Raw genomic sequence first — 70,101 nt, forward strand, 5'->3', positions numbered from 1 at the left:
GGGTCCATGCCCGGCTTACTCATTCTGTGTGACACTAGCACACTAGCCACCCCTTAGTCACCTTGCAACCGTCTCCGTCATCAGATCAGCTGTGTCAGTGTCCCAGTGCTTGTGCCAAGTAACCCTAATTTTACTTAATAATGTCCCCAAGTACAAGAGTGGTAATGCAAAGAGGGCACCAGGGCATGAGAGATGTTGGAACAGGTTTTCTGTGGCACTAAGTGGCAGTCTGCAGGACGTACAGGAAATCCAGCTTCTCTAGAGCTTGTGCTGTCCACCATTCCAGTCCCCTCTGGGGACTGTGGAATGTGTCCTCTGCAGAGAAGGGGAGCCACTGGTTCCACCTGTCAGGGATGGGCTCTGGCCCCTCTGCACGCCTCCCCTGCTCCTCTGCTCTCCCCTGCAGGTCTGGATGGGGCACCCCAGCACCCTAATCTGGCTCTTGGAGGTGACATGATACAAAATGTCTGTCCCAGACACAGTGCCTTCCTGTTGTGCTGTCTGCCTGAGCTCCCAACAGACCAGTCTGGGCTCTTCTGGAACAGTGGTTTCAGCCTTTTGATACCTGCGTTTGCCATTCCATTCACCACCTGTTTATGGTGCCCCTTGAGCGCTGCAGGTAACTAAGATCCAGGGAGTCTTCACAACGGAGGGGGCCTGTCCTGGACAGAGGGGGAGAGCAAACGTGTGTATTTCATAGCAAAAGGTGGCAAATGAATGAATGAAAACTACATGTAACAACACGGGTAAAAAACAATAAAAGTCACAGAAGATACCTCCACTTTGGTCTCATTTACGTAAAGCTAAAAATGTTAAACAATTCTGTACTTTGTTTAGGGACACAGATTTATGCATGATAAATACCACATTTATGAGCACAGTTAACTCAAGGTGGTAGGGAGTGGGGTCTGGCTGAGAAGAGGGGTTTAGGGTGTTTCAATGTAATATGATACTCTATTTCTCAAGATGGGGTGTCAGCATTACTCTCTACCTGTATTTCTTTTCTTTCTTTCTTTTGGTACTGAGAATGCATGTTACCACTGAGCTACATCCCCAGTCCTTTTTATTTTTTTATTTCGAGACAGGGTCTTGCTAAGTTGCACAGGCTAGCCTTGAACTTGTGTATTGGGTATTATCTGTATTGAATATTATCCTGCCTTGGGCTGGGGATGTGGCTCAAGCGGTAGTGCGCTCGCCTGGCATGTGTGCGGCCTGGGTTCCATCTTCAGCACCACATACAAATAAAAAGATATGTGCAACGAAAACTAAAAAAAAAATTAAATAAATATTAAAATTCTCTCTCTCTCTCTCTCTCTCTCTCTTAAAAAAAAAAAAATTATCCTGCCTCAGCCTCCCAAGTTGCTGGGATTTACAAGCTTGCCACCCCCACCCCAACTGTATTTGTAATTGCTAATATTTCATTTTAAGAGTAGCCTTTAAAAGCTACATCAACACATAGTAACTGCTTTAGTTTTGTATTTAAAAAATGATTTTATGTTTGTCACGGAAAAAAAAGGTGGAGGGGGGGAAATATGAGGTTAAATCACACGAAATTGCAATTTTCGTCCGTTAAAAAAGCACAAATATCAACAATTTCATATGTTTTAACCTAAGATAATAAAATAGCAACAACCATTCTCTCCCAAAGTGGGGGTATGGGAGATTTTTGTTTTCTTTTTTTAAAAAATTCTTTAATGTCGTTTTCGATTTTCTATCATGGACACTTTTGGTTGTTCATATCAGAAGAACTGTGCACTGGGAGGAAAGCGAGCAAGCTGGGCTCTGGTTGGGGCTGGGTGGGCGCGGGGGGCTGTGCGCTGCGGTCTACACCATAGCGGAGTTGAACTGTGATCATTTCCAATCCCCTTTCCTGCTCTCTGAGTTTCGGATTCCTCTAGACTCACAGGAAAGTCAGGTGGACCCTCGGATCACAAAACCCGTCTTTCTGCTGCCCCCTAGTGTCCGCTGCGGAGCGGCGCTGCAGGTCCCCCTCCCCCGCCAGGGTCGCTCCTCGGTGCCGCAGGGCGGGGCCGGCAGTGCTGATGCGGCAGTTGTAGGTAATTCATTTACGCACCGTGACTGTTACAACCGCCGCCGTGGACAATTAACATCTCTGGCACGGAGCCGCCAAACAAAGGAATTGCTATGGAGCTGTAAAGATAAGCCCTGCAGCTCAGGGTCAGCAAGTCCACGGGAAGAACGTGAGCCGTGGCAGCATCCCTCCCCCGCCCCCACCATCTTTACTCATGAAGATCCCCAGAGATGAAGTGGAGAAACCAAGCGAAGGTCCCCTGCAAATGAAAACGATGTCTTTCATTCTTCTCCAGAGCCCTGTAAAATCTGTAAAAGGTTCCATTTCTGTAGGCTTCTAGCAATTCTGTAGTTGCTAGAAAAAGTGATGATGAAGGATATTAAACTCTTCATTTTATACATATAAATAATTTAGTGTATGGAATATATTTCAACTTTATAGCCGTTTAAAGGAACCGATGAGATGGAACAAAAAGAGAAGAAGGAGGTGGGAGGGAGACGTTTGCGTTTATGGTGCCAGGCGCATCCTGGGTCCTGATAGCAACATCTCAACTCAGAGAAGTGGAGACTGTTCTCATTTTCCAGATGAGGAAATTGGAGCTTGAAATGATTAGGGGACATACAGCTGGTAAAGTGGCAGAAGTGTGAACTGGGCTCAGTGCCATCTGACCCTTGCAAAATGCTTTTCCTTTTGGTCCTAAGTAGGTCAGGCAAGAGGAGCGCTGGAAATCCAAAGAGGACCCAGTCCAAGAGGGAAAGTGGGACAGATAGGCGCAGAGGGACCAACACCACAAGAGCAGGAACCACCAACAGAGAGAGGCAAGGAGCCGTGAAGCTCAGCCGTGTGTACGGTGCAGCCCTCACCCCCCAAACACTACCACCATCACCATCATCACCACCAGCATCACCATAACCATCACCACCAGCATCACCATAACCATCATCATCGTAACCATCACCATGACCTCCAAAACAGAAACAGAGAGGGGAGGGGAGAAAGAGAGGAGGTGGAGGGACTTGCTGAATAACACTCTTCTTCCCTGTGGCCTATTGGGGACTATCACGAAGATAAGCACTCTTGCTGCATGCTCACATTAGGTAGAAACAATTAGAGACCACCTTGGTATGAAAGACTCCCAGAGATAGGGATTCAGGGGGGAGGGAGAGGGGGAGAGAGAGAGAGAGAGAGAGAGATTGACAGATACTGAGTCTTAAAGGAAATGTCCATGAGCCTTTGAGATGCAGAAAGCACAGTTGTAAATCTTGAGCAGCCGGCCCTTGGCTTATGACCTCATAAAATGAGCGAAATCCCCAAGTGCAGGGAAAACAGCACAAACCCTTGCTGCGGCATCCTGGCTTCACCTCCGGGTCCCACCCCTACTTAGAGCCCTTCTATCACATTGTGCCCCCAGCCCAAGTCAGGGCTTCCCACTCTTGAGATAGCCTGCAGTCTCCATAGAATGTGCACCTACTACCTAAATAAACCCTTTTCTGACTTGGGCTGAAATCCTTTCTGTCATGTATGCCAAGAAATCTGGGGGTCCTGAATTGAATTACTTCTCTCCTCTGGGAACTCCTTGGACCTTTCTCTGGAGCTGTCTCTTCTCCTGTGACATCCCCTCCCTGAACTTGTCCTGAGAGACTGCCAGACAACCACCTGCATGCCCAGAGCCAGGGCCACTGGTGGAGTGGGTCCAGGTGGAGGCCGAAGCACCCTTTGTCTTAACTAATGATTAATGTCTACATATGTTCTCTGTGTTCATCAGAGGGAGATATCCTTCACCTAAATTCTAGAAATACATAACCTGTGACCATTTGGACATGGCTGAGTTGATATTTAACTTGGCATGGAGAGTCCTGTCTGCACGGGAAGAACAAATTAACAATTAAATTGAGACTGATGGAAGCGTGATATGGCAAGAGAGGAGAGAACAAGGTGCCAAGACTTAAAGACGTGCCCTCTGCCAGGGAAAGCAATATGTTTATTAGGTCTGCTGATAAAATCGGTCTGTAGAAGAACCCCGTAGGGCTTCAATTGGAAGGAAAGAATAGATTTTACTGGCATAGGAGAAACACTATTATGAATTCTTATTATACACTTGACACATGAACACATTGCCCTCATGAAAAAAAAATACATATGAAAAAGATTAGGTCACTTTTACTCTTTCCTCTTTTCACCCTTGTGTCCATTTGGTATGTTATCTTTCTAGACCAGTTTCCACATCTTTAAGTAGGCATAAACACTATAGCAAACAGAACTCTTCTTCTGCGTGGTGTTTTTTGGTGGAGTTGTGTTTTACAAAATCAAAAACAACAACCACAAAAGAAACAGGAAAGATCACTCTGCCATGCTTTTTCATTCAGCCTCATGTTTGGGGGAGCTATCCCTGTGAGTTCATTGAGACGTGCCTCATTTCCCTCCTGCCCCATTCTTTTAATCTGCTGCATAAAATTAATGGCTGTTCCATAATTCTAGAAGCCTTTTTCCTATTGGCAAATATTTAGGTTGTTTCTAATTATTTGCTTTAACATACCATTATGTCTTAACCCCCCTTGGACGCTCCTCCCAGTGTATATGTACATGATTTGCTTTAGGGTAGGTCATACCATGTGGTCCAGGAGTGCCCCTTTCTCCATGGTTTTGCATTCCGTGGCTCCAGTTATAACCTGCAGTTGACTGTGATCCAAATATATTATATGGAAAATTACAGAAAGGAACAATCCACAAGTTTAAATTGCCTGCCATTCTGAGTAGCATGATGAATTTCATGCTGTCTTGCTCCCTTCTACCTTCATTCCTTCATTCAGTGTATCCGCACTGTATACACTACCCACCTGTTTGTCACTTAGGAGCCATTGGTTGTCAGCCTGATTGTCAATGTTTCATAGTGCTTGGGGTCCAGTAACCCTTATTTTGCTTCATAATGGCCCCAAAGCCCAAGAGTATTGATAAAACTACCAGTTTTATTACAGCATATTGATATAATTATTCTATTTCATTATTAGTTGTTGTTCATTTCTTACTGGGCTTAATTTTTAAATGAAACTTTATCATAGGCGTGTCTGTATAGAAAACACATAGTCTACATAGGGTTTGATAGTAGACAATGTTAGACAACCACTGGAGGTCTTGATATGTATTTCCTGTGGGGGAAGGGGACTACTGTGTTTCTATTTTTAGGGTAGATAATGAGATGTGGGTACTGGGCATATAAAACATTACCAGGTACAGCCCAGTTGCTCTCCAAAGTGGCTAGATTCATTCAGCTCCCAACAGCAGCGTGAGGAATCTCATTTCCCCACACCCTCGATGGTGTGTTCTTAAAGTCCTAAGCTAGATCGCTTCTCTAAAATTCTATTAGTCACAGTTTTTACTCAATGAGGTCTGATGATTCTTTTAATGGACTCCGACGGCAGGCAGAGCATCCATTTCATTCACAAGCCCTCCTTCCCCTTGGCCTTTAAATGCAATTTCTGAGTGGCGTGGATTTGCGCTTACAGAGAGTCACTGTCTAGCCCAGGCCTCGTCCTCTGTGTGGGTTGAAAGGCTAAGGACTTAGGCAGGAAAAGACTCTTGCAAGAAAGGCTAGTGTTTGCGTTCCTGTCAACGTGTTTGTGACCTGCATTTCCGCATGTTCAGCGGTGACAGATCCTTTCCCCCTCGTTTCTGAAGTCTGGAATATCAGTCTTTGCCCCTGAGCCTGCGAGTTCTGCACCATCAAAAGAATGATTTAAAGAACTTCACTAAGTTGGGGCTTGAGTGCTCAGGGCTTTATATTTTTTATTCAATATTTGCAAATCTCCCTCCCTCCTATTTTCATGCAGTTATTTCATAGACTAGGAACCTGAGCTTCAAAGGGTAAATAACTTGCCTAAGGAGAGACTACATCCAGGCTCATAGGATTTGAAGTCCTATGATCTATTTTAAGGCAGAGAAATTAAATGCAAAATTCAACAATAATGATATGAGACAACAGAGAGGGTAGAAAGACTGTTTCAGCAACAAATAACGTGAAGCATAAGAAAGTTAGCAATGAAATAAAATTCATGTGTTGTACAGGGTGGTTTGTCTTTTATGAGAAGTTGCATGTGGAGTATGACTGAGTAGTTCAGAGGGCACTTTGGAGCCAGATGACCTGGCTGCACATCTTGGCTCTGCTATTCTTGAGCTGTGTGCTTTGGGGCAAGTTACTTAACCTCTCTGTGCCTCGGTGCTCTCATCTACAACACGGAGATAAAAATAGTATATATTAACATACTGTAATGATTAAATAAGAGAGTATATGTCAAGCAACTAGAATGTGCCTGGCACATCCCAAACACCATAAAAGTTTGTCATTATCACATGTGGTGTTTACTGTCCTCATTCCCATTTTGAGGAAAAGGAAGCTCGTGGAATGGAGCAACTAGCCCCAGACCATGGAATCAGTCAGTGTCAGAATGGGGCCAAACCCAGGCCTCTGTCATCCTGTTTGGGGTTTTCCACACATAACGCCCCTCTCTTTGCTTTTCTAAATATAAACAGAGGGGTCCGGGCCAGCTTTGGGACATCTGTGCAGGACAGGGCGCGGCCAGGTGTGGTCCTTGCTCTCTTCCTGTGAGAAAGGGAGGAGTCATAGAGGAGGAAATTCAGGAACGTGGAACACACAGGACAGTCACAACAATGGACTCACATGTGACATGTTTTTCCCGTTGACTTCTTCCATCCTAGCCCCAGATGCCACAGTGATGTCCCCTCCCTCTGGGCAGTGACCTGGCGTGCCCCTGCAGCCCGTCTTGCCATAGCCAAAGTCATATCTCTAATTGTGAACTGGATGGGCCAGGGCCCTGATAAAGCCCCCAGTGGCTCTCCCCATGACCCAAGGACTTGGGCTAAACCCCTTCCATGGCCTGCGACACCCTGGGATCGAGCCTCTCTTGGTCTGGTTTGTGTTGCCATAACAAGATAGTTGAGGCTTTGTAAGAACAGAGGTTTATTTGGCTCGGGTTCTGGTGGCTGCAAACAGCATGGTGCCAGTGCTCTGTCCAAGGCCCCGGGCTGTGTCACCACAGGGTGGAAAGGCAGAAAAGGGATTCAGTGCATTAGCACGAAGGCCGGGGCCTCTCTAACCACTGGCTCTGGAAAGACAGCTCCAACCCTTCTCAAGGGAGCAGCCCTGGTGACCTGTCACATGGATCAGGCCTCATCTCTGCAGCGCTACACCGCCACCCCGGAGACCAGGATGCCAGCACAAGCATGTGGGGGGGGCGGGGGACGCGCCACATCCAAACCACAGCAAGACCCTTCCTTCTGTCACTGGAATAAGGTCCTGAGGAGTTCCTGGTGGTGGAAGAAGGAAGCTGGGCTCAGGACAAGTGGGGTCCTTGGCGACATGAGAGGAATTTGATTGTGTTCCAGAGTCATAGATTTATTTAAGAAAGCAGATACACATACATGGAGAACGTGGCTGTCTTCAGAGAGAGACACCTTTTGGGGCAAAGCAAGGGATACATTCAAGGGAGGACCCTAGGCCATCTTGAGAGTGGGAGACATGTTTGGGGGTCCTGGCTTCTCTTCTAAAGGAAACTTGGGGAGGGGTGGGCATGGGAGGGCATGTAGGGATGACATAAACCGGTCCTTCTCAGGATCCTTAGGGAATCGTGGATTCTCTATGATCTGACTGATGGGTGATAGCGCTCAAAAGTGCCCTACATTATAGATTTCTCTCATACCTCTTAATCTCTATTGGTGTGTTAATAACAATGCACAGGGTAATTTTCCTAAGTGGGTGAATTTATGGTAACTTTAAGATCTACAGATTTTCCAGAAATTTGGGAGCGACAGTCTCAGGAGAGAGACTGGATTAAAATGGCATTCCCTTGTTCTTCCCTAAGTGTCTCCTCTCTACTTATTTATTTATTTTATTTCTCCTATGCTACCTCACTTCCATTTCCTGCCTCTTGGCTCAAACCCTACTTGCCTTCTGTTCCTTGAAATCCAGCATGGTGGTGGAGACCCTCTTCTTTGCTCTGAACTTCCGTAGTCTGGCCAAGACCTACTCATCCTTCACGCTTCAGCTTAGAAATTAATTGTCCTGGGAAGCCGTCTCTGCATCTTTCACTTTTTTCTCCTCGACATCTTGAACCTCCCTCTTGATCGCATCTGCCATGTGGTATTGTGATTGCCACACTGGACTGTGGGCTCCCTGAAGGCCATGACCGTGTCTAATTCCATGCCACCCCTGGCACCTGGCACGGGAAATGAGAGTTAATTTACATAGATAATTGAAAACAGAGATGCTAGTCCTAACCCACGAAGTGGAGACTGTTGCCAAAGGTTATCTTGAAGGAGATGAGAAAATAAGATAAAAGGCAGAACCACAAGGAACAGTCCCAGGGGTGGCAAGAGATTGGTTACAGAGTCCAAAGGAGAAGACAGTGGCATTATTGTGGGTAGGTAGAGGACTAAGAAACAGGGGCTGGGATGAAGAAGAAGAGGGGAGGACTTTGGTGCCAGGGCAAAGCCCCGTCTCTTAGTTCTGTGATCTCGCAATTATTTAAGATTCAGACCCTTGTAATTTGTGAATAAACAAACAAGAATGAGCCATCTGGAAGTGCCTATTGCAACTGTAGGCTGTTTTTTGTTTTTCTCTCTTTCTGGGGATAGAACCCCAGGGCTTGGTGCACGTTAGGCAGGCGTCTGTCACTGAGCTACATCTCCAGCCGTCCCTTGTTTTCACTTTCCCCTCTTTTCCTAACTTTTGCCGCTGCTCTCATCTCCCCTTATTCTACAAACATTGTCTTGTCCTTGATCTTTTAGGGCTCTGCTTAGGCCTGCTCCTCACTGAGTACCACCCACCACTAGGGGGCGGAGTAGAACAAACCAAGGTGAGTGCCTCTCTAGCCCTCCAAGGGTCTCTCTATGGCGCCTGCCTGCCGAGCCCCAGAGAAGGGGGCGGGGATTCCCTCACGTGACCGGGGTGCCCGGCGCCCGCGCAGGCGTCGTGGGCTCGTCGCCGTCGCCGGGCTCGGTCGCCCGTGCCCCTTCTCTTAGGCGGCCGCCCGGCGGTCCTGCGGCTTTCCCACGCGCCGCTGCGGGCCGCGGGCCGCGGTCATGTCCCGAAAGCAGGTGGCGAGAAGCCGGCCGGGCAGCGGCAGCCGGAAAGCCGAGGCCGAGCGCAAGCGGGACGAGCGGGCGGCGCGCCGGGCCCTGGCCAAGGAGCGGCGGAACCGGCCGGAGCCCGGCGGCGGCGGCGGCTGCGAGGAGGAGTTCGTCAGCTTCGCCAACCAGCTGCAGGCCCTGGGGCTGAAGCTGCGGGAGGTGCCGGGGGACGGGTGAGGCGGGCCGGGAGCGCGGGAGGCGGCGCCGGGGACGCGCCGGGCCGGGTCTGGCCGCCGTCGCCGCTCAGGTCCTTCCCTTCCTTCGGGCGTCCCGGGCGCCTCCCGCGAGCCAGCACCGGCGCGAGGGCGCGGGTCCGGTGGCAGCGAGGCGGCTCAGGCTCCCTCCCCGGGGCGCACGTGGCGACCCCAGGCTCCCAGGCGTGGCCCACGCTGCGAGGGAACTAGAAAGAGGGCCCCGCGTGAGAGCCCTGGAGCTGCCTCACGGCGGACTGGGGGCCGGGAAGGCCTTTCCGACAGGTGACGTCTAAGCCGAGACCTGAAGGAACGAGGTGGAGCGGTCACAATGAGAGGAGACAGATAGGAAGAGGCGTCAGCCCTTGGTGTAGTGCTTTGCCTCCTGTGGCCTTTGCTGCTGGCGGTGGCCCCCGTCGGCACTTGGAACCTAATGTTCACCCAGCTGAAGGCAGATTCTGCATCTTAGTCCATGGGCCTCAGTTTCTCCCGTTAGCAGACGTGCTTACCCGAGCTTGCATGGGCTTGGACGGGAATCCAGGTTCAGGACTTTAAGGAACACAGGATAAAATTCTGGCCCCAGGGAGAGAATGGAGGAAGGGACAGAAATAGGGATCTAGGAGCCTGGGTGGAAGGAGGAAGATGATAAGATAGAGTGGGAGGAGAACAGCATCCCCATTGCAGGGGTAGAGAAAAGGAGGCCTGTTTGCTGAGGGTGTCACTGCAAGAGACAAAAACGGGGATAGCCTGGCTCCATTTTTTTCATCCCTTCAAATGAGCTGTCATTTTGGGCAGAGGGAAGAACAGGGTGAAGCTAGAGACCACGCAGAGTCTCCTTAGCTAGAAATTGTGAAAAAAAGGTGTTTTCATGATCTCATATTACATTGCAGCTTGTTGGTCAATGCTGATAATAAACTGCCCTTAATTTACCTTTCCCACCTTTCCTTCACTGCTTTGGGCAAATTGGATTTCTCTCTGTTCACAAAGAGTTGGCCACACCCTCTGGCCTTGGTGTTTTTGCTTAAGTCACAATTACAGCTTGATCACATTTATTCATCACACCTAGCACAGTGTCTGACACAGAAGGGATTCAGTACCTGTTTGCTGAGAGAATGAGAAAAGTTTAGAGGTTACACTAAAAGTTCATAGGGTACCCTAATAGACCCTGCTTAAGCACACTGCTGTATAAACCAAAAGGCCAGTTGGATATGTTGGAATTGGTGTGGGGCCATTGCTTGCAAATGATTGGATTGTTTGTTATAGTGGGTATGGTATTCTCTACCTCAGGGTGCTGGAAACAAGTGCTTAACAAAGTTGCTCATGAATAGGAATCAGTACAGGGAGCTAGAAATCTTGAGGGGGCTTTCATATGGTTTTTGGGAAACTTTGAGGATACTACCTCTTCTCTGTCTCCCCCAGAGAGAGCATACTTCCCCACTTACTCCAGTGAGCATTGAGTAAGATACTGGTGACAGATTGATGACATGTATGATGGTACATCAGGAGTTCATACCTAGTAAGGAGAAGCATACGGCACTGGGTCTTAGGACCTCTTTGTAGTCTTAAAAATTACAGGGGAACCCAAGAGCTGTTGTTTATTTGAGTTATAGCTGTCAGTATTTTCTATATTGGGAAGTAAAACAAATTCTTGAAACATAGGAATATACAAACACACATTCCACTAGCTATTCAGCATTCCATACCTAATGTGGGAGTGATCAACTCATATACTTGGTAGCCTCTGTAAAACTCCACTGTACACTTGTGAGACAGTGAAAATGAAGAAGGTAATTGATAACATGTTATGTTTTTTTTTTAACTCACAGATATCTTGAAAGGGTCTCAGAAGACCTTCTCACTTCCCAGTCTCTTGGGCCACACTTTGAGAATAGGTGATACGATATAATTACAGTATACATATTTATGGTTTTCCCAGTAGAGGGGTACGGTGGCCTGAATTCAGGAACTTGACCATTGAACCACATCCCCACCCCTATTTTGTATTTTTTTTAGAGACAGGGTCTCACTGAGTTGCTTAGTGCCTTGCTTCTACTGAGGCTGGCTTTGAACTCAAAATCCTCCTGTCTCAGCCTCCTGAGTGACAGGATTACAGGCGTGCACCACCACGCTGGCCCTTGATATATTCTTAATAACAGTGACTGACAGTAGTGGTATTTTCGAGAAGGAAATGGCTAACACTCCCTGAAGTGGTCAGGAAGGTCTTTTCGGTTCATTCAACAGATGTTCATAGGCTACACTACTAAAAGCCTCTCAAGAAGTCATCCTCTGACCTAATTGAATCATGAAGGACCCATAGGAATATTCCAGGAGAACATTCCAGGTTGAGTAGTATCTGCAAAGGCCCAGGAGTACATTGTTTTTGAGACATCTATAAGCATGTATAGCACAGCAGGAGTATAGAATAAAAAGTTAGAAGTTAGGGCAGTGTGGGCACAGAGGCTAGCTTAACCAGAATGCTCAGGTCTTCCCTGTTCTTTGGTCATTATTGGTTAAAATGAGATTTATTCTTGTGTGGGCTCCATGAAGCTAAACCCCTCCCGTTCACCAGTTCTTCACTGGGGTAGCAGAGCTGAACTGGTTCAGCCCTCTTTGGGTTGTGGTTTGTTGATATGGTGATGTCGGTCTTTGTTGCAGTGGATAGTGTAGGATTCTGTGTGTGTGATGGATGGAAAGTGTCAGATTTTTTTTTTTTTAATGTACCCTTAGGATAAAATAAAACAAAGTTTGCTGCTCTAAGAAAATAGTTGAGGGTCTTCCCTTTTTTCTCCATTCTGGTCTGATCTTAGTGTGAGTAGCCTGAGGTGCTACATCTTACTGTAGGCCGGTTCCTTGTTGGCAGCTTGGTACTTGTGGTGTTCTGTAATTGGTTGTTTTGGGAATTCAGTGCAAGACCTTACTTGTATCCCTAAAGCACAATGGTTCTCAAGCAGGGATGATTTTACCTCCCAGGGGATATTTGGCACTGTCTGGAGACATTTTTGGTTGCCATAACTGGTGGGGTGGGAGGTAGTGGTGTGCTAGAGGCCATAGATGCTCCCAGGTGTCCTATAATGCAAAGGACAGTCCTCACGACAAAGGACTCCCTAAATGTCCCTAGTGTGGAGACTGAGAAACTCAGCTTGGTGTGATTATGGGTGTGTGGACTCCGGAAGCAGCTGGATCTCCTAGAGGTCCTTTGGGCACTGCTGCTGTCTTCTCAGCATCTCAGGTGCTCTTGCTGGGTTCCCTGAGGGAGTCTAGGCCCTGTAGTGTTTGTCATGTTTCCTGTGTCACTGCTTTGTAACCCTGTCAGGAAAGCAAGTTGTTTTATTCTATCCTGACTTTTTTTTTTTTAATATATTGTATTTATGTGGTGCTGGGGATCAAACCCAGGGCCTCACATGTGCTAGGCGAGCGCTCTACCACTGAGCCCCAGCCCCAGCCCTCCTGATTTATTTTTACTGGGCTCAAAGAAAGTTTGGTAAATGAAAAGTAGATTAAATAAATTTCACAATCACTCCTATCTAGGAATGATGATGGGTAACTTTTTAGTGTTGACCTTTAGGAGAGAGTGCAGACTGAAAGCAGAGTTGCCTGGGTTTGAGTCCTCGGTCTACCACCTACTAGTTTTGTGACCTTGGGCAATTTACCCTTGAGGGATAATAGTAGTAGCTATCTTTTAGAATATGAGGACTAAGTACATTTAGTACAGGTCAAGTATTCACAACTGCCCTTGGCACATTGTAAGAGTTATTTAGGTGGTGGCTTCAGTGTTTCTTCTTTGAGTACCTTTCTGCATGTGTTTCTATGTGTAGTGTTCGGATGATGGTGTTAGTGCTCATGCAATATGAACAGTTTTATACCTGCTGTCTGGGCTTATAAGGAGGACATTTGCCCATGTTAATAAAAGTTCTTAGTAAGCATGTTACTCTGTATAGAATATTATGAATTTTGATGTATTAAACGTAAGTAATTGGGTGAGAGGGGCAGGAAAGGTGAAGAACTGAGGAATGAAGAAGTCATGCTGTGTGCATGTAGGAATATATTGCCATCTATTCCAATTTTATATATAACTATGATGCACCAATTGAAAAATAAATAGAAGGAAGATCAATAGAGCATAGAAGGGGACCAGTGGGAGGGGAGGGGAGGGAGAAAGGAAGTACTGGGAACTGGGAATTGTAATGGAGAAAATGTATGTTATATGCATTTAGGAATATGGCACAATTAACCCTACTATTATGTATAACTATAATGCACATTAAAAACATAACAACAAATATATATATAATTTCATGTTAAATAATACCTCTTAAACTAGATTCAGGGATAGACTAGTGGTGACAGATGCTAAAGGTTTAAGAAAAGCTTGAGAGAAAAGCTTGAAATGGAAAACATTTTATCCATTCGTCTCCTTTTTCCTAGTGGCTGAGAAAAGATTGCCATTGTTAGATTTTAGCAATAGGCACCTCAGTCTAGTAGCTGGAACTGTATATCCCAGTCTTTTCTAGAATCTTGTCCCAGATGGATATGTAACTTTTCGATTTCTAATTCATAGAATCACCCTTATTTAAATTCTATCTCCTCCTCTCCCCACCAAAAATATAAATATATTCCTTAAACGTTGAAGAGATTTCTGCCTTTTAACTTTCTATTGAAAACTTAACTTTTCTGAGTTGAAAAACAAAGCCTTTCTCTCCTACAGATGTAGATCTGAAATTCTCTGAAAGTGGTGAGTTTGTGTTTTGGAACTAGAGTACCAGCGCCTTGTTTTGCTGGAAGAGCTCCTAGTTAGGCTGCCACTGGGTAGCTGGCTGTAGAGTGTCTGTTTCATTCCTTTCAGGACACCAGCTGTGCTTGTCTTGTTTCAGTCTCTATGTTTCTGGGCTTCTGTGTTTGTGATACGTTTGGAATTTTAGGAGTCTTTGAGGGATTTGAACATATAGATAACTCTTAGAATTTATTATGAGCATTTTGATTTTAGGAAAAAATATGTTTTAAGTTTTCATTTGGCAGGAGTGACAGTGGCATGTTGCTCCCTGAGAGGTGAGGAGGCAAGGGGGAAGTGTCTCCATAGTATAGCTGCTTGTCATCCAAGTGCTTCCTTCTTGTAGCTTTCTCTACTTCTTAGCACTCCTATAGGGTACTGTGTTCAGTTAGTATTGGGGGTCTTAACAAATTGCTCTCTTTTGGGTACTTTTTATTAAATGAATGATGCCCTAGAGGGTAGCTGTAGTGAAACTTTGTTCAGAAAAGGCAGTAGATACGACCTTATTTGGAAGAGGGTCTGGGATTCCTAGCCCTTTGGCCTGGAATGGCCTATGAGGTCTTCACCCTGTATTCAGGTAGTCAGGGTATCCCCAGCTTCACTCATTAAAGCATCTGAGGCCCAGAGAAATTTAATGACTTCCCCAAGCCGGTCAGCTGCCAAGTGGGGACTAACATTCTTGTTTGTTGCTGCTTGAGGAGGTAGTGTGTTTGAATCTGTGTCCTGGGGCTCTGTCCCTGGCATTTGGGAAGAATCCTGGCCTGTTAGATTGGAGGCTTTGCCTTATCTGTGTGTGAAAGGTTTCCAGGGGGTGCTGGGGGAGTAGCTCAGTGGTAGAGCACTTGTCTTGCACATGTGAGGCACTGGGTTCCATCCTCAGCACCGCATTAAAAAAATAAATAAAGGTATTGTGTCCATCTACAACTTAAAAAAATATTAAAAAAATAATGTCCTTAGAGAATAAAAATTAAAAAAAAAAAAAAGATTTCCAGGAGTGGCCTGGCCTGAAGCAGCATTTGTTTTAAATGAACTAAGTTTATTTTTGTAAGGTCTTGACCATCATTTTTATTTTGACAGCAATTGCCTGTTCAGAGCCCTTGGTGATCAGTTGGAGGGACACTCACGAAATCATCTCAAGCACCGACAGGAAACTGTGGACTATATGATAAAGCAGCGGGAAGATTTTGAACCCTTTGTGGAAGATGACATTCCTTTCGAGAAGCATGGTAGGTTCAATTGTGGGACTGGATCCCCCAGGAGTCAGGGATGCTTTAGTGCATTCGCATCCCCCACCCTCCCCACCAAGAGGTTTGGCTACTATCAATTATGGCATTTGTTTATTCATCAATTACTTATTTGCATGCTGTGTAACAGACAGTGTGCTGGGTAATTGGAGATCCATAGATTTAGATGTATGTGCCCTTAATAAAAATGGTGGAATTGAGGCTAAAAGTGTAGTCAGTATTAGAGTGCTTGCCTAGCATGCATGAAGCCCTGGGTTTGATCCCCAGCACCACCAAAGAAGAAACAAACAAAAGTACTATTAAATTCTTGATTTTTTTTTTTTTTTTTTTTTGTCAGTGGAATGGGAAGAACTGGCTAGACAACAGTGTGTAGGCTGGTTCCCTTTTAAAAGGTGAACACACACAGCAGAGGAAGTCTGGGAATACATTGATATTGTATGGTTGTTATTTCTTGGCTGTGCTTATTTTTCAGAACTCATTCTCTTTACATTTCTATAAAAACAACAAAATACCTATCTCTAGGCCTTTTTGTAAAGATTAGATTAGATAACAAGATTAACATAAGTGCTTAGTAAATTAGTTGCCTGGAGATGACAGGATTATCTTCTACATTTTTTTGGTTATTAAAGATTCTCATTACTTTTGTAATCAGAAAAATTAATAAAGTCATGTTAATTTCTCACACTCAAACATAACCTATTTTCTTTGAGGCAGATCAGTTAATGACTTTAATTAATTTCTTTTTGGTTCAGATCTATTTAAGACATTAAAATGAACCTTTAGACTTTAATTTCAACAAATATTTACTGAGGCTCTGCTGTGCCAAGTGCTGATACCTTTCTGTTTTATGCGTAGCACTTTCATCCCAGGGCTCACATCTGTCTCTTATCAGGAAAGAGAATCACTCCTGTGTGTTGATCATGGGTCCCAGAGGCCACACAGAATGGGTAGGAGGGAGGCCCAGAGGGGAAGCGAGGTAGGCTCTCCACATTGACTGGATGAGGGAAGAGGAGGGTCTATGAATAAGGAGTAGAAGGACCCAGTCTAAGACCCAGCTTGTGTATAATTGACAGGACTCACTGGAAATGAAGAGGGGAGAAGGAGGAGACAAAGGTGATTCTGAAGTTTCTGCTTTAGTACAGCTTGGTGGCTGTGCTGTTAGCAAGAAATAGGGCAGTAGGAAGAGGACATTTGGGTAGAAGCTATCAGTGACCTTAACCGTTCCTCACTGGGAAAGAATCCATTTATTAGAACCAGATATATAGTATGAAACTACCAGTGGGTGGTTTATGCCAGTCTCTAAATTCTGACCGCCCCTCTGGGATGATTTTTTGTTTAGCTGATAGACACAGTTTATCAGAGAATCAGCAATTTACAAGTTAAATATATGTAAATGGGGCACATTTTGTGGTTTTGTGCTGTATAAAAAGTTGTGTCATTTTTCCTATTAAAATATCATTTTGTATGAAAAGAGTTTTTAGTTTGTGATGTGAAATTTCCCTTTGAATATCTTCAGGAAGGTCATGTGGTGGATATGGAGGTATGGTCTAGGGGCCACTGTAGATAACAGAGATGCTTCTGAAGTTTAGAGGTTGTCTTGTAGGAGCCTGGAATAAAGGACAGACCCCTCTTTGGGCAAGGGCATATTCTTCACTACACGTCCCTTTTCTGAAGCACTTAGGCATCAGTAGTGCGTGTGTTCTGGTTGTTTGCTCCCATTAGGTGTGAACTCTTTGAGAGCAAAGGTGGAGTAGCCAAGAGTGGCTTAGTGTCATGCTGCCTTTATGAAATCCAGCTTGCCCTGTACAGACTCTGTGACCTTGAACAGTTACTAAACTATGTCTCAGTTTCCTCATCTCTTGAGTGGCATGCATAATAGTAATACTTCTTCCAGAGGCTTAAGGACTGAAATTGGTAATCTGTGAGAAACAATTAGAGCAGTGCTTGACACCTACTTAATAAACATTCCTTAGTGTAAGCTGTTGTGATCACTGTGTTGATGTTGTGTTTACTGGAAGTACTCAGTTTATGTTCATTGAAGGAATAAATGAATGGATCCTTTTTACTGAATGGTTAGTGCTCCTTAGTCTGCATGTTGTTCACCCAGCTGAATTCATAGACTGTGATGAAGCTGATGGTCTATGCAGATGTGGGCTCTTGTTTCTTATTCTTTGGAACTGAATAAATATCAAAGCTTGTTTGCATTTGGATATCTTCTTTATAAAGATTGCCTTTTTCTTTCTTATTTCCATGTAGTGGCCAGTTTGGCAAAGCCTGGTACTTTTGCTGGCAATGATGCAATTGTAGCCTTTGCAAGAAATCATCAGTTGAATGTGGTGATTCATCAACTAAATGCCCCCCTGTGGCAGGTAGGTCACATGTTCAAGAATATATCTACATAATTAGCTTTGGGGATATTCTAACAGATGGGGCTTGACTTGTGACATTGAATATGCAGAAAAACTTGGACAATTAGCCTAATCAAAGACAAAGAGTTTTGTGGTAATTGGAATTGATCCCTGTGCTGTGGACAAATAGAGTCTGGAGTACAATTCGGAAATCTTTTAAAATGCTATAAACGTTATTTGGCAGTCAGTTAATTGGGTAACTTGGGGACAGAGAACTTAATGTGGAAATACTTAAAAATATCAAAGTGAGAATTTAAAGGATTAATGCTTACAGATTCTGGTTTTGAAGTTGCCCACTCCCATATTTGTATCTGTGCTTTGAAGGTAGAGGGAAACAAGATAATATTCATCATAATAGCCATTGCTAGCAATGTATTTTGTTCAGCAGAACTTACCAGAGTCTAGGATGTCAGGTCGATTTCTGTTCTGCTCAGCTGTACACAGCGGTTTCAGTGGTTCTTCTACAACAGTTTTAGAACACATGCCAAGTGTGTGCTGTGGTAGGGCAGACATGTTGTTAAGCCACTAGTGTTTCCTTTCCTCCACCCCTGTTGTGAAGTGGTGTTCACCTTTATTTACCTTTTCTATCTTAAATTAACCTCATCTCCCAAATAGTCCATCAAACCAAACATTCTTGAGTATGGAAGATCAAAGTTTGGGCTGCGGGTGTATACAGCTCCTGCCCTCTTCTTATTCTTCTCAGATTCAGAGTGCTTCTTGTCACTTTGTAGCTCAGGCCCTGAAGACTGCTCCTGTGATTTCTGTGTTTCTCTCTTTCCTACTACTTTCTTATTTCTAACTTTTTCTCGTGTTTTTGGTGCTGGGGATCGAACCCAGGGCTTTGTGCATGCAAGGCAAGCACTCCACCAACTGAGGTATATCCCCAACCCCTAACTTTTTCTTAATTAGAAAATTAAAACATGTTAATTGTAGGAAACTTTGAGAGTTCAAAAAAGTCCATAAAGATAAATAAAACTCACCCAGAGTCACACTGCCTAGAGATGATCGCTGTTAACATTTTAATATAAACGACTTTGATGACTTCTGCTAAACAGCATTAAGTGTAATAACAAAATTTGGAAAAGCAGTAACCAGTGTCACACACCTACGAAGCTGTAAACAAACATTCCTATGTAATTGGAAGGTATATAGCAGGGCGTTTTTACAACCCATTTAAAATACATCTGCATGCAATACAAATTTGTGTGTGTATGTATATACATATATATGTACATATACACACACAGGCCTACGTTTCCCTGTTGGTTATTATCATAATAAAGGTTACAGCACCCTTTTCTTCATATGGCATCTGTGTATATTCCCTTGTAAATTGCTTAATCATAGCCTGTACTGCTTAAGGGGAAAAAAGGTCAGGTTTATAGAGAGATGATTTACATGTAGCAAAATCCGCCCTTTTTAGGTAACAATTCTGTGTTCTGACAAGTCGTTCAGCCTTCTCCATTGACTTGTGAAATAGTTCCACTGCCACAAGGTGCCACTTGCTCTTTCCAGTCACTGACACCTGCACCCAGTGCCCAGCCTCTTGTAACCGCCGTGTGATTTGTCTGAATTTCACAGTTTTGTTTTTCCAGAATGCCATATAAATGAAAGTATTCAGCTTTTTGTGTACAGCACAGCATCCTCTAACAAAATTCTGCTACAGCTCCCAGGGTTAGCATGGAATTTCACCTTATAAGGATCTAATGAGCAGGAGTGGGACAGTAGCTGTATGTTCTTTGGGGCCGTGTTGCTGGAGGTATTGACTCCAGGTGGAGTGATCACCTTTTCAGTGGGGTGCTTTCTTTCTAAGGATGATGTGTGAGTCAAGGACATTGGTTACTGCTTTTCCAGATTTTATCATTACACTTAATACTGTTTAGCAGAAGTCATCAAAGTCATTTGGAGCCTAAGTTTGAAGGAAAATACTTGGTGCCAACTGAGTAACCATAACCTATTTTTTCCTGCTTTGATAACTTTTTTTAAAGTTTCTTGATTACCTAGATAGTATAGAAGATAATTCAATATCGTTAGATTTTTAAAAAATATTTATATTTAGGTTATAGGTGGACACAATGCCTTTATTTTATTTTTATGTGGTGCTGAGGATCTAATCCAATGCCTTGTACATGCTGGACAGGCGCTGTCCCTCTGAGCCACAACTCCAGTCTACTGTATAATTAGATTTTTTTTCACACTTATTTCTGTAGTGTTCTCTTTCATGAATTGCTGAACAATGAAAGTATACATTTAAAAAAATAGATTAGTGTTATTTCCATTGGATTTTCTCCATGTCCCTTCTCTCCAGTCAAGCTTCTTATGAAACTTTTAAGAATTGAAATCGTTAGTTGCTCCTGTCTGGGCAAGACCTCTTGCATTAATGATGAGTCAGCTCACACTCAAAGCATGGAGATACTGACACCTGTATGCTTTTCTGCTTAGAAATGGAGTTTGTGCTGTGGATGTGTGGCATGGAGTGTGAAAGTCCTTTGTAATCCATCCATGAAAACTATGGTTCAAACTTGGTGACTACACAAGTGGTGGGTTTTTTTTTTTTTTTTACATTTGTAGTATGTGTATATTGTTATGTATCTAAGGGCTGTAGAGAGTTGCGTCATTCAAAAATTTGAATGAAATGTTCCCTTTCCTAGTACTTTTCCTGGGAGACAAATGAGCTGTTACCATTTTCTGTGTATATAGTAGACCCTCTGCCCTTTGAGACCCAGGTCTTCCACTGGAGAAAACCTCCACAGTCCCAGCATCTGGACCTGTGTGGTTCCTCTTTGTTCCATTTTTTTTTTTTTTTCCTGTTTTTGGACCACAGATGCTGTTATAATTTGGTAGTATCTGAACTACTTGTGACTTGGAGTAACAAAAAGAAGAAGGTATTGATGTTTGGAGTTTTAACAAAAAGAGTTCCTTGGACAGGTACTCTGTCCTAAGGGATAGAGTCAGGGTTGCTTTAGAGTTTCTGTGGAAATAGTTTTTATTTTGGAATCTGCCCAAACCAGACTCAGTGCTTCTCTGTTGTATGCTTTTAGGGAGCCCTGTTCTTCTTGTGTAGTACTGGGTTGCCATTTGTTCAGAGTACCTTGTGAATGCTGCTTCCAGGGTTGTGCAGTGTGGTACATTACTTTACTAAATATTATTTTGTTTTTAAATTGGTGTAAGCAGAAGATTTCAAGTTTGTTGCTGATAATATGTCTGTGGGTGATGGAAAATGCAGGTTTTCTTTTAAGGACAGGTGAAGCTAATGAAGTGTGTTAGGTTCCATTTATATGGCTCCCTCTCAAAGTTCTAGCAGTTTTAAAATTGGAATTTTGCATTCTGTTTCTCAAAGATGCCTCTCAAATTGTTTGAGCTTTAAGCTCAACAAATCTAGATCAACCCCCATCTTCTCTGTTGGAAGGGCCTGTGCATTTGAGGGGTTCTGAGGTCCAAAGCCCCTGAAACTTCAGCTTATCTATAACCTGCCCTTGGTATTTGGAGGTGTTTTCTTATGGATTTATTCCCACATCATTACATATTAACTAAGCACATCAAAGCATATAAGAGTGGGAGGAGGATAATTCAGAAATCAGTAATGACATACTCCATCACATTTCCAGTTAGCATCTGGTAGGTCTCCAGAGTGAACGGTCCAGACCCTCTCTTTCATCGCTCCTTGTTTTGTCTGCAGATTCGGGGTACAGACAAAAGCAGTGTGCGGGAGTTGCACATTGCCTATCGGTATGGAGAACACTATGACAGCGTTCGGAGGATCAATGACAACTCGGAGGCACCAGCACATCTCCAGACTGATGTGAGTGAGCCCCATTTCCTTTGTGGTCTCAGCCCTACAGGAAGCAGGTCCAGAGCCACCTGCCCTGGAGCTGAAACCAGGGATTTTTTTTTTTTTTTTTTTTTTAGTGGAAAGTTGGTGTTAAGGATCTTTGGTTCTTAGAATGTTTCTTCCTTTTTAGGTTGGGTTAGGGAGAGAGATAAAACTGCTTGTTAGCCTTTTGTTTCCCCATCAGCTGATAGTTATGATTCATTTATATATGAAATCTATGAAATTAAAAAAACACTTTTGTATTTTAAAAATTGATCCATGACTGTTTACTGAAAATTGGAAACTATAGAAAAGGTAAGGAAAAAATAGACACAAATCAGCCACCGGCTGCGAATTTTGTTACTGTTCTGGTAGATTTCCTTTTGGTCATTTAATGTATCACAGATGGCTTGAGATTTATTATTTATATAACTTTGGTTCCTGCTTTTTTCAATTAACACATTATCACAGAAGCCTTTTCTCATATTGTTACCTACATTCTGAAGCCATCTTTTTTAAAACAATTTTGTTTCTTGAGTTGTTCATATTTGTCCATGGGTCAGAATTCAAAATATAATAGGATATATATTGAAAGTTCTTCTGTCACCCTTCTGCTTTACCCATCCTGTTCCCTTCCCTAGAGGCAACTTGTGGGATCAGAAAGTCTCCTATTCTGAGCTATTCTGTTTTTGTGTTTCTATTGTAAGGAAAAGGTCTTTTTTTCTCTTCATATTTCCTTGATGGTTATCATTTATAATAACAAAATGCTAATTATATACCCAGATAGTCTGTAGAACCATTTTAAACCACCAGAATGGTACAGAAGCACTTCCTCAGTCTAGTTCCAAAACATTTATCACCCCCAAAGAAAACCTCGTACGCATGAAGTAGTCATTCTCTGTTTCCCCTTTCATCCAGCCAACCGCCTGCCTGCCTTGTCTCAAAACTATTCTGGACATTTAGTACAAATGGAATCCGTCCATCTTTGGCCTTCCTGTCTGACTTTTTTTGTCTAGCATAATGCTTTCTGGACTCATCTGTGTTGTAGCATTTGTCAATATTTTTAAAAATGGCCTTATAATATTCCATTATATAGATGTATCACATTTTGTTTATCCATTCATCCAAAGATGGACATTTGATTGCCCATCAACAAAGCCCGTCTTTTTCACCTTCTGGCTACTGAAAATAGTACTACTATGAATATTTCTGAATATATTTGTTTGAGTACCTGCTTTCAATCTTTTGGGGTGTACTGGAGTGGAATTACTGGGTTATATGGTGAATTCTGAATTTAACTTTTGAGGAAAAAAGTTGCCAAACTGTTTTCCACAGTGGGTGGTACTGTTTTATATAATCACCAGCAATATATGAAGGCTCTACTTTTTCCACATTCGAATTTTTATTATCTTTCTTCCTCCTTCCTTTTCTTTTTCTTTCTTTCTTTATTTTTATGTGGTGCTGAGGATCGAACCCAGAGCCTCACACGTGCTAGGCGAGTGCTCTTACTGCTGAGCCACAACCCCAGCCCCTCTTTTCCTTTTCTTAATGGAAAATAGCCACCCTAGTTTCTGGTGGTTTTGATTTGCATTTTCATAATGACTAATTATGTTGGATGTTTTTTCATATACTTTTGGTAGTTTGAATCTTTGGAAAAATGTCTGCTCAAGTCCTTTGCCTATTTTTAATTGGGCTGTCTTTTTTGTAAGAATTCTTTATATATTCTTATATATTCTGGAGACTTAGATTCTCATCTAATATATGATTTGCCAGAATTAGAATTCTTTTTGTTTGTACTAGGATATTCTGTTGAAGTTTGTCTTTTGTTAATTCTCTTATTTTTTTCCTAGGTACAGAATTATCTACAAAGAGTGATTTCTTTTTCCTCATTTTATACTTTTGTTTGTCTTGGCTAATTGCATTGGCTCTTATTGCTAAAATGTTAAATAATAATGGTGGTAGTGAAATCATGATTGTGTTCCTTAATTTGGGAATGAAGATAGCATTCTATGGATTTCTAGTGGTTAATTGTACCTATACCTTTACCTTGCTTCTGGTTATTCACCACTATAAGTAATGTTGTTATGAGTACTTTTATGTAAATCCTGAATTTGACATTTCCTTTGGCTAAATTACAAAGTTGTGAAACTACTGGTTCCAAGACTCTTGATACTCAGTGTCAGACTGTTAATGTATAATTTTATAATAAATTGTTTTGTAATAACATTCTAAGGAATATACTGTCCATTGCTGGACTCCACTTCAACTTTTACATGCAAAAAATAGAAACACCTTTGTCCATTTCCATTCCTGTGTTAATGGAAGCAGAAGGAGAAGTTGCTGGAGTCCTCATAGGGATGATTATAGCTTTTCTGATTTAGGATCTGGTCACAAAGGCCTCTTGAACTCTTAAGTGAATTACTCTTTGTTGATTTAGAATTCCAGTTGGCAGGTTCCCTGAATGTCATGGTATATACTGGAGGTGAGGAGTCATGCTCTGCTGTGTACCCCAGAGCTCACTGATGATCAGAGAGGACCTGGGAACCAGATGAGGGTTGTGTGTATATTTCTTCAAGACTAGCATGTGTCTGTGTAGAGGACTGTGTCCCGAGGTTCAGTTCACAGCTCTGGAAATGAGTGGAGGCAAATATGCTGTTGTGGTCAGCAGAAGTGGCCAAACATCAGCATCTAGAAACTGTAGAAGTTCTGACGTTGTCTCTGCTGAGTGGTTCTTGTCTCTTGGGCCTTTCTTTTGTTCACTGTGGTGGCCTGGAATCTCGGTGTGTGGATAGAATTTAGTATACTTATTGTTCTCTTAAAGTTGTTTCCAGAGTTTTTTCCCCTATGTTTGAATGTCTTGAGATTAGAGTATCTTTCTGTGTTGGAGATTCTGAACGAGATTTGCAAGAGTTTATGCTTTGTGCTTTCTTTAGTTTCAGATGCTTCATGAAGATGAGTCGAATAAAAGAGAAAAGACCAAGACAAAGGGAGTTGACTTTGAGGACGACCTGAGAGATGAAGTAGAAGATGCCGTCCAGAAAGTTTGCAATGCAACTGGATGTTCAGTTAGTATTCCTGTCATGCAGTAGGGCTTTCTAAACAGTGTGCCTAGTGTATCTGCTGGTCTGTGACATCACTCGAGCATGCCAGCATGAGGGCCAGACAGTCCAGGAGATTGGTGGTCTGACCTAATGAGAGCTGTTTATTTATTTCCCTCTTGTTTGCCAGACTTGACCTAGTACTACTCAGAATCTTTTTTGGGGGTATTGGGGATTGAATTCAGGGGCACTCAACCACTGAGCCACACCCTTAGCCCTATTTTATATTTTACTTAGAGACAGGGTCTCACTGAGTTGTTAGCGCCTCACCATTGCGGAGGCTGGCTTTGAATTCGTGATCCTCCTGCCTTAGCCTCCTGAGCTGCTGGGATTACAGGTGTGTGCAACTGTACCCGGCACTACTCAAAATCTTAATGAGTGGGTTTAATTTTTTCTGACTGGTGTTTGTACTATTAAAAGTGCAGTTTTATAAAGGGAATTCATTTGTAATAATAAAATGCATTATTTCAAGTGACCAACCTTATTTGGGAATTGTAAATGGAAAATTCTTGAGACCTTTTGTCCGTTCTCACTGTTACATCTTTGTGTTTATCAAATTATTGAAGTAGAGCTAGGTAGAAAAGTAGATCCAGTCTTGAAGTGTTTCTTTGTTTCTTGGCTAGGATTTTGACTTAATAGTCCAGAACCTGGAAGCTGAAAATTATAATATTGAATCTGCAATAATTGCCATGCTTCAGATGAACCAGGGAAAAAGAAACAGTAAGTCCACAAATGATATTTATAAGCCTTCAAAGTGATTGTGTTGGTGATTTTCCAAATACTCATTTTTAATCAGTTCACAGGTGGTACTTGTCCTGTCATTTATTCATTCAGCAGGTATTTACTGAGTGCCTTCTATATGCGGGCATTTTTTACTGGGTCCTGACCCTGCATCAGGAAATGTTTAGAGGTAGAGAGAGGGTGGTAGAGAGGCAGGTAGTTTGGCTAATAGTACATAGTGGGGTGCAGTGCAGGATGCTGGGAGAATGCACAGGAAATCCGCCTAACCTGGTCTTGAGGGTGGCAGAGTGTCCTTCTGAAAATAAGATCTTATCAAACTGAAATGGTAACTGAAGAAGAGAGAAATATTTTATTTTTGTAATGGAAATATTAAGAGAACTAACATTTTTAACGGTGATAATTCAAAATTGTTTTAAAAATTTGAACTGGATTTAATCTTGTGACTCGGGAAAGAAGATGTAAAATCTTAATAATTTCTTGTGTTATTAAAATGGTATCAATAAATACTCTTTTTTTTTAAGAGAGAATTTTTTTAATATTTATTTTTTAGTTTTCGGTGGACACAACATCTTTATTTTATTTTTATATGGTGCTGAGGATCGAACCCAGCGCCCCATGCATGCCAGGCAAGCATGCAACCGCTTGAGCCACATCCCCAGCCCCAATAAATACTCTTTTGACAGTTATCAATGCCAGGTACTTCCTGTGCCTGGCATTATAGTTCTTCATGTGTCTGAGTATTTAAGTATCCACTTGATATGTTTGCTGTGCTTCTTCAGAAGCTGTGAGTAACTTGATCTTTGTAGTTGAAAGCCTCATTCAGTGTGATGTGTTCTTGACATGTGGAGAGTGAGGTTGGGAGATGCATTTGAAGTGGTATTTAATTTAATTGATTTTCAATTTTAATAGCCACATGTGGCTGGTGACTGCTGTATTGGACAACACAGCTTTAGATCCTGTTTTTTTTTTTCTCCTTCTGAATTTTGAGTACAAATGAATGATTTCTCCCTAAAAATTCATGTTAAACATTTTATCCAAGGAAACAAAGCACTGTGCTGTGGGAAGCTAACCATAAGCCTTAGGACTAGCATGTTATTTTAAAATCTAATTTACCCATCATTTTGTCCCCTTTTTTCCTACTCTGTTGACTTGGTATTAGAGTTTTGTTTCAAAGAAACTTGCTTCCTAAATAACAATTATCTGGGGACTCTGGTGATGTTGGAGTCCTTTACCATAGCATTTGCATTATGTAACTCTGTAAGGTTCTCAGTTTAATTAATACCTTTTTTTTTTTGGAAGATGCAGAGGAGAGCCTTGAGCCTGGTGACCAAGCGCCGAAGCAGTGTGGCCCTTTATGGGAGGAGGGTGGCAGTGGTGCCAGAATCTTTGGAAATCAGGGTTTAAATGAAGATAGGACTGAAAACAACAAAGCCCGGACCAGCCCTAGTGAAGAAAACAAAGCAAACAAGAACCAGCTCCCAAAGGTATGAGGGAGGTAGTCAGAAGGGCAGATGGTGGGCTGCTGAAAATTTGTAGCAGTGGTGGGAACTTGCATTTCATTTTAGTATGTATTTTTCTCTTAATTTATAAAACAGTTATTGTGGAAATCTGGGGGATACATAAAGATATGTCTAGAAGCAGAATGAAGGCCTTGTCTTGTTTGGTGTATGCTGTGACGATTAGGACATATGTGCTGAGCTGTCCTGTGCAAATGGGTAGTTGCCTTTGCCCATGCAGCATCATTGCACACGTGGGCTCCCTCCACCTTATTCCACACTTTTCACATCTGCAGTGAACAGTGTTGTGTGTTTGTGTTGCATACTATTTTCTTGCATAGAGTTAGGAGATGAGTTAGCAGGTTTAAGGGCATGTATATTGGAATCTTTTGAAGGCTTTTAGTAAATTGTCAGGTGCTTCCCAGAAAGGGTGTACATCTCCCTCCCCACCCCTACAAGTAGATGTGACAGTGTTCATTATGCTGAAATTGGGATTCATTTTAAAAACTTACTATGAAGTTCTGAGCTCAAAATGCCACCTAATGTGAAAAGGCAGAGGCAGAGCGGCCATAAGCTTCTGAGGATTTCATTACAGTGATCTGGGTCTTAAATTATGGAGAAAGGTGTCGTCTGGCCCCTTGATTATTGTCTGTTGCTGCATAGGGGTAATGTCTCTTTAGGGCATCTGGAATTGGTTTATGAGGAGGAAGGAGTTGATTTTGTTTGCTAGTTCAGTGGGGGGATATACATTTTAACATAATGGAAAATGAGCTAATCTGGCATGCGGGTGGTGTCCTCTCTCCTTGCTGAAGTAGTCAGAGCCTTGGACATTTGTGAGCCAGCATCTCTTGCAGCAGGTGGCAACTTGAGTCAGCTGTGCGTTAGTGGCCTTCTCTTTCAGGTCACAAACAAACAACGCAGGGAACAGCAACGGCTGGAGAAGAAGAAGCGACAGGAGGAGAGGCATCGTCACAAAGCCCTGCAGAACAGGAGTGGCCACAGGGACAACAACAGGAGTGAAGCAGATGTGAACACACAGGTCACTTTGGTGAAGACCTTCGCTGCTCTGAACATCTGACTCTGCCTCCTGGGAGCTGTAGGAAGCAGAAGGACCATGGAGCGCCACACACAGGCCTTCCAGGGAGGCAACCAACAAAGCCTGTTTGGTCACACGCTGAATTAGTTTCCTTCAAGCTGCCTCTTTTGTTCAAAGTTCTGTCAGTGCTGTGTTTTGTTTTATAAAGGTGCAGTGAAGCCATTCATATTCTGTAATACACACTTAAAATACTGAGTTTTAAGAGTGGATAGTTAGGTCAGAAAAACCTTTGTGGCTTTATTTGCCCTGAAAAAAAGAGTTCAGTGACCCTGGGATCTTCCTTTATTACTTAGGGTAAGTTTTGCTGTGATTGTTCATGAAGTAGTTTAACTGTTAGAAATTCAGAATAACAGATTTCCTTAGTTTCTCTTTCATTTTCAAACAGATATCAACATGTAGAGTGGTTTATAAATGATCTCCAACTCAGGAACATATTTAGATTGAATTTTTTCCCTATCTGATTTACTCAACAATTCAGGAAGTGTTTTCCCAGAGTAATGTGATACGAGGAGGTGGCCTACAGAGTCAGGGTGGGGACTGCATAGCTCACCTCTCCTTCCTGACTGAAGTCATTGCAGGTGGCAGGTGCTATGGGCCCATTTGTGGTCAGCCATAGTGTGGGCACCTGCTTGGTGGAGAGTGAGGCCTCAGCTTTCCTGGGAGATCAGTCGTGTTGTTGAGTCTTGGTGTTTGTTTTTTTAACAGTTGGGAAGATGGTGTGTTACTGCTGTGAGAGAGTTCTGCAGTTCAGATCATCCATAGTCGTAGAGCAGATGCCATAGTTGTAGAACAGTCAGGAAACTCCTAGGTTTCTGTCTAGGAAGAATCTAAAGAATGATTTGCTTCTATAGCAGAAGTTTGGATGAATATCTAAGGTTTTTTTGTGTTCACTGTTTGAACAACTATTTTTTCCCTAGTATTATAGACTTAGAATGATGCCTTTAGAGAAAAAAATGATAACTTGACCTTATAGGTTGCAAAATTTTCTTAGTATTGTGGCAATGAAATTCCATAAAATATGGCATTTATTTTTTGTTACTTAAGCCCAGTGTGGGATTTGAATGGGGCAGCATTAGTTGTGCCTGTAGGGTAAACCAGCAAGGTGGAGTGCTTCTCTGGGCTCAGGCCTTCAAGTGACTCACAGTTCTGAAACACTCCATCAGGGGACAGATCCCATTCCCAGAACTGGGCTAGGTGGATGAGAAGTCTAAAATGGTCATGTGTGAGGCAGGTGGGAGTCTTTGCCTTCTGGGAGCCTAGTACTTGGACAAATAATATATGCTGAGTCAAAAAGTCAATTCTTTGTTGTCCCTGCAACCCTCAGATCTCAAAATTATGAGAACCTAGAGGCAGAGTGGAAACCGTAAGTAGTTTTAAAGTGTGAGAACTGTCACTATCAGAGTGGACCCTGGCCCTGTGGAATTGTCCCTGTCAGTAGGCTTTTTGCTTTCTTAGTTTCATTGATGCCTTTTAATTTTTGTTTGTTTGATTTGGGGACTTTTTTGTAGTTGGAATACCTACAATATCATTGGAAGTCTCTTGGAGTTGCTCCCAGGACATTGTGGTTTGGGCTTCTTCCTGGGTACAGTATATTGCAATATTGTGCAGATTTAAAGACTGTACAGCACCTTTTCTTTGCTCATCACAGTCCTGAGTTTAAGACTCCCGAGTACTCGGCACTCAGTTCCAACTGGGAAGGCTCTCTGTTGCCTTTTCTTAGGGGGTGGGATCTGGTGTTTGAGGACAAATGGCTCTCTTGGCTTTCACCTCTGGGCAGATTCCTGGCTGGCTGAGCTTTTCTGAAAGAACATTCTTTCCTATCTGCTCTGTACTGTGTGAGTGCAGAGACCAGATCCTCTCAAAAGGATCAGCTTTATCAGAAGCTCAGAATTAAAGTAGAAAAATACCTGTGGGTGACCGTTGTTGTGATTAGTTGGATTGCTTCATTGACTTGGTTAATGAAGGTGGCTTTGGGCCCTACAGAGTTTTAGAGGCTGCTGAATGTTTTATTAAAGAATATTAGGATTATTTGTTTATAAATTACCTAATTCTGATAATAGGCTTCAGCAATTTTGGGGCACAATAGCAGTGGTTTTAAAAACTAATCAAATGACTTTAATTTTAAAAAGTAATTTTCTTTTGTTACCATTGTACAGCTTTTCAGTTATAATTGGTCTGTGCTTAGTGTGTTAATTATTGGAAATGGGGGTATGGCACCCAGCTTCAAAGGTATCTTCTAGCTAAAGGTTGGAATTTAGACCACTGCCTTGGTCTCCTTGGAGTGGGAAGTGGATAGAATCCTCAGGCTTAGTTGCCTTGTTGGGCACTCCATCGTTACTTCATTGGCAGCCAAAATGGAGGCCATACGTTCAGTCTTGAGGTGATGATTGTCAGCAATCCAACTAATGACAGCAACTGTGCTGGTCAACCCAGCACAGTTATGGAACTCAGTACTGGGGACTGAATCTGTCTCAACCTCTGGGGTGCAACTCAGCTGGTAAAGATTATACTACACAAGGTTAGGTCTCAGTAGCCTGTGGAGGACCAGGAGAAGAGGGTAGAGCAGCATTTCATAGCTGCTTTCTGGCCTTATAGACTGTATATAAAGGTTTTATGGATTTTTTTTTAAACATCAAAATAAGAAAAAAAATTTATTACAACAGCTTTTAGCTAGGGAGTTAGATGTATTAAAACAACATAGACCACAACTTATAAATAAAATAATTGTTACTGGGAGACATTAGAAAGATAGAATGTATATGTATATTTAATTTTTCAATAATAAGAATATACACCTTCAGGAGTAAAGCATGGTTGAGGAATTGTGGCAGAAAGAAGAAACTTAAATGTTAGTTGAAGTCATTTATAGTTTGTTTGTTTGTTTTTTAAATAAGCTCTGAAGACATTTCCAATTTCATTTTGATGGAGAGGACTGTGCAATGTGTGTCTCCCTTAATGGGCAGTTGGAGCTGGGCTCAGAGTGAACCTTCATGTAGGTCATAGACAGTGCCCTGCTCAGCTTCCCTGGGGAGCTTGTCAGTGTGACCTATGATGGCGGGCTGGGGAGGAGGGCCATGTAAAGGTGGGGAGAGAGTGAGTTGTTCACATGTCATGTGGTCATTTCAGATGGACTTTGGTAGTGGATCACACTTGTAGTGAGTCCCTGTAGTCAATGTGCAGTTTCTTGCATTGTGAGAAACTCTTTAGAGTGTGCCCGGGTTTTACTGGGTCAACATGGAACACCCTTGAGTTTACCTCTGTGAAATGTTCAACCCAAATATTCAGTTGATGGGAGGAAACTTGAATCCCTAGTCAGAACTGATTAAAAGTCACCCTGACTGGAGAGAAGGCTCTTTGTGGCAGGAAGAGAGTGGAGCTTCTTGATTGAGTGTGTCACCTCCGTGCCCTCCCTGACTCCCATGTCACGTAGACACATAGCTCTTCATCTCTTTACCTCAAGTCTGTATCGCACCTGTAGATGCAGGGTCAGATGCAGCACTCCTGCCATTGTCATTACTCACGGTTTTGCTCATCTCCGTTTGCACGTCGGGTGTGCTGAAACAGCTTTCTGGCAGTTGTTCAGAGCTGACTTAATAATGGCACTTTTTACAAAGATGTGTTTCCCTAACTGTGAAGCAAATTTTGTTTTCCCACTGACATCCTTGAATTGAAGATCTAGATGCGTGCACTTAAGTTTTAATAAATCTGCCACTACATGTTAGAAAAAGTCAAACTGATCATTTCTCACAAGTGGAGATGATACTAAACCTCTGTGGCCCGGTGTGTGGACAGTGTGTGACTTGCTGTCCACGGAGGCTGGACCACAGGAAAGAGCTGTGCCTTGTGGATGGCCTGACCCTCTTCTGTCCCAGGTAAAACATGCTCTCAAAACCTCAGGCTCTTAATGATTTCTTCCAAGTGATTTTTTCTAGAATCTCTGTTTAACCCTCCTCATTATGACTACTTTGTAGCTCAAGTGAAGTGTTGAATATCTTCTCAGAGTTACCCAGGGAGGGGCTGGTGCCAATGTGCAGCATGATTTCCATGAGCACACCTGTGATCCACAGTGCTTCTGCTCGCTGTGCCGGTTGTCACAGCAGGTCCTGATCATGGGAGGAAACCCTTGGGGTCTGGCTCTGATCCTTTGCATGTTATCTAGCAGGTCCCTGTTGCCAGCCGTCCATGACAATCATTGGCGCGTAGTCACAGACCTTTGTTCGTGGTTTGATTCCCTGGCAAGTCTTTCGACTGAAACTTGAGCCATACTGGTGTCTTTCCATTCTTGGGGCTTGTTTTCCATGGTGGCTACCATTCCAGCATCTTTCACTAGCACTAAGCTCAGAGAAAGGGGGAAGAGAGCCAGGAGCTAGACTCAGCACCCACATGTTCCCCTTCCTGGTGTCAGAGTGCTGGAGTGCATCAGACCCCTAGGACTGAGGGCAAGGAGTCTGGGGATGGGCCTTCTCTTTTTCCTAATTGCACTATACTTGTTCTAGCTTCGGTCTGGAGATACTTAAGACCTCCATGGGGTCATAATCCATAGACTTAGCAAGTCTGCCTTATCTCTGGAGCTCGGGGGTGAGAAATGTGACCACTATCGATGTCCATAGTTCATTTCCCCTAGGCCTTTTCTTTTCACAGATTGTGTTCATCTGAACCATTTTATTTTTTATTTACCAAAGTACTGTACTTGGCTATTTGCAGTGTTTTCAAAACCAAATGTTTCCTTTTTTGTTTTTAATCTTTACTACTTGGTGCAATAGAAGCTGCAAAGATGTGCCACTTATCTATGAAATGGAGTTTTGTATACCAATAAATTCTAGTTTAAAAACAAAGTTTTAGCTTTTTTCTTTTCTTTGCTAAAAACCTTTCTATAGAAGGACTTGGTTACTCAGATTTAGTTCAATTTAATCACCCATCTAAACATTCAGGAATCCATCCAACATTGATGATCCTCTGCTATATATAGCTAATATTTCTGGGTAGTGACACAGACATGGGCCTGTCCTCAAAAAGCTTCCAGTCCAGGGGGCAAAAGGAACAAGTGACTGTGACCGGAGAGAACACATGCCCTAATGGAAGGCTGAGAAGGTGATTGTGAACACAGCCATCAGGACATCGAGTAAGGCTCTTATAGGAGGTGGCATTGGGACCAGGAATGAAAGGGGAGAGAGGATGCAGAATAGAGCATTTTGTACCTAAGGACCATCATAAGCAAAACCCTGGAGTGGGAACGTCCATGTAGTTAAGATAGTTTATTAAGGGTACAAATTTTGGAGGAAGACTGGGGACTTATTTGTTCACATGCTTCCCATGTCCCTTTTGCTACTGGAAGATTAATACCATGCTTGCTGAGTGAGTTCTAAAGACCAGGTGTGCTTAGTTCAGCCTGGTTGCTTTCTTGGTGTTTGGAATAGGTCTCGTGTGCTTTCTGACCTGGGGACGTTACAGGTAGCTGTGAGGTCTCTCCAGCCAGTTTTATCTGTCTGTAGGCTGTCAGCTCAAGGACACTGAAGATTAATATTTTAAAACATAAAGCCCATTTAAGATAAATGAGCACTCAGATGGTAGTGAACCAACAGACTGTTTGCATGAATCATATAGCATTAGTGTGTGGCATCAGTTCCCTAAAATAGTTCCGGTTGTCATGAGCCCATGGATTCAACTGAACAGATACTTATTTAGCATCTGTGGTGCGATGATGCCGCAGGGGAGGCAAAAGGACAGGTGATTGGGCATGGATGGAGTGTTAGTAATGCACCAGGTACTCTGAATACATTGTCTCATAGGAAGCTTAAAACCACCCCACAGGGCTGATACTCTTTCTGTATTTTACAAATGAAAGAGTAAATAAATGGACCAAGATCACAGGTGGTAGCAGAAGCAGGATTTGGACCCAGGACTGCCTACTGCCACCACACAAGAACCCAAATAATGGGTAAGCAGCACTAGTAAAGGTCCCAAAACATGAGCTGGCCTTCAGAGGAGACTGAATTCTGCTCCAGCTGGGAAAGGTGGAATTTGAGGTGCATTCGTGGACAGGGGAAGCTTTTTAGGTTGAGGGAAGTATTGCATGAAGGAATGAAGGCAGAAAAGCAGTGGATAATGGAGAGCTACTGATGGTATGGCCGGGAGGATGGACATCAAGCCACTGGTGGACGGGAGAGAGACTGGATGAAGGAGGGAGGCCCTTTGGTCCTGATTCTCTACTCTTAGCTTTAGTTAGTGTAGAATATTTGCTCTCTGCCTGCCAGTTAACCCATCTAATTTTTCTCTATCCCTAACACTCAACCTAATGCCAGAAACGTAGTTTATACAAAGCTTATTGAAAGAAAGGATGATTTTTAATAGTATTCAGTTCTCCAGCTGCAACATTGCAAAGAACCTCAGGGAAGCAGACACATGTCTGTGGAATCATAATCAGACTCTTCAGTTAGCTCAGGAATTCCATTGTGATTTCTAATCACTTATTCAGCAAGTGATTTAATTGGGCACTTGATGCCTAGCTTTTGTTAGGGGGGTAAGTAGGAACAAAAGCAAAAACAATCCAAACCCTGTCTTCAAAATGGAAGACAGATGCTATGAAACATTGAGGTCAGTGCCCTCTCACCAGCCTTGGTGTAGTCCTTTGCCTTACTCTTTATCCACGCATTCATCTGAAGAATTAATACACATAAAGCGCTGAGAACAGTGCCCTGTAAACTCTAGGTGCTTAATAAAATGTTATCCCTGTGAAGCCAGAATTAGACAGACAGACAGTATAGATAGATAAATCGAGTCTAGTCAGATCAAGGAGGCCACTTTGAGTGAGTCCTGGAAGTTGGAAACTGTCCCGCCCCCGATAGATTGAAAGGCCTTCAGAGCCCTTCCTTCACCCTATCAAGGTAACCCTCCCCTGCTCCAACCAGTGGCTAAGGCAACCTGCCCCAGGAATTGCCTCTCCTTCCAGGAAGCTGTAAAGTTGTTAATTAATATGTCCTGGGCTGCTCCAGCCTGCCCTTCCCTGTTCAGCCCACCTGTTTCCCACCACTGGGCCACCCCACCAACCTTTCCTAGGCCTAGTTACAGGGAGGAGAAAGATAAGGGCAAGAGAGCAGGAGAACAAAGGAAGCCTAAGACGCATAAAAGGGCAGAACACCTCACTTCTCCTCGGGATACCAGGAACCAGCTAGGGCCCCCTTCTCACTCCCGGGAGAAGTCTATGTTACCCCTTTTTAAGTAAACCCTGCCTTATATGCTTGCTTCGGCGTGCTTCTCTAATGTTCAAACTTCAACGAGAGGGAGCAGGTCACCGATAACCAGCGGTATCAGTTGTTATTTTAACATTCATTCATAGGACCAAATGCTTATTTATGTGCTAGGCATATAAATATGCTGTCACACATACTCATTTATTTAAACCTCACCACAACCATCTGTCAGGGGAATGTCATTGTTCCATTTTACAAATACAGAGACTAAGTCTGTGACCAGGCTTCTAAGATTTTCACCTGCGCACCTGGAGGTCTTGTTAACCTATTGAAGGATTCAGCAGGGCTGGAGTAAGGGCTGTTTTTTTCTAACAAGACCCCCTGCTGCTGCTGCTGCTGCTTCTGTCCACACACCTCCCTGAGCAGTCAGTGTGCCAACACACCCCCTGCTGCTAAGAGGATGAACATAGATGTGTACATGGAGCCTCTGACTTCAGTTCAGAGCTCTCATTTTCCTTTTTCAGTCATTTTCACAAGTCTGCAACTAGAAACCAAGTGCATTATAGATCCACACATGTGCAGATGGAATCCAAACCTTCTCCTCGATTCATTCGTTGAACGTTTATTGAGCTCTGGAAAAACAAAGGATACGACCTGGCCATGAATGACCAAGGAGCTCACCACCTGGGGTCACAGCAGGTTGTACTGGGATCTGACTTTAGTTGCAGTTCTCACATTTTTGGACAGTTACAATGGGAAGATTACCAGGTCCTCACCCCATTATGCCCAGAAGTCACCTTTCTACTCTACCCAAGTCAGCTCCTTTTCCCCGACTTTCTTATTTCTGCAGACACACCAATACCCTAAGATGGTGGGAAGTCCTTCTCTGATGATTCCTTAGCATATTCATTTCTGACAATGCAAGTTTAGGAATTTCACCAGCCTGAGGAACAGCCCAGGGGGTGAAGGGAAATCCATGTGAACTGAATTTGGGTTTCTTCCTAGTAATCTGAACAAGTTGGACACCAGGGGGCGCCTTAGGATCATGTTCCTTGAGAAATCGGACTCAGGCTCACAAAAGCCAATCTTGTTTCAAGACACCATCTTTGGATGGTTCCAACTTTGGGTCAGTTACAACAGCAAAGCTCACATACTGGTCCCCCATGCTATTTTTTTTTTCTAGCTCAGAGCTTTGTTGTCTAAAAGTCTAGGAGGATGCATCCCTTTGATTTCTTGTGCTCCTCAAAGTCCTCATGGGTGTACACACATCATGCGAAGGATGAAAGGGAGTGAAGTTTATCCAGCATAGGCCACAGCTTTGCACCATGCAGCACATGCTGCACATGGTCTCCTTCAATAGGCTCATCCTGGTCCTGTAGGATTCCATCCGTGTCTGGCAGCTGGTGGAGACAGCAGATCTGCCTTCCAGAGTTAATCTACTGAGGCTTGTGGCTTTCAGAACCGGCTGTTTCTCTGGTGGAAATCCTTTGGTTGACCTGCCATGTTGTACCCTCTCCTCTTCCTGCTCTCTTAGGAGCATCACAGGCTGCATATGCTCACAGCTGGCCTGCCCTAGATATGTGATCTTTCCAAGGTAACAACTACAGGGTCTGGTCAACACGGCCATGTCACAACACTGGCAGCTGATGCCAACTTGTTGAAAAAAATTAAGGGAGAAGAGCAAGGATACCCTGGTACATTGTCCCTTCTCTGACCCTCAGTTGTCAAAAAAGAGGGTTAGATAAGATGGATCTGGAGCTACTTTTCCATCTAAATCAGTCTTTGTCAGTGGGGGTGTTTTGAGGCCTGATGACAGTGGGGACAATATTTTTAGGTTGGTAGTTTTTATCCTTCTTACATTAAGCCATATGGCCAGAAATATTCCGTTTGGAGATTGCCATTATTGTCTCAGAGAAGATTGTAGAACTTTAGAAGAAGAGAATAATGGAAACTTACTGCTGTGGAAAATTAAAAGGACTTAATATTGGCATTACAGATGGGACCCCAAGTCAGATTCATTCCTACCATATTCCAGTGCTTAGCACCAGGGTGGTGCATGGCAGGTGCTCAAAATATGAACGAATGAACAAATGAATAAATGAGAGAATGGGATTATAGACTAATCAAAACCTAGCATGACAAAATCTGCAAATCAGAGAATCCTAGAATTAAAGAGAGCATATTCACTTATTCAGAAGAGAGAATGGGTGAGGTTACTGAGTCTTGTGGGTGCTGCAAAGGCCCATGGCTCCTGAGGCTCTTCCTGGGGGAAGTGTGGAAACTCTGGGGAAGGGACGGAATTTTCCAGAGGAAGGGCCTTGGGTTGTAAACTTCTTCAGGACTGGGATTATAGCAGCCTGAGGCGGGGCTGCAGCCAAGCAGAGTTTAGCAGGGCGGGGTGGGTCCCGTGCACAGCTTGTTGGGGTAATGGGCATATTTGCGGTTGTAGGTGCTCACATAGCGGCGGAAGCAGAGGGCAGCCCTCCTGTCGCACTCGCAGGTCCACCTCTGGCAGGTGGTCTTGCCGGCTGGATGAAATAGGTAAGTCAGGCACTAAGGTTGGAGGCGCGGGATTCCCGCTCTCGGACACGGTTAGGATGGCTCCCGGCTGCTCTTGGGTTCATGTTCTCAGCCTCATCCTCAGCCCCATTCTGATGGGAGCCTGCACTCAAGGGGGCTGTTCCAGAATGGGGGAGTCAAGAGCAGAGCGTGGGAGACCCTGTGAAGGCCAGAAATTGGCCCTCACTGTCCCTCCTTGCTCCCCCAGGCCCACTCTCATGGCCCTTGGCCCCCTCCTGCCTGGTTTTCACCTGCCCCCGCCCAGGGATTTCTGGGCAACTCCTTCCTCCTGTGATGGTGCACTGAGGAGCGGGGAAACTACGGGAGGTAGTGTCAATTCTAGATGGCCGTTCATGCCTACGAGGGGCCTGTGTCCAGGCTGGAAGCCTTACTTGGGGCCCCCTGCCTGCTCCCCCCAGAGAGGACAGAACCTATTTTTCTTTTCACACCAGCCTAGGAATCAGACCTCCCAGACCATTGTCCCTGAGGCCGGCTGGCGTCAGTTCTGCAGGCAACCGAGCTCCAGAAGGCTCCTGTTCTCTGCACCGACTCCTTTTTGTCCCCACAAATACGTCTCTCTGCACAAGGGTCCTGGTGCCTCCTCCCCCTCACCCAAAGATGAGCCTTTATTTCCCGTCAGGATTCTGCCCACGTCTGCTATTTCAGCAGGACTTGGGACTGGGGAGCTTGACATCTTGACAGCCACCCTGTTGGGTGCAGAGCAGGCTGAACTGTGTTGTCTGCAGGGCAGGCTGGACAGATGTTGGCTGCAAGATAGCCTAGGCACTCAAACCCCCTTCTATCTGGTCCTTTATCACCTGTTTGCCTCAAGGCTGAACACTTAAACCCCCCCCCCCTTGGGCCAACAAGGCAGCTTGCAGATCCAGAGGCCCCATGAGATTTGGGCTATAAAAACTCCCTCCTGCCAGCCCCCCCCCTCTTGCTCTCTCTCTCTTGCTCTCTTTGTCTTTCTTGTGCGTGCTCTCTGTCTCTCTCTTGCTCTTGCTCTCTCCCTCTTCATCTCTCCTCTTTTTTCTCTCTCTCTCTCTCTTTCCTTCTTTCTTTTTTCTTTCTTGCACTGCTGCAGTAAAGCTCTCTTGGTCACTCTGAATGTTGTGGTCACTTTTCTTTCACACCCTCTTTTGGGGGGTTCCTTCCAGGAGCTGGGCTGAGCTAGGGAGGGGGGTATGATTACCTCCTTATTAGATGAGGATGCAGAGTTTTCCAGGGGCTGTGTCACCTGCCTAAAGTCACATGGTGGGCAGAAGGTGAAGCCCCAAGAAGAACCCAGAGCCCAGCCCTCCCGCCCCCTCCCCTCTTCTCACAGCTGACTATCCCAGCCTTGCATGAAGCTCAGGGGTGGGGCGCTCACCACCTTTACCTTACACAGCTGCTCTCCTGAGTGGACCGCGGAAGGAACACTCTGAGCTACCTCTGCCTTGGAGGTGCTGGCCTGGCTCTGTCCCTCCCCCCTGGTAGACCTTTGATACCTGCACAGTCCTCTGGCAGGAGAGGACTCCAGATCCATCTCTGCACCACACCCATGGGGCCCTGCCCTCCCTCCAGGCTATCCTGGCTTTACAGCAGGAAGGCCGGCTTCTGATCCGCCTGCCCCCCTACACTCTGTCTCAGTTGAGGCTGCTTCCCCAGCTGGAGACCAGAGGAGGGATGGACCGTCCAGGGCATTGGATGTGGCAAAGTGGAGAGAACCGGCCCAGCCTGATAACCCTAGTATGGGGAATCAGCCTTTGGGAATGGGGTCTGCTGTCCCAAATCAAAACTCCAGCCGCCTCCATCCTGGGGACCTGAGATGGGTGTGTGAGTCCAGCTCATTTGGGTGCGGCTCAGCTGGGCCCCTCCTGCACCCTCCCCAGAGGCTGGAGCTGGGAGGAGTCTCTGGGTGGGGAGGAAGTTCCTGGGGCTGAGGCAGGGACTGGGGCTGCACCAATGGACCTTGGCTTCTCTAGCCCAGATGCCTGGTGAGCATGGAGACAGAGGGACAGGTCTCTGTGCACTACTGACAATGGGAAACCCCATTCCTCCAGTCCAGGATCTGCCCCTGACAAGGCCGAAGGTCACATCAGGAGGGGGATCCAGTCTCAAGCTGCCCCTCCCCACAACATGTGGATTGCTCCGGGTCTGTCCACTCACCACAGAAGATGTCTTGCTGGCCGACAGAGAAAAGGTACTTTTCCAGTTTGGGTTCACAGCCCAGCTTCCCCAGACGCCCATAGCAACAGTCATGGGCGTGGCAGCACCTGTGGGGTCATGGTCAACTGGAGGGGCCTGTGAACCAGGCCAGGCTGGACAGGGAAGGCTGGGGCACAGCCCAAAGGAGCTCGGAGGAGAGAGGGTCAGTTGCTGGTCTCTCGGTGCCCCCAGATCCTTCCCCCTCCCAGGGTGCTCCTCCCAGAGGGTTCCCCTTGCTGGCCACCTCCTCACCAGTCTGTCTGGTCCACTGGCCAGTGGGACCCACCGATGCCACAGTAGCAGCCGTAGTCATTGTACTGCAGAGCTGACTTCCCTGTCATCCTCTCGATCATCACCCCAAACTGGACCAGGTTCCCGCTGGCCATGGCCACTGTGGAGGAGGAGGGAGCCTGTCACCCAGGGCCCACCCCTCATGTCACTCAAATCTGATTCCAGACAGCTCAACATTTGTCTAGTGAAGCTTCTCTCCCCAAAGCCCCCCGTCACCAATAACAACAATGATGCTAAGTAGTGACCCCTCCGGTGGCATCCTTTGCGTCGTAATCCTATCGACCCCACTCCTTCACGTCGGCCACACCCCCCCACTCTCCTCCACCACCCCAGGAATATCCCTCACTCACCCTTCTGGGGACCCCTATTGGCTTTTCACCTCTCTCCCAAAGACCTTCATTGTACCCCCAGCTGTTAGCTCCGGTCTCCTCCGAGAGCGTTCTGTCCCCTGAGGTCTCACAGACACCACAGGACATGATTCCTAACTCCCTCAAGGGACCCCCCTGAATTCCTCCAGATCCTCCCAATGCAGCCATGGCGCGGTGCCCACCGAGGCAGGTTGGAGCCAAAAATGGAGCCAGTACAGGGAGGAGCCCGAGGTGCTGCTGGGGTCCCTGCCAACCCCTGTCCATGCTCCCACCCCTCCTCGGGCTGCACTCTCCCCCTTACTCCCCCATCTCCTCCAGCCACTGCTGGCTTGGGCAGAACTGGCTTATCCCCTGGTGGCAAGAAGAGGGGGTCCCCAGTAGTTGGTACCCATGGTGCCCTCTGGAGAACCAAGCTCAGGGGCATCCAGCAGGCTCCCGGTTGCCAGATAGGGGGGGCGGGAAGGGGGACTGTCACAGGTCACGAGTTCACTTACCCAGGAGGCAAAGGAAGGCCAGAAGATGGGGAGGGTTCATCTTGGGGGTCTCGGAAGAGGTGAGCAGGGGACAGAGGAGCCTGAGAGTGGAAGGGAGTGAGCAGGGGCGCTCTGAATTCAGGGCACCTCCCAGTCAGTTAAATACCCAGTTCTGTCCACTCCCCGTCATTAACCCCTGAGTGCCCAGTGATGCAACGAGCCTTCAGGTCTGAGACTCTGGCCAAGTCCCCAGAGGAGGGGCCAGCTGGGCCCACAGCCCAGGAAGCAGGGGATTTAATGGCTCTCCCCTCTCATGTCCTCCGTCACCTCCCCTTTCCTAGCCACTGTCCTGGTGCCCCTGGTACCCAGGGCCTGGGGCTGGGCTTTTCTTTCTTGACATCTTTCCCTCGTCCTATTTTATCAATTCGGCGACTGAGACCCAGAGAGGAGGAGAAACTCGAGCTCTCACAGCAGGAGTGCCACGTGCCACGTCTGCCCCATTTCCACATTCCCACTGGGTGAATGGAGGCAAGACGCCCTCCCCAGGCCTTCCCCGCTCCCGACCTGCTACTGGGATAACTTGACCATCCACTTCCATCAACGTTCAGGGCCGGGAGCTGCTGGCCCTGGCCTGGGAGTCCTGGTTCTGCCACTTATTACGTGGCAGATGCTTTACCTTGCTTGGATCCTCAGTTTTCCTGTGTAGATGACGGGGTAGAAGGCATCCCACCCTTGCCTCCTTTGTGGGAGGACAGGAAACTCCAATGTGACTAGGCAGTGGCCCTCATGGAACCTTGGGCACCCTGCTGAGCCCCTCACAAGCAAGATCAGCTGAGCCGCGCGTCCTGTGTGCTATGACCACGACCACTCCCATCTTACAGAGGAGGGAACCGAGGCTCAGGCCTAAGTAACTGGTGAGTCAGAATTTGGGTCCAGGCAGCCCAAAGGACTTACCCAGAGCCAACGTATCTTCCAGGTGAAGGGGATACAGAGCTTAACTAACACCCATACCAGTTTTGAGATCCTTCAAAATGTTTCAGTTTCTTAAAAAAATCAGAAGAAGAATGAGTACAACTCAGCCTGGATTATATTTATCTTCATATTAACATGATTGTTAAATTTTAACTTTTTTTTTTTTTTTTTTTGGTCCTGGGGATTGAATCCAGGGGCACTTTGCTACTGAACCATATCCCCAGCCCTTTTTCATTTTTGTTTGGAGACAGAGCCTTGCTAAGTTGCTGAGGCTGGCCTTGAACTTGTGATCCTCCTGCAGCCCACAGAGTGGCTTGGATGATAGGCATGGGCCACCATGCCCAGCTGTAAAATTTAACTTTTAGTATGTTTTTAATCTGGAGGAAAGGGTTCACAGAGGCAGAAGTGGCCAGGATTTGTGACGAAGGTCATGCTGGGACTCTGGGCTGAACCACCTGGATCCAGGCTGCAGGTGCACATGTAGGGCCCGGGGTCAGCCTCCTTTCTGGGAGAGAAGACAGAGGAACTGGGCAAGGCTGGAGCTCCCAGGAAGGAATCAGATAAACTCACTGGCTGGGGATGGAGATCTGGGGAGTTTTGGCAATTAGGAGCAGAGGGCTGAGTGGCAGAGATCCTGGGCTGTGATTTGGGATTAAAGGTTGTTAACAGAGGAGTAAGGCGCAGTAAACAGGCTGCAGCCCTGCCTCCTGCCCTGCCCATTCACTTCCTGCTAATAGCTCCCCTGTGCCTCTCCACACCTCGGCCTGCTCTCTCGCCCCTCTCTAAGGAAGTCTGAGGGCCAGTGAGCCAGAGAAGTTAGTCCACCTGCCCAGAAGCACCCAGCAGCCGTGAGTCACCGTCTCCAGACAAGGGGGCTCCCTTTTGCTCACCGTTTCCTTTTGATTTTAACAAGGGCCCCTAGCAGCCCCTGGCTCCTGGCCTGAGCCACAAGGGACCAAACAGTGAGTCACTGAGGAGCTGCCTCAAAAGCTAACCGAAAATTAGCTTTGATTCCCGGGGAGGTTTGGCCCACAGCTGTTCCGTGGCAGCAGGAGGGGTGTTCCCAGGAAGAGCCAGGTTTCTGAGACATTTGCTTTCATGACCCACTTCCAGTCCTGGCCTGTCCAGGACAGGGCCCCTGCAAGCCCCTGCTGGTCTATACCTGGGGCAGAAGACGGAGGAGTGGAGGGCCAGAGGCTGGTGGCGACAACGCGGCTGTCTTCCAGGCAGACAGACATTGTCCCAGCTGAGGTTCGAGGTGGCAGTGTTGGTGGGACCTGGTCTGAGGGACACTTGCAGACATTTGGGAAGGGTCTTGGTATGGCTTTCACACCACCAGCACCATGTGGCAGGGAGTGTCAGCAAGACCAGGGCCTGAGCGGCAGCTCCTCCGCTCTGGGGCTGTGTGAACTTGGCCAGTCCCATGCCCTCCCTGAACCCAGCTTCATCCTGCGTAGAACAGAGACAAGCGACTGACCCTGCAGGGGTATGAGCCAGACCGAAAGGAAGGGAAACGCGGAAAGCCCTCTGCAGGGCCTTGCCCAGGGGAGAAGCCCATAAATACGGGCTCCTCCTTCCCTCCCTGCTTACCTGGCCACAGGAGGCAGTGCCTGTCCCAGGAGCTCAAAGCATTTATCCCCATTGGGGACGAGCGGGCAGCCTGGCCAGGGCTCCTGGCATTTTGATAGGATCATTGTCCCCACTTGACAGATGAGGAGAGAGGGGTGATAGGTGACAGGTGAGGACTGAGGGGTGATGCTGAGGAGTGAGGAGTGAGGGGTTAGGGATGAGGGTGGGCGTTGGGGTGGTTGGCGTGGAGACCAAGTGGAGGTGGGTGGAGGATCGTCCCTTCTTCTCATAGCCTCTGTTTCTTCCCTCAGAACCCTAGGGATCCTATAGACCTCTTTGAACAAAGTGGAGGATCACCTTATTCCTGGAAGGACTGATTGCCCATCCAGTCAGTAAACTACATTGAGGACCTACTATGTGCTGGAGAGCGAAACCAGGCCTGGTTCTCTATTGGCTGGAGTCTTTGAAGATTCTGGAGGTCTGGGAGCTTTCAGGCATGGCTGGATCATGGCTCTGGCTCTGTTTCCTTTGCAGTTCTTCCTCTCCTGCTCCTTCTCAGGGGACTTCTTGTGTGGTTTCAAGGTGTCTGCATGTGCCACAAGGGCCTCCTGCTTCCTCATTCCCGTGGGGGAAAGTAGAAGAGGCAAATCTTCCCATGGTCATCCCTCAAAGCCCTCAACTTTGTTTTATAGGAACAACATGGGCCAATCTTTGTTGCAAAGAGGGTTCGATGGATTGGCTTGTCCTTTGAGGCTCACCCTTGGTTCCAGGGAAGGGGAATATGTCACCCAACTGCCCAGTTGCTGTGCCATAAGGGAAGGGAGACTCCCCAAGCAAAACTCTGGATTCTGTTAGGAGGGCAAATAGGTGCTGCAGAAGCCATTGGAGTGTGTTCCTCTACCCTGTGTGCCAGAACCCGGGGTATTTCTGGAACCACCTTCAGCATATCCAGAAGTGCCTTTTAAATCAGAGGTAGGATGAGGAGAAAGGCTCGGTCTTTTGAGGTGAGGGATGAAAAACAAATTTAAACTAATTCGATAAAATCGCAAAGCTAGAACTACCCCCAGAGAACCATCCGGAAGACCTTCAATAGATTCGGGCGACTCTGGAGATATTCTCTCTGAGCCCCGGAATCTTCATCCAGGGATATGAATTTTGCTGTTCCAAGTTGTTGGAGGACATGCAACTGACATCCAGGAAGTCACCATACCAAGAATGCCCCAGGATGTCCCCTACCAGCCAGAACACAAACAAAACCATTGAAGGAACTGGACTCCCTTACACAGAGAGAAACGACAACCACCCACGGGAAGAAAAACCAGCAAGGTAAGATGTAAGAACAAACAGAACCGAAGCAAGGAGCTCAGGGGCTCTCAGAAATCTGCAACACAAAGGAGCTGCCAGAAGTCAGAGGGAGCCGCCTGAGCAGCAGCAAACACCTTGAGTTGCCTGGAGATGCTCAAAATAGGTGGGAATTAATGGTTCCCACATCCTTGTTCAGAGAGAAAAGACTCCAACAGGTTCAGCTTAGCAGACATTTATGTTTCCAACACTGTGTCGACGGACAGATGGAAAGGCTCCCCGCTGATCCCGGTGGGCACAGACAGGTTAATGCATGCGCGTCTGTAGCAGGGGTGTGGCGTAGAGCATTTGGGGAGTCACAGAGGAGGGGACAATTAATTCTGCTTGGACAGCCTTCAAAGAGAGCTGTGGAGCAGCAAGCAGGGCTGTCCCCAGAGCTGGGACCCTGAAGGGTAAGTAGGGTTCAGCTGATGGTCAGGAGGGACATAGAACAGGAGCTGTGGGTGCTGAGGCCCAGTCCTACGAATACCTTTCCTTTCCTCTGCAGGGCATCCCCTGTCCCTTTGATATCATCACTTAGTGTCTATGATCAGAGCTGCCCATCATAATGAGGCACATGACCCAGCCAGCCAATCAGTCTTTCTCCTGGGACTCTTTTCCTCAGAATTTGTGCTAGCTTAAGAAGAGCAGAGCCATTTGGTCTTTGGGTCCTAAAGAGATTATTCATGAGGTCTGATGACTGAAACTTTCCAGGTCCTCATCTTCCCAAGGCCTGGTGGATTAACTCCTCCTTCTATTTCATGAGCGGTCCAGCTTTCTTTCATCAATTTTTTTTTTTTTTTTGGTTTTAGCCAGAATAAATTGCAAACAAAGAACGTTAATCGAAATGGCAGTTGGTGCCAGGATGAGGATTATAGACGATAGATCCCGAGGGAAAGAGGGAATCTGGGATAGGATTGCGGGGCAGAGATTTGGCATACCCTCCACCCATCCACAGCTGATCAACAGCTGCCTGCTCACCAAGGGCAGAGCTTGGAGCCTTAGTGGTGGCTGCCATTCAGGAGGGAGGCCCCTGGATGAGATGGTGCTTTGACAGTATCAGGTCAATTAAAGAGGGAAGAACTTAACATCTCCAGCAGTGTTCGCCATACGATATTTAAGATTTGTTTATTTCTTTTGTTCTTTCCTAATGGAATGTAAATTCCTTGAGGGAAGGGAGCTTTCAGGCATGGCTGGATCATGGCTTGCACAGAGCAGGCCCGGTTGATGAAACCAGTGCACACATGCGTTAACAGCAAGCTCCAGCTTAGAATTTCTAGACTAAAACCCACACAGGTCATTGCAGAAAGGATGGAAGGAACTTGATCTTCATTCTCAAAAATCTGGGGAGGAACTTTGGAAATCAATGTTGAAGCTTTCTCCTCTAAGAATAAAACTTGAGGTCAGCTTGGATTTATTAGCGTTGAGATAAGATGTTTCTTCTAGGTCTGGTTTAACAAGAGATAGACTTTAACATTCATGAAAAAGCTATGGAAGTGGAAACAAAAAGAAAACACTAAGAATTTAACTCAGCGAGAAGCAATTGTGGTGTCCTAAACATGAGAAAAATGTACCACCTTCCTTTAAATAAGGAGGGGGGTGTAGTGACTGATTGCACAAAAAGCAAAGTCAATCTAACTATCTGCTGCTTACTTATAAAAGCACATATAAAAAGCTACTCATGGCAAGGTATTACATGTCGAGTAAAAGATCTTTTGAACTTTCACAACTGTGGGAAATTGAGGGCTTGCTACCATGATTTAAAAAGCCACAGGAATAAAGCATTAAAGAGCTAGTGTTACTCTATAATGGTAAAGGATACATAGCAGAAAGCAATGACCTGTGGCTGGGGACTAACTGCTCATTTTCCAGATATTTATTATTAAACCCATTAATGAAGTACAAATGGATGACTGCCAAGGAAGCAGAGGATACTCATGTCGAAGAAATAGAAAGCATGACCCTTACATACATTCACAGAAGAGAAAAGGAAAATGGCTGAATATTTTTGACCAAAAAACTTACGCGGCTCCTCTGTCTTTACTGGAGACTGTCTTCAAGGATTGCAAGGATAAAGGAACTCTGCTAAATAGTCTGTTTTGCATTGTAGACAAGGATGGTTATTCTTGTGGGGAGTGTGTACCCTGTCTCTGGTGTTTCCATCCAACATGTCAAACACCCGTGGGTTAACACTCCTGTTCTCCCTCCACCCATTCCCTCATTCCTCCCTGCGTGATTCTTTTTTTTTTTTTTTTTTATAAAGCATAGCCTATTTATCAGAGAGTGTGTCTTTTTTTTTTTGAGAGAGAGAGAGAGAGAGAGAGAGAGAGAGAGAGAGAGAGAGAGAATTTTTAATATTTATTTTTCAGTTTTCGGTGGACACAACATCTTTGTTGGTATGTGGTGCTGAGGATCGAACCCGGGTCGCACGCATGCCAGGCGAGCGCGCTACCGCCTGAGCCACATCCCCAGCCCCCCTACATGATTCTTACGTGATTGACAAGTTTGGGAGAAGCAACTGGGCATGTCCAGTTCGGCTCCTCTTTCTCCTTCCTCATGAATCGCTGCCTGTCTGTGGAGGGCATGGGCTTTGGTCTGCTTAGGGGTGGGTGGCCAGCTTAGCTGTAAAGGCTCTGCCCCTCTGGGTGCTCAGCCTTGCCGGTGAGTATGTAGGCTAGTCATCTAATTCTGGTAAATGGAACTAGGAAGTTATTGTTCTCATAATCATAAGCCTCCTATTCTGATTTAGCCTTAGTCAAAACGTTCAAAGTCAGAAATCATTTGATCACTAGCCGACTGACTCATTTGTTTATGGACAGGGAAACAAGGTATTATTTAAGGATCTTGCCTCCAAGATCATTAATCCCAGAGCTGATGAGATGACTAGGAACTTAAAAGAAGGAAAGAAGGAAGGAAGGAAGGAAGGAAGGAAGGAAGGAAGGAAGGAAGGAAGGGAGGGAGGGAGGGAGGGAGAGGAGATGGAGGAGGAGGAGGAGGAGAAGGAGGAAGAGGAGGAGGAGGAGGAGGAGAACTAGGAAGCAAAGTATAAATGGCATTTGAGGCAAGCTGCTATGACAATCTCAGCAGAAACAGGCAGGTACATAGGAGAGGACTTAGCGATATGTGAGTACGGGGCTAGGGTTAGGGCTTACAGGGGCTGGCCTTAGCACTTGGGCAGGGGGTAACCAGGGTCTTTAGCTGAGGCTTCAGACAGCATGCACAGCTGAGGCGGGGACTCATTATGGGGAGAAAGAAAGACTCCCTCTATGCAAGTCCCATCGCCCCCTGGGGACAGAAGGATGATCTGCTGCCTTTCCTGTGCTGCTTTGGCCGGGTCTCCTGGCCAGGACTCTAGCTTCCGCTCCAGCCTGTGTGCGCACACGGGGCTGGGCTTCTCCACTTTAATGAGGATTTGGGTTCCTTTGGTCTGCGTGGGGGTCTAGGACCCCAGCACCTGCCTCCTGCATCAGGATGTGCATTTTAGTAAGATTCCCTGGGTGACTTTGAGGCCTGTCTTACTTTGGGAAGTGCCGCTCCGGAGTGCCGAGGGTTTAGCTCTGGGCACTGAAGGTCTGGGTAGTTGTGCTGGGGAGAGGGACGCCGTCCTTCCCTGTGTGTGTGCATACAGTGAGTCTGAGAAGGAAACCGGCAACAGAGCGATTCACAGGACAAAAGGTGTACAATTCATCATGTGCCTGGGGGACATCGCCATCACGGTGAGAGGCTCTCTAACCCCTCATCACAGGGAAGAGAAGTGGGGGTGGTAAGGAAGAGTAAATGCTTTGGTTGGGGGCAGGGAGATGAAGGGCCGAGGAAAGAGGAACTTCAGAGAAGTCACAGCACCTGCTGGTTTCCAAGCGCCTTTAAAAATAACTGGCATGCCAAGGAGCCATGTTGTGGGGTGATGTCCCTGGCACCCCTTCAGTTGGTAAACATGCTCCATTCCATTTACACTGTTCTGAGGGACCTCAGAGACAAGGCACTAAACCACAGCACAATGTTGTCAACCAGGGGTGACTCTGGCCCTTGGGGAACCTTTGGAAATACCTGGAGATATCAACAGGGAGGGTGCCACTGGTCTCTGGTGGGCGCAGGCCAGGGATATCGCAAACACCCCACAATGCCCGCAGCAAAGTGATCCAGCCGGGAGGTCGCTCGTGTGGGGTTGAGAAACCCGAGGGTTGGCCTCGAAGATGGCTGGCTTGTCCAGATATGCTCAGTCCCACTCCAGCTCTCAAGCTGGCCTGGATGTCCCAGTTCCAGAAGTCAGGCCATAGCAAAGTGTTTGACTCCCCCCCACCCCGCCCCCCCGAAGGATGGTACATTTTACAAGAGAGGAAAAATTTTTTTTAAATTATGGGCACTCTTACTATAAATATAGCATGCCACTAATCCTCTGTCTCCAGGATCCAGATTGCACAGGACATTTTAAAAGGAGCCAGAATCATTTGAGAAGTGTGACTTGGTGCATTTTTAATTTTATTTTTAAGAATCCGAACAGGAGCAGCAGCAGAAGAAAAATAAAACAAAGGAAGACAGGAAAAGAGATTTCCTTAGGAGAGTGGTTCTCAATATGCAGCCCCTCCCCCAGCAGCTCGGGCAGCCACTGGAAGCCTGGTGGGAACCTGGTGGGAACCTGGTGGGAACCTGGTAGGAACCCGGATCCCCGGGCCCCACCCCAGACCTGCTGAATCAGGTTTGGGTCCTGGAATTAATTTTGCTAAGATCCCCAGGTAATGCTGAGGCTCACTCAGGCGGGAGGAGAGATGCTTAGGAGAAAGGTGGAGATGCCAGGGTCAGACCAGAAACATGGGACAGTGAGGTCTCAAAAGTCAGGCTTCTAGAATCTTCTAGCTGAAGCTGAGCCAAGGAGAAATCGACGTGTGTGTGTGTGGGGGGTGGGAATATGAAATGTGGACCATAATCCACTTGGGTTTCAGTTTGCAAGATGACATACCCCTATTTAATCTAATCTATTTCCATGCTGGCACTCTCTCTCAGTGGAAGGAAGGTTTTTCACAAAACAAGGTCATGAATGCTACCTGTCAGACAATTGTAGGATGACGTTTGTTTTAAGATGCATCCAGATTGCAGAGATGCTAAAATGAGGGGAAAATATGCATTATAGAATAAAAGAATTAGGGTAGTTTTCAGTCTATACTTTCTTCTTGACAACCTGGGTAAAAGGAGAGGGTTCATATTCAAATGAGGGGCACTTTGTTGTTGGAATTTGCTACTTGAGTCTCCTTCTCATGTCATTTGGACTCATTGCAGAATCATCAACAGAATGGACTGGGCAATAAAGATGAAATGATGGGAAATTGGAAATAGAACGTGGGATGAATTTTCAGTTTAGGGGTTAAAATGATGTATCTGGATCATGTTCAGCCATGACTGTAGAATTTCCAAATAACGGTAACTTAAACAAGATAGAAGTTATTTGTCCCTCACCAAAAAGAAGTTTGGAAGTCAACAGTCTTGAATGTCAAGGTGAGACTACAGTCACCAAGGGCACAATGTCTCCTATCTTGCTGCTCTGCCATTCCTCGTGTAGTACCTCATGGATCATCAATGATTGCTTGAGTGCCAGCCAGGGCGTTCACATTCCATTTCAGAAGATGTTATGGTTTGGATGTGAGGTGTCCTCCAAAAGCTCACGTGTGTGACGATGCAAGAAGGTTCAGAGGAGAAATGATTGGGTTGTGAGAATCTTAATCCAATCCATGAATTAGTCCTCCTGATGAGATTAACTGGGTGGGAACTGAGGTGGCGGGGTGTGGCTGGGGGAGGTGGAATTGGTGCATGGCTTGGGAGTATATGTTTGCATCTGGCCAGTGGAGTCTCTCTCTGCCTTCTGATCACCACGTGAGCTGCTTCCCTCTGCCACACTCTCCCACCATGATGTCCTGCCCCACCTTGAGCCCTGTGGAGTGGAGCTGGCCTTCTATGTTCTAAGACCTCTGAAACTGTGAGCCCCTAAATAGACCTTTCCTCCTTCACAGTTGTCCTGGTCGGGCCCTTTAGTCACAGCAGGGAGAAGGCTGACTGAAATAGGAGCTGGGCCCCAGTGCAGGCCGGAGGGAACTGGGGTCAAGTAGAGGCGCGGGCGGCAGTGGAGCTGGAGGAGGACCGGCGGAGAGTAGGTCCAAAGGGAGGAGAGAGTTTGAGGAAGGATGTGGCGGTGCCTCTCCTTCTGATTAGGGCCACCAAGCTCTCTTTTGGCTCAATTTGCTCTTTTGTTCTGCCGACACAGTCTGTTAAAAGATTCATCCTTTTTCTTCAATTTTAAAAATGTAACAGAGTTTTTGAAAATGGCCTTTCCATTCATCTCAGCCCGAGGCTTCTTCTCTTGCAGCAACTGCACCTCGAGCCACAGAGGAGCTCAACTCTCATGGTCAACGCAGCGAGCAGCGCTCTGGAACCTTCCTTTGCTGTTGCAGCTGTCCCCACCCTGCCCCACCTGCGTGCGTGGCTGCATTCACGGGTCCCCTGGCCCTCTGGCTTCCCGCTGGGCTGGGCACAGGCAGGACTTGCGGGAGGGAGGAGAGCGAGGCCAGGGCATTTACTCCCGGCCCTTCCCCGGGGAGGGGTGTCACACTGGTGGCAGTTCTCTGTCCCCTTCTTCACCACTCACTCTGGGTCCTGGCAGCCACTTCTTCACCTTGGCTTTGCTGGCATGGCCGTGGTGACAGCGGCCTCCTTGTTACCTATTCTTGGGACTTTCCCTGCACCTGCCCACAGCTTTGCCCCAAGTCTCTTCACTACATTCTCGAATTCACCGATTTGAAGGGACACCTCTGTTCCATCAAGACTTTGACTGACCCACACACTCCAGTCCATCATTCTCACTCCCAGAATGTCACCACAGTGTCCCTTCCTCAGGTCACCAAGGGCCACCACATTAGCCCAAGGGCTAGTTCTCATCCTTCTCTTCGGGAGCCCCCCTCCTCCACCTGTCCCCCACACCCCAGGGCTTAATGTGCTGACCCTTCTGCCCCCCTCTGCCAGAGCCTTTATTTTCTGTCCTTCTCTGGGACAGCCAGCTCTCCCAGGTGCCCTCCTCCTCCCCAGCCTCTTTCTGCAGCTCTTTGGACCTTTGCTCCTCTTCATAGCTCCTCTCTTGTGACGTCCTCGGCTCTCCTGGCTTTAAACACCATCTGTGGCTGATGACTCCAAAACGCGTCTGCAGTCCAGTCGTCGCGTCTCAGGAGCCTCTCACTCCGCACCACGGAGCCCCTCCACAGCTCCTGAGGAGCGCTGTGCTCCCTCCCTCTCCCCTTCCTGTGGCAATCCCTCCTTCCGCGCCTTAAACCCTGGGATCCATCCTTGATCCTTCTCTTTCTTTCACGCCCACATCCTGTCAGTTAGCAGGTCCTGTGGATCTGGTCAAAAGACAAAATTACAACATCTTAAAGCTCTTAATTGGCTTTATCTGTGACTCTAGAGTCGGGTGACATCTCATCCCCTAGGATGCGGTGCATCGCGGTGAGGCAGCCAGAGAGAGTCGATTGGTGGACAGAAGAGGGCCGGAGAAAGTGGACGCAAGAATAAAAACCAGAGCGGTCATCTCAAAGTTGCTCTCCTTGCAAGGCAGGGGACAGGGAGACAGACACAGAAAGACAACTGATTGGGGAACGTCAGGCTACTCCAAGTGACTCATTTGGGGTAAGGATTAAAGCAGAGGGAGCTTTAGGTTGACTGAAACTGGCCTTTTTGGGAAATTTACCTTTCTCTCCTGATTTCCTGGGAGATCAGATGGCTGGGTTTCAGTTTGGGGATGGGGAACGTTGGCCCGGGTGACTCCATTTTGGATGTCAGCCTTCTCTGTTGGGCCAGTGCCGCTGCTCTGCAAAACAACCGCCCATCTGTATTTTAACTTAAAACTCTCCTTTCAAATCATGTCCAGAAACTGACCGCTTTCCTCTGCCTCCTCAGCTGCCACCTTGTTGGGGCCGCCACCGTCCCTTACCTGATCGCGGCAGTGAACTCCTTTCTCCAAGCTCTGCCTGGGCTTCTAGGCCCTTCTCAACGACTCACTCACCATGTTGAGTGTGAGTCGTATCCTCTCACTTTGCTCAGATGTTCAAGGGGACCCCAACTCACTCTGGAAGACGCAGAGGCTCGCGCTGGTGGGTCAGGCCCCGCGCGGGCCAACGCTGCTTCCCTCTGGGGCAGCTCTCTGACTCACCCTGCTCCATCTGCCTGGTTCCTTGGCTGGTCCTTGATTGTGCGAGTGACAGCCTTGCTTTGGGAACTTGGCCTGCGTGCTGTCTCTGCCCAGGAAGCTCTTCTCCCAGCTGTGTCATGTCCCTCAGTTCTGTGCTCAAATGTCACTGTCTCCATAAGGCCCACCTTGGCCACCTTAATCACATGACATCCCCTCCCCCTCTTAACCTGACTCACATCTCCTCCTCCTCCTCCTCCTCCATTATCTCCTCCAGCTCTCCTTCCTCTTCCTCCTCTTCTTGGCACTGGGAATTGAACCCAGGGTCACTTTATTGCTGAGCCTTATCCCCAAACTTTATATATATATATATATATATATTTTTTTTTTTTATGTTGAGACAGGGTCTCACTAAGTTGCTGAGGGCCTCAAACTTGTGATCCTCCTGCCTCAGCCTCCTGAGTTGCTGGGATTCCAGGTGTGCACCACCGTACCTGGCTGCATCTTTTCTCTTTCCATACCATTTATCATCTTCTCTCAAACTCTCTGATGTCCTTATTCATTGTGGTTTTTTTGTTTCTATGTTTTCTCCTCCCCACAGCCCCACCGCTCTAGGGCAGGGACCTTGGCCAGACAGCTGTCTTATCAAATGGGGCAGTTCTGGAACACAATTGGTGCTCAATACGTGTTTACTGAAAGAGAGAACCTCATAGGTCTAATTCTGTGCCCTGAAATTAGAGGCTTGTCCTTCTGGGCTAGTATGCGGGGGTCAGAGCAAAAATGGACCATCTTCTTGGCCTCAAATCATCAATTAGATTTAAAAGAGTAGAAATAATGCAGATCTGATCCACAACCCCCCAAACTTGGAATAACTAAAAAAGAAGAAAGCAAATCCCTCTGTGCTGTAGTTTGGACTTGAATATTCCCCACAGGTCCATTGGTAAAGCTTGGTCCCCGGGTGGCACATTTAGGAGGTAGTAGAACCTTTAGGAGGCGGAGCCTAAAGGGAGGCCTTCAGATCATTGGGGATGTTTGGAAAGGGACTTTAGGATTCCTGGGATCTTCCTCTTCCCTCCCTTTTCTTCTTGGCCATGAAGTGAGTGGCTTGGCTTTGCCCTATGCTCCCTGCCATGATGTGCTTCCTTGCTACAGGCCTAAAGCAACAGAGCCAAGCAAACATGGACTAAAACGTCCAAAACTGAATCAAAATAAACCTTTTCTTTTTGTAAGTTGATTATCTCAGGCATTTTGTGACAGTAGCAGAAAGCTAACCAACACAGATAAAATCTCCCAAGAACTAGGAAAGATAGTTCCTCTAAATGCCCCATATAAATGAAGACATTTTAAATGTTGTAGAGTATTGAAAATATAACAAAAAAAACCCCACAACATTCCACAAAATCATGAGTTATGGACTACACTACTCCACTGAACACCAAACCTGCTCTGGCTTTGTCCCTTCTTTCTTCCATGGTCACTGTAATTCTCATTCTGGGCTGGCTCATGGGCTCTAATTAAGGTCTTAGGGTAGGGTTTGCTAACTCTCAGTACTACTGAACAGGAGCCTTAGGTCCCCCAATTATGTCACTGAGTTCCCATCTGCAGGAGTCTCCTCCCCCAACAACAGTGTCCATTCTCCACCCTCCTCCTTGTCACTGAGTGAGGGGCAGGCAGGTGGGGTCCTCCGTGGTCTGGCTCTCCGTATGCTGCTTATCTGGCCCTGGTTTTTGTCTTGGGACCAGGTGAATTTTCTCCAGCTCTTTGAGTGGAGGATGACTGAACCTGACCATGTGACAGAGAGAGGCAACCCTTGGGGTAGGACCCCAGTGAGATTCGCCACTTTCAACTTTGGAGATGTTCAGGTTCAAGGTCCAGTGGAGCCTGGCATAGTGGCAAGGCCATTGGCCAGCTCACCACTGGTGGCCCATCCAGGAGGCTCCCCAGGTGTCAAAGCCACCTTCCCAAACACGTATTATTCCGAGTGGCGGAGACCCGGCACTGAGCGGTTAGGTGTGGGCCCGGTGCTCAGCTGTGCCAAGGAGGCACTGACCTTTGAGCTGTCACTTGTCCCCTTACATTCCTCCTGCACTCCTGCTTGACTCACTTGAATACAGACCTGGCTCTAAATGCTGAGTCCCCACCTTGTCCTCCTACCTCACGCCTCCTGCTTGCTTACACTCTTCTGATTCTTAATAACCCTGGAATTCTCTTTTCCACCCAAATCGGTTGCCGGAACATTGGGGTTGCTGGGAATCTTGAGCTTCTCAGGCTCTTCAGAGTAGAGCAGGGGCCTTGCTGGTCCTGTGGGGTCTCAACTTGCCTCCCCAGCAAGCTCCCCTGCCCTACCCTCTGGGCCCCTGGACTGGGAAGCCAGAAACCTGGCTTCTGCGTCCTGGGCAGCCTCTCCCTGCCAGGTGAGCTGCAGCTCCAGCTGCCAATCAAGCACAGCTCCCTCCTGCTCCTTCCCGGTTCTCCAGGCCCTACAACCCACCTTTGTATGTCGTCTCTGTCTTCTTCTCCTATCCTGCACTGACACATTTTTGCCAACTTGATGTCTTATCATGTCACATTTATTATCGTGAGCTCCGGAGGCCGGAAGTCCTGAGTCAGTTTTTCTGGTGCCAGTCAAGGTGCAGGCAGGGCCACGCCCCCTCTGGAGGCTCCAGGGGAGAATCACTTCCTGGCCTTTCTGGTTCACAGAGCTGCATTCCTCGGTCTGCAAAGTCAGTGTCAGGGCACCTTCTGCTTCATGGTCACGTGGCTGTCATCCTCCGTGGAGAAACCTCCCTGTGCCTCCATCTTATGATGATGCACACTTTGGGGTTCCATGCAGGGCCCACTGGGGCCATCTCCCCATTACAAGTTCTTAATTACTCCTGCACAGTTCCTTCTGCCACATGAGGTCATCTTCATAGGTTTCAGGGATCGGGGACATCGTGGGGACATCCAGGCGATCACAACCTCTGTCACGGCAACCTCTCCCGAGGCCAGTTTTTCTAGCTCTGACACCTGCCCCACATCTTTCCCACGTCCCAAGCTGTCCCAGTGGGGCGTGTGGCTGTCCTCTCCCTGTGACAGTCTGTGAACCCAGGGACACTGAGTGGGTGGGTCCCGGGCTCATGAGGATTGAGGTCCTCCCGCTGGTTATGCCTGGTCCTGCTCATGGACTCGCCGTCCTTCCTGTGGCCTCCCTGCGGCCATCCCACGTGTCCTGCTATGGGGGCGGGCACCACTCTTCATGGCCCCTCCTGCCCTGGAGCCCCATGCAAGGACCTTCCTGAGTCAGCCCGGAACTGTGCTTCCTCATCAGTTCACACCAGATAGCGGAGGCCCTGCTCTGGTGAGGGGTCCGTCCTGAGACCCCCCGGCCTCCCCTGCAGGCCCCACAGTCCGCCCTCAGCTCTTCCTGCCTTGTGGAGAAGGCATCTGGCTCACTGAGGGTCATGTGGGACCCTCCCCCGGCCTTTGCCCCCTCCCACTCACAGGGCCAGAGCGCTCCTGGCTCATTCCTAGGGTGATCTGGTGGGCTACAGTTCTCAGCGCTCGTGGAGGCGGGCGCCGAAGCCTTCTCTGCTGCTCCTGTGGTGAAGGCCAGGGCCACGCACCAGCCTCTCCCCCCGGGGTGAGGAGACTCACTCCTGGCGCCATCTCGGGAAGGCAGGAGTGGGCGTTTATAGGATAAATCAATCTCCCTCGTGCTACTGCTGCGGTCCTCTTGGCATCACTGGTGTCTGCTGTGCCAAATATTTTCTCCCCATAAAAACTGGGAGGAGGAGGAAAGTGAGGGGGAAGCTGTCCTCTGCCCACCACTGCCCTCCGTCCAGCTGCTTACTGGTGCCCCAGGGGAGGCGTGGTGTGGTGCCCAGTTCTCACACAAAGCCTGTGAGGTGTGGTTGTGCTTCTCTTTGGACAAGAAAATTGGGCTCAGAGAAGTCAAGTAACATGCTCTGGATGGCACAGCTATCCAGAAGCAGAGCTAGGACTCAGAACCCTTTTCCTCTTTACCACACGGCGTGGTTTTGGGAAGTGAGGGCATGTGGGGTGGGAAGTCACCCCGGCACAATCCGACAGGATAAAACTCCCTTTTTCTGGGGGAGGCTGGAGAAAGGTGCTCACAGAGGGCGGTAGTTCCGAGAGTTCCCGAATGGCCTGGTCATTTTGAAGGAATCCACCGACCTGGGTGAATTCGGAGTTTTTCAATCTCAGTGACAGAAGGCCAACGCCAGTGGCCTTAGGCCGTGATGAAAGGGCCTGCAGAGGCTTCCGCACGCAGCGGAGCCCCGTCTGCCCCCCTCTAGCACTGCCTTCTGCTGCTCTGTTCCCAGTCTCTGAGAGGTGGAAGGTGGCCGCTACAGAGGGTGCAGGGCTGCGGCCTGTCCACGCAAGTCCACAAGAGAGCGCGCTTCTTCCACAGCCCTTGCAACAGAAGTTGAGGTTTGACGGGTGTCGGCCCTTTCTGGCTCCCGTGTCCCCCCTGAGCCAGTCGCTGGAGCCAGGCTTGGACCTTGGAGTGTGAAGGGGGCTGGTTCTCTGGGGGAATCTGGGGTGCTCCCACCCAGAGCAGGAGCAGATGCGGGGAGCTGAGCCATGCAGGCCCGATCTCGTGATCAGGCAGACAGGCTGCCAGGTAGAGGGAGCACCTGAGCTAGAAGGGTCAGCGAGCAGGGGCGAGCAACCATGGAGGTGCACCCCAGCACCCCGCCCCCGTCTGGAGGAACAGAGGCTCAAAGAAGGCAAGTGCCTTCCTCGGGCTCTGGATTTGCCTTGTAGCAGAATTCAGGTAAGAGCTCCGTGCACGGTGGCACACACAGGAGACCGAGGCAGAGGGACAGCTTGAGATCAGGCCTTTGAGGCCAGCCTGGGTGGCAAAGTGAGACCCTGTCTCTTTATCAACAGCCAAAAAGATAAGGACTCAAGGGTCCTCCCAATCAGCTCCCGAGGGATTGACCGCCAGCCCAGCACACCTACCGCCTCTCCTCTAGAGCCGTGGCCTTGAGGTGCCAGTTCTCCGGTGGCTCCTGGTTACCGCCCTCCTTATCTTTGAGTGACAGGACTGGGCAGACCTCCAGATGTCCCACAGGAGGGCAGCGTGGATGGGTCTCTCTGTATGTGGGGGCTCCCTGTGCTTCCGGGATCCTAGGCAGGGACACAGCTGACAGCTGGGTCCCCCTGATGGGGGTCTCGCTTGTCAGCTGGTTCTGCAGAGGGTGGTCTGAGGTCGGAAGCAGGCAGCAGTGCTTTAGTTCTGCGCTTCCTGGGGCTCAGTCTACGTGTAGGCGTCTGTCCCTGTCCCTGCGGTTGGTCACCTGTGGCCATTCTCCCACTCTAGGAAGGCAGGTTGGGGGTCTCAGTGTCCCTCCTACCCCTTGGCTGCCACAGGGAGGGCCCAACTTGGCCAGCAAAGCGAGGTGATGGTTTGGGGACAGGAGGAGAGGGAGTTTCACTACTCTTTGGCTGGGCCACCTGCAGCCCGCCCGGCCAGGTTCCTCCTGGTGGGAAGATCAAATCAAGAAAGGACTGGATCCAGGGAGTCAGAAGCCACCCCAGCCTCAGAGGGGTCCGGGGGGCTGTCTGGTGCCACAGATGTGAGCGAGGGGGGGCAGAGGGCTAGGGCCTCCGGAGCCTGTGAGTGTCTGTGAGGCTACACACACAGTGCGAGGGAGGCCGAGTGTGAGGTTGTGGGCGTGTGCATGGGCATGTGCTGTGGAGAGGGCCTGTGACTCTGGGAGGTTTCTTGCTTCTTTCTCTCTGTGTTTGTGAACTGTGTGGCGGGGGCTCCCTGTGGGAGCCCGGGGACCAGGGTGTGTGAATATGTGCCTGTATCTATTGGGCTGGGCCCTGGAGCTGGGGGCCCTGCACGCCTCCTCACCCCTGCGCCTGTCACTTGCTGCGCCCTCCTGTGCAAACACCACCTTCAGAGGCCCTTCCCCCGGGGCTGGCCTGGGCAGAAACACTCTGCTGCTGCTGGCCGTGCTTACGACCTGTGGTCAGAGCTGACCTGTGACCTCTGACCCTGGGAGGCTAAGCTGGGGAAGGAGGGTGGTAAGGGAGGACCTGGTCCCTGCCAGACAGATGAGCAGATGCTGGATGACAAACCAGCAGGGCTGAGGCCAAAGTGGAGGCCACATCACAGACCCAGGAGGTCCCAGATAGAGGTCTGGCCCATCCTTGGGGTACTGGGGAGTCCGGAGGGACTCATGGAGGGATGACCTGGGAGGAGGTGGGGAGGTGTCTGAGGAGCTGGTGTAAAATGCAGGGAGAGTGAAGGTGAAGTGCATGAGCTGGGGGCAGGGGTGGGACAGGCGGGAGGGGCCTGAGGGCAGGGAGGCAGGGCAGTCATCACTGTGGTGAGCATGTCTGCAGCTTGGGATGGTGGCACCCCCACCCATGGCGAGGGCCAAGGCAGGAGGTCTTGGATAGAGTCCTGGGGAGCAGGATGAGCTCAGCTTGGGACATGGTGACTGTGAGGGCCTGGGGAGATGTCCAGGAATGGCTGGGTTACACCCTGCAGCTCAGGGTCTGAACCAGTGTAATGGTCAGGGTGTGAGCTGTCCTCCAAAAGCTCACGATGCAAGAAGGCTTGGCAGCGAGATGATTGGATTATAGCCTCCACCTGATCAGCGGGTTATTCCCTGACGTGATTACCTGAGTGGGAACCACAGGCAGGTGCGGGGTGTCTGGAGGAGGTGGTTCACTGGGGGCGGGGCTGTGGGGTCGATGTTTGTATCTGGAGAGGGGAGTCTCACGTGAGCGGGTCCCTCTGCCATGCTCTTCTGCCATGATGTTCTGCCTCACCTTGACCCCTAGGAATGGAGCCGGCTGCCTGTGGGTTAAGACCTCGGACACCGTGATCCCTCCAACAAACCCTTCCTCCTCTGCAATCGTGCTGGTCCGATCTTCTAGTCACGGCAGAGAAAAAGTTGACTATGACAACCGGAGACTCTCCCACGGAGAGGAGAAAGAGATGACCCCTGCGGCATTTAGAGGGCCAGAAAGGAGCCAAGATGGAAAACAGTCAGCCATGGGAGGCAGAGAAGAGGCCGCATCTTGGAGTGGGCAGGCAGAGGCCTCAAGGAACCAGAGGCAACGAATGTGGGAAAGTCTCTGTGTGACCTCGTGGGACAGTGATGCACAGGGCCTGGAGCCCAGTGGACCCGTGCGTGAGGGCAGGGTGGTGGGGTGGTGCTGAGGAAGCCAGGCTGTGGCTCAGGAGCCGGGGAGGGTGGGAGGCAGTGAGTGGAGAGGATTTTTCTTTGGATGAAGTTCATTGTGAAGGACGGTGGGGGGACACTGGAAGGAAGCTGGGGGAGCAGCTCACTGGGGACAGATCATATAGGGTCCCTGGGAATATGGTTCAGAGGGTCTGCTCCAGGATTTCTAGGGCCCCCTCCATCAGACGGGGGCTCCCCCGGGTTGCAACTGTGTCTCCACCGCCAGGCTCAGCAGTGCCTGAGGGAGAGGTCGACCCCTCCATCGTCCGGGGGCAGGGGCTGAGTGTTCCTCCAAACGGAAGCTGCTGCAGCCAGGAGCTGTGTCTCCCTCGCTTGACTCTTCTCAGGGCAGGCACTGGGTGTCCCCCTGGTCTGGAGGCCCCGCGGCAGAGGCTGAGTGCCACCCTTCCCCTGTCCTCAAGGCGCCCAGCAGTCGAGGTGGAACCGGGCTTCCCCTTTCCGCCCAGGCCTGTTTCTATGGTTCCAGAGGACGGTGGCTTCTGCCAGGAGGGAGGCTGCGATTGTGACAGCGAGGATTTTCACTGTTTCCTTGACAACCGCGACGTCCCTGTAAGATGGTGCGAGCTACCCCAACTAGTGGTGTGGAAAGCTGGTCCCCAAAGCGGAGCACCCCCCTTCCTGCCAGGCTTTTACTAGGACAGAGGGTTTCTGCCCTCCACCTGCTTGTCCTGCACCACCCACTCTCCACCTGGGGCAGGACGTGGTTGCACCCCAGATAGGCCAAAGCCAGGCCAATCCTAGAGTACTTGTGACTTGGGGACACAGCTCCTCAATGGCAGTGGGACTGGGACACTGAGACCTTTGGGATGGGGCTCCGTCCTGCTGCCATTTCTTCCTAAGCCCCCAGCCACACTGCAACTGTCTGTGAAATACACCCACCCGGCTGATTGTGCGAGGGCGTATCAGTGCATGCGTAGTCACTCCTGGGTGAGGGGCGCGTTCATGCCGTTGGTTGTTCACCTGTTGATGTCCAAGTGTTCATTCAAGATCCCCCCCCTGCCCTGCCCCCGCATGCTAGGCCCTGCTCTGGAGCTGCGGGTTTCGGGGGAGCAAGACAGCCAAGAGCGGAAGATCCTTTGCCCAGCCACGCTGGCCTTGCTGCTCCCGGAATGACATAAGCTTAGTCCAGTCTCAAAGTCTAGAATGTTCTTTCACAGTGGCTTCGTCTCTCAGAGCCTGAATATCACCTCCCTCGGGAGACTGCCATCACTACCCTTCTTACCTGTGCCCCTCTCCCCAGGTTTCCCTCCTGGCAGGTACCACGGTCTTGAGCCCCTGATTTACTCGGGTGTTTCCTTATAGATTAACTTGCAGAAGGACCAACAGTGCAGGCCCGCAGGCTTCTGGGTAGGGGCAGCTCTTGGGAGCTCCTGTTTCACCCTCCTCCTCTTGCTTCCCCTTAGAGATCAGGTGTCCTTTTTGGATCCTCGGGAAGCAGGTGTAATAGGAAGGATGAGAGATGCATGGGGTGGGTGGGGCACTGCTGAAGGAAAACAGGGAAGGAGAGGGAGAGAGAGGAGCCAGGACAGTGGGAGACGGGCGGGAAGAGCCTCCACTGCAGGTGGCTCTAGGAAAGCCTCGGCCAACCTGGTGGGGGGTCCCCGCTGGCAAGTCCACAGGAGGAGCCCTGTGCAGGAAGGAGTGGCCGGGCTGTGGTCCCTGTCAGGGTCCTCAGGACACCCCTGCAGAATGTGGCCTTGTCATGGATGTTGTGCAAGATCCAAAGGCGTGGGTGCTGGGGTTTAGGACACCGAGCCATTGTTGCTAGCGACTCTAAATGGTCACGAAGCTATAAATGGTGGAGCATAGAAGGCGGAGCATCGGGGACTCCCACATGTGCTGGTGGGAATGCAAAATGGGACAGACACTTTCCAAAGAGTTTGACTTGCCTTTATGCAATGAAACAAAACTTAGCCTGGAAATAAACAATTTCATGACTACACATTTACCCAAGAGACACAGAAACTTCACGTGCACACAGACACTTAAATAGGAACGTTCATAGTAGATGTCATCAAAATGTCCCGGAAGTGAAAGAGCCCTCATGTCCATTACCAGGACAACGGATAGCCACGCTGTAGAACATGCACATGGCCATGCAGCTCAGAAACCACGAAAAACAAGTCATGGCTTTCCTGGGTGACGGGAATGAATCTCATCACTATTATACGGTGTGGAAGAGGCTGGGCATGACGGTGTGCGCATAAGGTAGGATTCCATTTACAGGAAGTTCTCAAACAGGCTGACTAATAGAAGGTGAAAATAATCAGTGTTATGGACCGACTGTGTCCCCTTAAAATTTGTGTGTTGATGTTCTAACACCCAGGACCTCAAATATGACTGTGTTTGGAGATAGGGTCTTCAAAAAGGTGATTAAGTTAAAATGGCGTCATTAGCAGCTGTCCTAATGCAATCTGATTTGTGTTCTTACATGAAGAGGAGATGAGACACAGACACACAGAGACCATGAGAAGACACAGGGTGAAGATGGCATATTGCAGGCCAAGAGGGGGACCGGCTGACACCTTGATGGCAGATTTCGAGCCTCTGTAATGGCAAGACAATTAATTTTTGTTGTTTAAGTTGCCGGTTTGTTAAGGCAGCCTTAGGAAACCAATGCATCAGAGAGGGAGACTGGGAAACAACGAGAGGGAAGTAATTAACTTTGTGTTAATTATTTACCCTTTCCCAACCTCTCTTTTCTTATTTAATGCAAAGGACTTGATGACAGCTCCTTCCTCAGGGAAAATTGAAAAATGTTAAATGTAATAATGCATATGAACCACTTAGGACATTTTTAATAACAAGCAACAGAAAACCTAACTCAAACTGGGATACACAATAAAATAGATATATCACATGTGTAAGGGAACTGGCTGAAGGCTCTCAGGTATGGTTTGATCCAGAGGTACATGTTTTTTCCTCCTCTTCCTTGAAGCCAAGCATTAAGACCAGATCTCATGCCTGACTTCCTATTTAATTTCTCTTGACCTTTTTTGTCCACAATAGTAAGGTGAAATGTGTTTTTTCATTACCGTAGTTCGGTGATCAGCAAGAGGACCTGGGGGCAGCAATCCACCATAGCCTGTCCTTTGTGTACTATGTCGGGAATTGCACATGGACAAACTAATCTGTGACAAGAATTGCCTGAGAAATAATGATCTAGGTTCTTAAGGTCTGCAGAACTGGAGAACATCTTGTGATGAGGCAATTAAGGTCAGAAGGGCATCACTTGATCACAAACCTCCCCCTGTGGATGGGACCTGTCTGTGTTCACTCATTTCCTATGTAAATTCCTCCTAGATCAGCCTCCTGGCAAGATCATCCTTTAGGGTGACAGTCTGCCATCTTCTGATCAGCTAGCTCATCGTAATGAAGTTCTTTCTCTACCATCCTGCCTCTCCACTAATTGGCTTCTATCCTAGGGTGAGCAGAGAGAGCCTTTGCTCCCCCTCCCTCTCCTTCCTCTCCTCCTCCTTCCTCCTCCTCCCTCTCCCCCTCCTCTCATTGTTTCCCAGTCCCCCTCTCTGATGTATCCCCCTCTCCTCCCCCTCCTCCTCCTCCACCCCCTCCCTCCTCCTCCCCCTCCTCCCTTTTCTATGATTATTGATTCCCAGAGCCTGCAGCTAGCCATGCATCCCTTTCTGTATTTTATTCTAGACACCTAGGGTCATTTTTGTGGTGGTTTGGCCTTGCTCATCTGCCTGAGACGGGGTCACAGCAAGCCTCCTCGATGTCCTCATCTCCTGTACTCTTCCCCCTGTTCACTGCACCTTCTTTTGCTTTCTTCTGTTTCTTTACTGGACCACAGTTTCCTCCTTTCGAGTCTCCAATACGTCCAGCTTGGATCTGCCTCTGACCTTAGGTATTCCCTCTGCCTCAACCCATTTTCTCTTGGACCATCTTATAGGGCTGACTCTTTGCCCGTGTGGGGAAGTTCACATTTCCCCCTGAATGTTTGGTAGTCGAGTCCACTGAAACACACGGACCATAGACAGATCAGCAGGATAAAAGGTCTGCAGTTTTTTAAAAATTTATTTCGTTAGTGTCCACCTGTGCTTGGGAGCCATACAAAATACAAAAACTCCGAGAAGGGCCAGATGATGGCTTCTCTACACTCTTCAGGAGGGAGAGGGAAGTGGGGAGTTAATGGACTTCAGGGAGGGGACCAAAGGCAATTGCATTCCTTCTGCATGGGCTTCTAATCAGGAAACTTGGGAAAGAGAGACAGACAGAGAGAAAGAGAGAGAGAGAGAGAGAGAGAGAGAGAGAGAGAGAGAGAGAAAGAGAGAGAGAGAGAAAGAGAGAGCGCTCTAACCTGTGCTTGGAAAGAGAAGTAGGGGAAGGCTAGAGAAGCCTTGATTCTAAGTCAGCTTCTAAAGTCTGGCCCACCATGGTCTCAGTTCTGTGTCCGGGAGGTGAGGCCACTGGGGGGATGTCCACTGGCTTTGCAGGACATTCAGCTATGAGACCTGTGCTCCTGGGAGGGGTGATTGGACTCCCAGGAGGTGATGGAGCAGGACAGGCTCCAACATTGCTGGAAGGAGCAGGGCAATGGCTGGAGACTTGGAGGTGCCACTCTGTGGGAGTCTGGACCAGGACAGAGGACATTGTGAACGCTAACAGTCAAATGTCCCTGCAAATCTTGAGAGCTCTTTAGTCACTCTTATCGTGCTGTCTTCGGCTTTGAAGGGCCGTGTTGCCAGCTTCGATGAACTCTCCTTCAGTGATCAGCACGCCCATGCGCAGTCAGCAGGAATCAGACCCCAAGTTAAAGGTGATGAAGGAGATGGGTACAAGAGGAAGGCAGAGAGGCCACACCGCTTTTATCCTGCTTTTAGTTACCCTTTGGGCATCTGCAGGCCCAAGCGAAGAGTCCGTGCTTTTTAGCACAGACAGCCTCCCTGGGTGACCCCGCTAGCCTCTCTCCATTATGCTCTTATAAAGGTCGGTAGGCAGCCGGCTCTCCGTCTCTCCCAAGCTGTGTGCCATGGTCAACGTGGTCTTCCCCTCAGGGGACAGGATTCAGCAGTGGCTTTGCCCTTGGAAAGCCTCCTGGGCTAGGTTTGAACTGAATGTGGGAAGCATTGATGGTCTGAATTAGTAAAGCCTCATCACCTCCCTGGCCAAATAAGGGAACTGGACTTCAAAGGGGAGGTGTGCTTGTGGGGAGGGGAGGGATGGAGCCGGCTTTCCCTAGAGCCTTGGCCTTTCTCCAGCGTCCATTCTTGTGTTGAAACCAGCAGCAGCACTCCTTGGGCCTACGTACCCAGGACTCCATCCCTGGGTGGGGACTCCTTAAGCCAGAGGACGTGGCTGAGTCCGGGATTTCCCCTTCTGGATCGTGAGCTGAGCGTCTGGCTCAGGAAGATCTTGTCCCAGTGAGCTTGAGCCTCTTCCATGACGTGCATGAGTCCCCATAGCCAGCCTGGGGTGAAGGTGGCTTTGCCATAGGAACAAGAAATAAGCATAGGCTGGGGGCTGGGGGACATCTGAAGTGGGGGAGGGAGGAATGTATTGCGGGGTAGCCAGCATCTTGCCAGGGAACCCTTGCCTGTTCAGAGGGATAAGCCTCGGAAGATCTTAAGTCAGAAATAATTAGCGAGGAACAAAAGACAGAATCAGAATTAAAGTTTTTTTTTTAAAGGATGGAGCACCTGATATGTTAGCCCACACAGGAGCTGGAGCTGGAATTTCAAAAGGTTTATTTGTGGTTTATTTGAGGGGGAGCAGCAAAGGCAGAGATAAGGTTTCAGGGTGGAGTCTTGCTTCTTGATGTCTGGCATCAAGAAGGTTGATTGGCATCTTGGCAGGTCATGCCCATCTCTGAGAAGCTGTGGGGCTGCAGCAGGTCACCCCATCTCCAGTGCTGCGTGGGACCAGGCAGAGCTGAATCGGGCTCACAATGTGTCTGGGTGGTCTTGGCCAGAGGAAATTTCCACTGGAAGTTCCCAGGCACCAGACTCTCTTCTTCACTAGGCTGTGATGCCCATGTAGTCCACACACAGCCCACGGATGGCTCTCAGGAATGTCACTGAAGACATTATGTGATATTGGATTTATTATGAATACCTACTGAATTTGATCTTGGCACACAGCTCCAAAATGAGAGTGCCTTTTTGTATGCTAATGAGGTGATTGGTGGCTGGAGGCTTCTGGATTGTGTTAGGATTAGGGACTGGAGTCAACCCTGTGATCAGTGGGTTGGAACATTCACCTCCCCTCTTGCCCACTGTTTTAGTCAGCTTTCTCACTGCTGAGACTTAAAGACCAGCGCAATTGTAGAGGAGGAAAAGTTTATTTGAGGGCTCAGGGATTCGGAGGTCTTAAGTCCAGCTCCATTTCTTAGGGCTCAAGATGAGGGTGAACACCATGGCGGAGTGTGTGGCAGATAGAAGCAGCTCACAACATGCTGATCAGGAAGCAGAGCGAGCGAGCGAGTGAACGAGAGATCTCCACTTGCCAGTTACAAATATATACCCCAAAGCCATGGCCCAGTTCCCATCTCTTCCAACCACACCTTACCACTTCAGTTAATCCCATCAGGGATTAATTAACTGATTAGGCTAAAGCTATAACGCAATCATTTCTCCTCCAAACCTTCTTGCATTGTCTCAAAACATGAGCTTTTGCGGGACACCACATCTAAACCATCACACCCACCCCCATTCCTCTGGGGAGGAGAGAGGGACTGAAAGTTGAGTTGATCACCAATGGTGGATCAGTCATGCCGACTTAATGAAATTTCCGGGAAAAACTAAAAACTAAAAGTGTTACTGAACCATGCCCATTTGCCTGCCCTGCAGTATGCCAATCATGGAAACGGCCATTTTTGCAAAAGAGAGTACCCATGGGGCAGCCACACAGGAGGCAATAGCAGACCCGAGTTTCAAATCCAGCTCCATGAAGGTGGGGGTTAGGGATATTTATGCGGTAAAGAAGCAGGTGGTCTTGTAACAAGGACTTAGAGGTTGTGGTTCCTAAAATCTGTGACTCTGCTTGGGTCTGCAAATGTAAAAACACTCGGCATCTTTTCCTCCATTTTGCACCTGTCTTTAATTGCTTTGAGTCAGTCATGTTGGATTCCAGGAATAACAGTTCTGATTGACAAACGTCATCTGATGAGTTGGAGCACCCAGGCAATGGCAAATTTCTTATTGCTTCTGACAAGGCCTTGCCTGACCAATCCTTAGATAATGATCAACAGATGACCATTTGACAAAAACTGCTTGACCATGCTGTATCTCTTATCTATATAATTAGGAAGTTTATATAAGTAACTCCCAAAGATAGGACTGGAAATGCTTGTCCCTTGTCTTTCGAGTACAGCTGTAGTGACTAAAGTTCCTTTCACCATTACTCTTTCCATTTGGTTTGTGGGGCGAGTGGCCAGATCTGATTTGTTGGGATCCTCAGAGTTGGCTCCTAAGCCAAGTTGGCTCCAGTGATCATCTCAGGCATGGGGACAAGTGATTGGGGATAAGGAAAAGTGAAGTTATGAATGGTCTGTGTGCGAGTAATTGTCATGAGAAAATTATTCCATTGACATAGAATGGACACATTTGTGTTTTCCACAATGTCAGAGTTTATTGAAAAACAACAAATTCACAAGCTACATCATTTTCATTGGTTGCAATTCACCAAGAATTCATGGGTCACCTGGAAGTCATAAGCTGAGCAGGTGCATATCCTTTTATACCAATCTTAATTACTAGTATCTATAACCCTCAAGCCATACCTCACACTTTACATAGAACGGCTAAGAAAGGGTGAAGGTGGCTAAAGGACTTCTGGAGGCTGAACTGAGAGCAAAGACAGAGAGCAGGTACAGATCCAGGTGTCACTCTGGGTGGTTCCAGAAGATTACTGACCAGCTGAAGAACTCATTCAGGGTGCAGAACAGTCACAGCACAGAACTTATTCTAGGCTGAGGTCCAGATGGCGGGGAGTTTTAAATCTGGCCAAGTCAAGCAGATAGATTGATCTGAGCTGAAGCCTAGGGACAGAGTTTGAGGTTTTTTTGTCTTTTGAGCCTGTGATGTATTCACTGGATGGTCTGATGATGGGAGCTAGTGAAGGGTTGGTGTGTGCTGCAGTCTCCAGTCTTAGGGTGCTCCTCCTTTGATGGGCCTTAGGTGAGGGGGCTGCTTTGATCAGTGGTCTGGTGTCTTCAGTAAGCTCATGGGTCTGTGTTTTCCGATATGGGTTTGATACAGCTGTGCCTTCATTTCCTGATTATATTTGATAAGTTCACAGGTGGCCATTATTTATTAGTGTAAGCACCAAGTGACCGAGACAGGTGCAGACCTCATGAAGTCATCAAGGCCTTTATTCAGCAGTGGAGTTAGGCTGGATAAAGGTTTTATGTAGGTCACACTCTGGGAGATGACTTCACCACTGAAGGCTTTAACAGAACATATCAGTCTGGGCACTCAGGAAACAGGTTGGGAGCATTTGAAATTGGCTTTTACTGGGCAAGGATGGAGGGTCCAGAGCTCAGCATTCAGCGCTTATCTCTTTCCCTCCAGGGTCTATTGTACTGTCACTGGGAAAGGATCTATTTAGGGGGAAGGATCAATGTTTTGGCTCCTTCCCAGAGACTGTCATTTCAGGCTTGATGGAGGTCTCCTTCCCAGGGATTGTCTTGTTACTGTTATTGGGTGCTGTTTGCTTCCTTCCCAGGGATTGTTCTGTCACTGGGAAAGGATCAATGTTTTCAAAGTTTTGTCTTCTTCCTCCCTCCCTCTTCCCAGGCCACTGTATTGGGGTTGTCACTTCCATATCCTTCAACTTTGGAATGACCAATCTGTTCTCTGTTCCTGCTTTTTCCAGCTCTTTTCTATATGTAAAGCCAACCTCTTGGCTCAGCTTAATGAAACACGCATTCTATTTTCTTTTTTAAGTATTTACTTTTTAGTTTTAGTTGGACACAATACCTTTATTTTTATGTGGTGCTGAGGATTGAACCCAGGGCCTTGCACATGCTAGGTGAGAGCTCTGAACCAGAACCCCAGCCCCTCATTCTATTTTCTATAGTGATGTGTTACTTGGTTCTACAATCAAAAATAAAAGCTAATTAGATCTTTTTTTTGACATTTAGTTTTTAAAATATTTTTTTAGTTGTGGATAGACCTTTATTTTATTAATGTATTTATATGTGGTGCTGAGAATCGAACCCAGTGCCTCACACATGTCAGGCAAGTGCGTTACCACCCTAGCCCTGGCCTCGCTAATTAGATCTTTAAGCCAAATTTGTTGTAATTTTAACTTTTGACAGCTCTGAATCTGTGGGATCAGATTCTAGCTCAGTGTCCAATAGTGTCTGAATTGAGTTATGTTGTGGGGCACCCAGCCAGTGTCTGCTGTGGAATTACTTGGTGTGTTGGAGATCCCCTCCTCACTGCAACATGGGGTGTCAGAAGTGAAGTATTGAGAGTGTTGAGGGTATCGTACGGAAAACAGGATGTCTGTAGTTTTTTTATTTTAAACTTACATGGCACCTTAGTAGCATCTGTAGCAACAGGGTCTATAGCTATTTCATTCACCTTCTTGATTTAAATCTGCTAAAAAGATGTCACTGTGAGATCATGAAGGTGAGACACTTTCAATGCATTGAGCTCCCCCATAAATACACTGACATTCAATTCAAACAGTAAAGCAAAATTAAGCTTAACCAATCAGAGACCACTCACCTAACCTCTATGTATAGACTTTCCACTTTAAC

At 47.4% G+C, this 70,101-nt stretch overlaps 2 protein-coding genes and 1 long non-coding RNA gene across 7 annotated transcripts; 2 read left to right on the forward strand and 1 right to left on the reverse strand.

Annotated features, from left to right (window-relative positions):
- The first annotated feature begins 8,989 nt into the window (after nt 1-8,989).
- Otud3 (OTU deubiquitinase 3) lies at nt 8,990-32,863 on the forward strand. Of its 5 annotated transcripts, none has more exons than XM_078025461.1 (8): nt 8,990-9,348; nt 15,212-15,360; nt 17,635-17,747; nt 21,466-21,588; nt 24,531-24,662; nt 25,319-25,415; nt 26,736-26,920; nt 27,818-32,863. In XM_078025461.1, exons 1-8 carry the CDS (start codon nt 9,128-9,130, stop codon nt 27,950-27,952), a joined length of 1,155 nt encoding a protein of 384 aa, XP_077881587.1. In that variant the 5' UTR covers nt 8,990-9,127; the 3' UTR covers nt 27,953-32,863. The 5 variants fall into 5 exon arrangements, with proteins under 5 accessions (XP_077881587.1, XP_077881586.1, XP_077881588.1 ...); XM_078025460.1 differs by having other exon boundaries at nt 8,992-9,348; nt 27,834-32,863; XM_078025462.1 differs by having other exon boundaries at nt 9,194-9,334; nt 27,834-32,863.
- Nucleotides 32,864-35,371: 2,508 nt separating this feature from the next.
- On the reverse strand, nt 35,372-55,791 carry Pla2g2e (phospholipase A2 group IIE). The gene is made up of 6 exons (XM_078025465.1): nt 55,637-55,791; nt 52,708-52,827; nt 41,121-41,200; nt 40,220-40,358; nt 39,929-40,035; nt 35,372-37,746 (listed from the first exon to the last, which is right to left on the reverse strand). The coding sequence occupies exons 1-6, from the start codon at nt 55,681-55,683 to the stop codon at nt 37,604-37,606; spliced, it is 636 nt and encodes a 211-aa protein (XP_077881591.1). The 5' UTR covers nt 55,684-55,791; the 3' UTR covers nt 35,372-37,603.
- On the forward strand, nt 39,703-47,255 carry LOC120890651 (uncharacterized). The gene is made up of 2 exons (XR_005734994.2): nt 39,703-42,013; nt 43,952-47,255. It is a non-coding gene; the product is annotated as an uncharacterized LOC120890651 (long non-coding RNA).
- Nucleotides 55,792-70,101: the final 14,310 nt, after the last annotated feature.

This window comes from Ictidomys tridecemlineatus, chromosome 11 (assembly GCF_052094955.1).
Source record: "Ictidomys tridecemlineatus isolate mIctTri1 chromosome 11, mIctTri1.hap1, whole genome shotgun sequence".
Taxonomy (NCBI): domain Eukaryota; kingdom Metazoa; phylum Chordata; class Mammalia; order Rodentia; family Sciuridae; genus Ictidomys; species Ictidomys tridecemlineatus.

Coding starts and splice junctions, on each gene's coding strand:
- Otud3 (XM_078025460.1), top strand. CDS start 9,128: ATGTCCCGAAAGCAGGTGGCGAGAAGCCGGCCGGGCAGCGGCAGCCGG. Junction 17,748..21,465: donor TAAATGCCCCCCTGTGGCAG/GTAGGTCACATG, acceptor TTTTGTCTGCAG/ATTCGGGGTACAGACAAAAG. Junction 21,589..24,530: donor CAGCACATCTCCAGACTGAT/GTGAGTGAGCCC, acceptor TGCTTTCTTTAG/TTTCAGATGCTTCATGAAGA.
- Pla2g2e (XM_078025465.1), bottom strand. CDS start 55,683: ATGTGTCAGTGCAGGATAGGAGAAGAAGACAGAGACGACATACAAAG. Junction 52,828..55,636: donor GACAGAGACGACATACAAAG/GTGGGTTGTAGG, acceptor GTTGTTTTGCAG/AGCAGCGGCACTGGCCCAAC. Junction 40,036..40,219: donor CCAGTGGACCAGACAGACTG/GTGAGGAGGTGG, acceptor ATGACCCCACAG/GTGCTGCCACGCCCATGACT.